The sequence below is a fragment of the Zingiber officinale genome, chromosome 1B, assembly GCF_018446385.1.
Source record: "Zingiber officinale cultivar Zhangliang chromosome 1B, Zo_v1.1, whole genome shotgun sequence".
In the NCBI taxonomy this organism is placed as follows: domain Eukaryota; kingdom Viridiplantae; phylum Streptophyta; class Magnoliopsida; order Zingiberales; family Zingiberaceae; genus Zingiber; species Zingiber officinale.
In genome coordinates this window covers 26,672,486-26,744,574 of record NC_055986.1, presented here as the reverse complement: position 1 = coordinate 26,744,574, position 72,089 = coordinate 26,672,486, and the positions used below count along the sequence as shown (strand labels likewise).

The 72,089-nt window shown below is 42.3% G+C and overlaps 3 protein-coding genes and 1 long non-coding RNA gene across 7 annotated transcripts in view; 2 read left to right on the top strand and 2 right to left on the bottom strand.

The window, feature by feature from the left end:
* LOC122053678 (protein XRI1-like) overlaps positions 1 to 88 on the top strand; it is a 2,134-nt gene extending 2,046 nt beyond the window's left edge. For all 3 annotated transcript variants that reach the window (XM_042615673.1, XM_042615678.1, XM_042615681.1), the window contains exon 9: positions 1 to 88. This exon is cut by the window's left edge and continues 395 nt beyond it. The gene's annotated coding sequence lies outside the window, so the exon portion shown is untranslated.
* Positions 89 to 5,155: 5,067 nt separating this feature from the next.
* LOC122053669 lies at positions 5,156 to 7,403 on the bottom strand. Its single transcript, XR_006132293.1, has 5 exons — positions 6,782 to 7,403; positions 6,483 to 6,694; positions 5,949 to 6,310; positions 5,676 to 5,721; positions 5,156 to 5,583 (listed from the first exon to the last, which is right to left on the bottom strand). It is a non-coding gene; the product is annotated as an uncharacterized LOC122053669 (long non-coding RNA).
* A 50,627-nt stretch (positions 7,404 to 58,030) lies between these two features.
* Positions 58,031 to 65,544, bottom strand: LOC122053652 (ethylene-responsive transcription factor-like protein At4g13040). 2 transcript variants are annotated; one of them, XM_042615662.1, is made up of 7 exons: positions 65,302 to 65,544; positions 63,717 to 63,773; positions 63,103 to 63,233; positions 59,863 to 59,947; positions 59,250 to 59,430; positions 58,517 to 58,638; positions 58,031 to 58,423 (listed from the first exon to the last, which is right to left on the bottom strand). In XM_042615662.1, the coding sequence occupies exons 2-7, from the start codon at positions 63,757 to 63,759 to the stop codon at positions 58,278 to 58,280; spliced, it is 708 nt and encodes a 235-aa protein (XP_042471596.1). In that variant the 5' UTR covers positions 63,760 to 63,773; positions 65,302 to 65,544; the 3' UTR covers positions 58,031 to 58,277. The 2 variants fall into 2 exon arrangements, with proteins under 2 accessions (XP_042471596.1, XP_042471592.1); XM_042615658.1 differs by having other exon boundaries at positions 63,717 to 63,770.
* Positions 65,545 to 67,661: 2,117 nt separating this feature from the next.
* LOC122048730 (nuclear transport factor 2-like) lies at positions 67,662 to 70,482 on the top strand. The gene is made up of 9 exons (XM_042610285.1): positions 67,662 to 67,863; positions 68,013 to 68,150; positions 68,256 to 68,529; positions 68,627 to 68,841; positions 68,935 to 69,064; positions 69,141 to 69,262; positions 69,388 to 69,453; positions 69,739 to 69,805; positions 69,950 to 70,482. The coding sequence occupies exons 1-9, from the start codon at positions 67,813 to 67,815 to the stop codon at positions 70,027 to 70,029; spliced, it is 1,143 nt and encodes a 380-aa protein (XP_042466219.1). The 5' UTR covers positions 67,662 to 67,812; the 3' UTR covers positions 70,030 to 70,482.
* Positions 70,483 to 72,089: the final 1,607 nt, after the last annotated feature.

Below are 72,089 nucleotides of genomic sequence, written 5' to 3'. Positions count from 1 at the left end.
ATCCCATCTGCTTGATTGGTCAAGATTTGTGTACATAGGACTTTGTGATTTTTCTTTAGAGGCAAAATGAGGATGACCTTGGAGTTTATTCAACGGGGTTTCTATTGGGGATAATCCAGAATGCTCAAATTATAGACGGTCTTTCTCCGGTTCATCCATCGGGTAAATCTATAAGCGCAAGCAACCAGACACCCGCAACAAGACTTTTTGGGAATCAATTACGTTTGGTAATATCCTTGATGAGAATTGACTTTGAATGCTCTTGTTTGTCTAGGAAGCAATCACATTTGGTAATGACCTTTGCTGAGAATTGATCCGGATGCTCTTGTTCGGCCTTGCCACTCTCATATGGTCGTAATTTAATATTCTTTTCTTTTAAATAAAAATCTCATTATTTTTTATACTTTTTATTCCATCTCAATCAAAAAACTTATAGATACAACACTTAAAAAAAAAAACTTTAACAATTTGATTAAAATTATTTAAATTTAATTAAAATATTTTTTGACATTGTTAAAATTATCATAATATTGCTATAGTAACTATTAAATAGTTGTTATTGTTGGATATTGGGACCTTAAATGGACCAAAACGATTTAGAGGAAGGAAGCCATCAATTGTTGAAAGTCGTAATTGACTTCAAAATTGAAATCTACGATTCGCGTAGATAGATTTAGACTATTAATTTGCTCAAAACCGATTAAGGGTGAATGAGAAATTAATGTTTAAAGTCAGCCCAAAATAACATTTATTATTCATTAATAAAGTGCATGAGAGAATAGTTCCACATCGAAAATTCTCGATGTGTATTCTCTACTTATTAATGAAGATGTGTTAATGGAGTTAACACAAAAATAAAAGGACAGGTGACCCCTTAGCCCAGGGCGAGCAGGTGCTCGCACCTGTGAGCCCTCTACGTGCGCAATGGGCACTTTACACGTACGCATCGTCGCGAGGAGCATTGAGGAGCTTAAATTTATGCTCCAGGTGACATTGCAGTGCCTACGTGACACTCGGGTGACGTGTCAGGCTCGTACCTGACGTGGCAGTACCTATGCGGCATCCTCGTGGGCAAAGGGAGATGACTGGACAGTTGACTTAGGGAATGGATGGCTACCGTTGATCAACGTTGATCAAATAGGTATGATGGATCGCTTGTGATGCGATCTAGAGCGTTGGATCGCAAAGAGTAACGATCTGAGGGCCTGGGATGAGATTTGATCTGAAGCATCGAATCAATGGATCCAGATCCGATGGCCGATGACAATAGGCGGGATCTGAGGGTCACAACTCCTCAGATCTGATGGATGAGATTGAAGTGGGCTTGGTGAAGGGTTACAACCCTTCAGAATAGATGATCTAGATCGATCCAGCCCAAGGAACACATCCACTCACCCAAAGGACACTCAACCTCTTCCTTCAGTATAAATAGAACCCTCCAGATGATGGAATACTTACTCAATCCTCTCTTCTCTTCCTCAAGCATTCATCTCATCTTGTGCATTCAAGAGTCCAAGAAGTCTACTAAAAGGTTCGCTGGTCTCGGAAGTCGGAGTGCTACGATTCCGAGGCGTTCGTCGTCGTTGTATCTTGGGAACGAATTGCAACAATCCGTTAAGCACCGTAGCGGAGCAATATCGTTTACGGAGATAGTGTCGAACACTAGCCTCGACGATCAGTTTGCATACTCCAGAAGCTACCCGGGGATCAACAGTCGTAAACGATATTTCCTGCAAACTGATATGGATACCAACAATATTCCGACGGCCGTTCCGACCGTCGTTCCGACCGCCATTCCGACAACCATTCCACACGGAGAAAAGCCGGAGAAATTCACCGGAACCGACTTCAAAAGATGGCAGCAGAAGATGTTGTTTTATCTAACAACGCTAAACCTTGTACGATTTTTGCACGAAGACACGCCAGCCGCTACGGAAGGTAGTAAGGCTGCTAGCGATGCGTGGTCTCATGGAGATTTTCTGTGCCGCAATTATATACTCAACGCCTTGGACAACACGTTATATAACGTATATTGTTCTCTGGAGACGGCGAAATCTTTGTGGGAATCCCTTGAGAAGAAATACAAGACCGAAAATGCTGGATTGAAGAAATTCATCGTCGGTCGGTTTCTGGATTTCAAGATGGTGGACTCAAAAAGCGTCTCATCTCAAGTCCAAGATATGCAATTAATACTGCATGATCTGGACGCCGAAGGCATGAAGCTGAACGAGACATTCGCAGTTACTGCGGTAATTGAGAAGCTCCCTCCGTCATGGAAGGATTTCAAGAATTACCTAAAGCACAAGCAAAATGAAATAGGGTTGCAAGACCTGATCCTGAGGCTACGAATAGAGGAGGATAATCGAAAGTTATCCGACTCTAGAGGAACCAAGCGGACTATAGACGATATGTCCAACCTGGTCGAGCCGAACGTCAAAAAGCCGAAGCAGTTCAAAAAGAAGGCTCAAGCAAAGAAGTTCAAAGGCTCCTACTACAACTGTGGAAAGGCAGGACACCTATCTAAGGACTGCAGACGCCCAAAGAAGCCAACCAAGGGGCCAAAGGATGTTGCGAATCATGTCACAACCTCTCTTGAGGACTTGGATCTCACTGCGGTTGTATTTGAAGCCAACTTGGTGGATACCAACCCAAAGCAGTGGTTCATTGATACTGGAGCAACTCGTCATATCTGTTCCGATAAAGCGATGTTCTCCAAGTATACTCCGATAAATGGCAGGAAGCTCTATATGGGTAATTTCACGACGTCGCCAATTGTTGGACTCGGAAAGGTTGTTCTGAAGATGACGTCCGGAAAGGAGATAACACTCATTGATGTACTCCATGTTCCCGACATCAGTAAGAACCTAGTTTCTGGAGCGGCATTGGTCAAGGCCGGATTTAGGCTAGTGTTCCAGTCAGACAACTTTGTACTTACGAAGAATGGTGTCTTCGTAGGAAAGGGGTACCTAGAAAAGGGTCTATTCAAAATGGTTGTAATGCCTGTACTCCGAAATTTTGATGATAATAAAATAAATGCTTCCAGCTATGTCGTTGAGTGTTTTAATTTATGGCATGATCGACTCAGACATGTGAATAATAATACTCTCAAATGTCTCGTCAAATTAAATTTATTACCAAACGTCAATGTTGACGGAACACACAAATGTGAAGTGTGCGTGGAAGCGAAAATGACGAAACTACCTTTTCATTCGGTGGAAAGGACAACAACTCCTCTAGAGTTAATACATAGTGATCTATGTGACTTGAAATTTGTGCAAACTAGAGGAGGTAAAAAATATTTTATTACTTTTATCGATGACTGCACAAAGTTCTGTTATGTCTTTCTTTTAAGAAGTAAAGACGAAGCCCTAGAGGCGTTCAGAACCTATAAAACAGAAGTTGAAAACCAACTTGACAAACGAATTAAAATAATTGAGCGATAGAGGTGGAGAATATAGTGCACCGTTTGATGAATTTTGCAGATATGGCATTATCCATCAAACAACGGTACCTTACTCACCTCAATCAAACGGTGTTGCTGAACGTAAAAATCGGACACTAAAAGAAATGATGAATGCCTTGTTGATAAATTCAGGCTTACCTCAAAACTTGTGGGGGGAAGCAATATTATCGGCAAATCACATTCTCAACAGAATCCCTCATAAGAAAAATGATAAAACTCCATATGAACTATGGAAAGGCCGCGAGCCATCGTACAAATACCTGAAAGTGTGGGGGTGCTTGGCAAAGGTCGAAGTACCTAAACCAAAGCAAGTAAAGATCGGACCTAAAACGTTCGATGCGATATTTGTCGGATATGTCCATAATAGTAGTGCATATCGTTTCCTAGTTCACAAATCAGACATTCCTGATATACATGTGGGAACAACCATAGAATCTCGGAATGCGATATTCTTTGAAAACGTATTCCCAAATAAAAAGGGAAACGTTGAAAGTAATAACAACGGAAGTTCAAACAAAAATGACGTTACCGAACTTAGCTGTTATAAAAGGACTATTGACGATCAAAGTGAAGAGCCACGTCGTAGCAAACGGGCTAGAGTTGAGAAATCGTTCGGGCCAGATTTCATGACTTTCATGTCAGAAATGGAACCAAGAACATTAAGTGAAGCTCTCTCTAGACCCGATGCTCCAATGTGGAAGGAAGCTGTCAATAGTGAAATTGAGTCTATCATGAATAATCATACTTGGGAATTAGTAGACCTTCCTTCTGGTAATAAACCATTAGGTTGTAAGTGGATACTAAAACGTAAGTATAAAGCTGATGGATCAATTGACAAGTATAAGGCCAGACTTGTAGCCAAGGGGTACAAGCAAGATGAAGGCCTTAATTACTTCGATACATACTCACCGGTGACAAGGATTACGTCCATACGAGTGCTAATAGCCATTGCAGCACTGTATGACCTTGAAATACATCAAATGGATGTTAAGACTGCGTTCTTAAATGGTGAGTTGGAAGAAGAAATTTATATGGAGCAACCCGAAGGGTTCATGGCTCCTGGAAATGAGAAAAAGGTGTGTCGACTTGTTAAGTCGTTGTACGGACTTAAGCAAGCGCCTAAACAATGGCACGAAAAATTTGACAAAGTAATGCTGTCAAACGAATTCAGAATAAATGAATGTGGCAAATGCATTTATGTCAAAAACACACCTGAAGGCTATGTAATTGTCTGTCTATCACTACAAGAAAACATAGTTTCAAAGACGAAAAAATCAGTTTCTGAAAGTCACTTTTCCGTTTCTAAAAAAAGTTTGAGACAGAATATTCCGTATCTAAAATCCGTTATTGAAAGCCCCGTTGCTAATTTAAGAGACGGAAATATTCCGTCTTTAATTTAGAAACAGATTAAAAAGTCGTTTATAAATCTGTTTTTAAATTAACCAAATAAAATAAATTTCAAATACAAAATCTGTTTCTAAATTTTGTTTTAAATTCGTCATTAATCTGTTTTAAATAACATATAAAAAATAATTTTAATCTGTTTATAAATCTGTTTATAATTATATTTATAAATCTATATATAATTTTATTTATAAATTGATTTCTATTTTTTTATTATATTATATTTCTATATTCTTATCTACTATAAGAAACACACACACATTTCAAATAAATATTTAAAATAACTAATTTCTAATCCAAAAGTATCATAAAATTAACATTGGGATAAGTAAATATTTACATCATCTAATCAAATATATAAATTTTTAAATCTCACCTTAAGTAATCTAATCTTTACATTCTATTACGACGCTCATGATCACAAGGATCATATCCTCCTAGATATAATGATTTGAATATTTCACCTCTTAAATCATTTTACAAACCTTCTCCTTTTCTTTACTTTGCCTACCTTAGTAGATAAACTTTTCTTCCCTCTCTCTATTTTTTGTGATAAGAAGTTCAACACTTTTTTACTTTCAATAATGTCTTCATCTATCCTCTTGCTAGTAGCACGCATGTCTATGATTTTTTCCCTTTGCCCTCCCTTGTCTCGAACTCCATGAGATGAATTACTTCATACGGATTAATGAACCAACCAAGTTTGTTGAGACAATCTAGCAAAATCAAAACATGAAATGAATAAGTTTAATAAATATAAAAAACAAGCATGCAATGAAATAACCTATATAAAAAAATGACTACTTACCAACAGTATAAATTTATATTATCTCCATTGAGATTTGGACCACAACCTAGGGGAGAAATGATATAATCAAACTTAGGACAATTAACATATTAAGAATGTTAATGACAGTCTAGATATAGAATGTTATAAGAAGCAATGTTGGTATATGATGTATGATATTTATTTTTTATTACTGTAGTATGAAGTTCAGTAAATGGAGATGAACAAGTTAAATAGAAGACATAATAATAATAAAACTAGCTTAACACGCTTTAAAGCATGCCCTTTGTTGACCTTTTGTTGACTGTTGGCTGAAGAATATGAAGCATATGTTATCATAACCACATGACTATCAAGGAGCAAAATGGTAATCAAGTATCTCCCATGAGCAGCACTTTCCCATCTTCACTGAAACTTTAAATTATCAGCAATAGCAAGCAGTCCCAGATGATTTATAATTAATTTTCAAGTAATTAATTAAGTATCAAACTCATCTCTGTGGGAGTTGATAAAGCAAATGATAGAGACGAGATCAGTGTTTGTGGTGAAATATTTCAATCCCAGCATCCCTTTGAGTTGTTACATGATGAAGATGACCGTTGTACCTCCCATGAAACCAGTGATCATCGAATGTGAGAAGAACTCCACCACTCAGCCTACATATGCACGTATTCATCCATCGAGATATATATATATAATTAGTGCAAACATTATCGACTTTTTTTTGCAGCTTACGTACACTAGAAATTAAACGCACTTTAATTCTCATCAAGCGAGGAAAAACTATTAATAAATAGAAACTCTGCATGGTCAATTATAATTTATTACCTGAAGATGCCGAGCGCCGCTTGAAAGAGTCCAGTGAAGAAGGCGGCGGTGAAGAGCAAATGCGTGTCCAACTCCGGGTGGTCAACCGGCGATACTTTTGCTCCGATAGCCGATCGAAGCAAGAAACAGCTAGACGGCGGCGGTGCCCCCCATAGCCACGTTTGTGGAGCTACCAAATATCGCATAGATTAACGGTGGGATGAAATTCGAATCTGAAACAGGGACAAATAGTGATTAATTACTTAATTAATTAATCACGCATGTAATGGATTCCGAATTAATTAAGTAGATCATAGTACAGAGGCCGATGAAGGGGTGAAGGTAGGCGAGGCGAGCGTAGCTGATGCCTTTGTGGGACAGCGAGGATGGCGATGGTGAAGCCGACGAGGAGATCGCATTGGAACTTAGCAAGGTTATATTTTGGCCCCATTCCAGAATGGTTACCAAGTACATGAGCATTAGCGTAGATCTCGAGGACTGGTGACACTCTGCCTCAGCCAGACGGTACCGAAATGGATCCTTTGGCAAGAACGTCTCCCTCAGATCCTCTCTCAAAGACGTGAAGGACCCTTTCCTTCTTAGGTTCACCTCCATGCGATCAATCTCATATCTACCTACAACTAAAAATAGATCGCGTTCGGTGGAGCCTTGCGTACCTTGGAGTCGTGCGTGATTTGGGATCGGGGAAGAAGATCGTGTACGCCTTAAGTTGGAGTCGCGCCTACCTTTGAGCCGTGGAGATTTGGGACAGGAGAAGAAGATCGCGTGCGCCTTAACTTGGAGTCGTGCCTACCTTGGAGTCCTGCGCGATTTGGGATTGGAGAAGAAGATCGCGTGCGCGATTTGGGACTGGAGAAGAAGATCGCATCGCGTGGAGACGCGTCGGGTGGAATTTGGGAGAAATTGCAAAGGGTTAGGGTTTTTAATGAATTAAAATAAAGTATTTTTCTAATTACTTAATATAGTTTTTTTTCAAATTATATAAATTATAAACAGATTGTTTTTCTGTTTAAAATATTTTTAAACAGATTTATAAACGAATAAAATTTTGTATCAAATTTCGTTGTTATTCCGTATTTATTTTGGTTTATAAAAATCTATTTATAAATTCTGTTTCTAATTTATTTTAAATTTTGTTTTAAATTTTTTTCTATATTATTTTTATTAAAAAAATGAAACATATAATAATTCCGTAGCAAATCCGTTTATAATTTACTAAAATTTAAAACGGATCTTATTTCCGTTTTAAAAATCTGTTTCTGAAACCCTGTTTTCTTGTAGTGTATACGTAGACGACATGCTAATAATGGGCAGTAATCATGATGTAATCATGACTACAAAGAAAATGTTGACCAGAAATTTTGATATGAAAGATATGGGTCAAGCAGATGTTATATTGGGAATTAAAATTCTCAGGACATCAGAAGGGATAGTTTTAACACAATCCCATTATGTAGAATCTGTATTGAAAAAATTCAATGCGTACGATCTCTCTTCAGTGAAAACACCTATGGATCTAAGTCAACACTTAGCGAAAAACCATGGTGAGACCATATCGCAGTTGGAATATTCTCGGATAATAGGCAGTTTGATGTATCTCACAAACTGCACACGTCCGGATATTGCCTGTACGGTCAACAAACTGAGTCATTTTACGAGTAATCCAAACGACACCCATTGGAAAGCATTGATGCGAGTTCTCAGATATTTGAAATATACTATGAACTATGGATTACATTATGGAAAATATCCCACTGTGTTGGAAGGATATTGTGATGCTAATTGGATATCAGATACAAAAGACTCCAAATCCACTAGTGGATACGTATTCACGATCGGTGGGGGAGCAGTATCTTGGAAATCCACTAAGCAGACTTGCATTGCTCGGTCAACTATGGAATCCGAGTTTATAGCACTAGACAAAGCAGCTGAGGAAGCTGAATGGCTGCGGAATTTCTTGGAAGATATTCCGAGCTGGATGAAACCTGTGTCTGCCGTACTAATCCACTGTGATAGTCAATCGGCGATTGGAAGGGCACAGAGTAATATGTATAATGGGAAGTCACGACATATACGTCGTAGACATAATACCATTAGGCAGTTGATCTCGAATGGAGTGATTGCAATCGACTATGTTAAGTCCAAAGATAATTTGGCAGATCCTCTAACGAAGGGGTTGAGTCGAGATCAAGTATACTGCTCATCAAGAGGAATGAGATTAAAAATCTACAACTAAAAACGACTATAGCGGTAACCCAACGTTGTTGACTGGAGATCCCAAGATCTTGGTTCAATGGGACAACGAAGTTACAGAAGTTGTGGTCCAGCACATTAGATAGTTTATCTCTATCCCAATCCTAGGATGAATTTGTGCTGTCCTACCTCATGTAGTGAGGTTAAACTTATGCTTTTAGTGACTTCTATACCTGATAAGGTGGAGTATGGTAGGATACTCTTGATAGAAGTGTCACCTATGTGAGTGTGAAGACAGGCCGCTTCAATGAAACACTCATGAATCCAAGATGGTATCCATGGCCGAAACGGAACCAACCATGAGAACCTAAAGTAGGTGAGATAGATCTCTGTGTGGGTGTTATTGTCTAAGTATACACCAACAGCTGAGCAGTTCAAGACATCACGTTCACTGCGCAGCCTAGTATACTCGATAGCATTTCACTACGGAAGGTTCAAAGGCACAAGCTACCTCTCCCGATGCAGTGACTTATCGATTAGACTCTTGTAAAATGTCAGCATGCATACACGCATTGCATTAATTTCCATTCATGTGGGGGATTGTTGGATATTGGGGCCTTAAATGGACCAAAACGATTTAGAGGAAGGAAGCCATCAATTGTTGAAAGTCGTAATTGACTTCAAAATTGAAATCTACGATTCGCGTAGATAGATTTAGACTATTAATTTGCTCAAAATCGATTAAGGGTGAATGAGAAATTAATGTTTAAAGTCAGCCCAAAATAACATTTATTATTCATTAATAAAGTGCATGGGAGAATAGTCCCACATCGGAAATTCTCGATGTGTATTCTCTACTTATTAATGAAGATGTGTTAATGGAGTTAACAAAAAAATAAAAGGACAGGTGACCCCTTAGCCCAGGGCGAGCAAGTGCTCGCACCTGTGAGCCCGCCACCCGCCACGTGCGCAATGAGCGCTTTGTAGGCGCACTTTGCACTTGTAGAGCGTTGGATCGCAAAGAGTAACGATCTAACGGCCTAGGATGAGACTTGATCTGAAGCATCGAATCAATGGACACTCAACCTCTTCCTTCAATATAAATAAAACCCTCCAGATGATGGAATACTTACTCAATCCTCTCTTCTCTTCCTCAAACATTCATCTCATCTTGTGCATTCAAGAGTCCAAGAAGTCTACTAAAAGGTTCGCTGGTCTCGGAAGTCGGAGTGCTACGATTCCGAGACGTTCGTCGTCGTTGTATCTTGGGAACGAATTGCAACAATCCGTTAAGCATCGTAGTGGAGCAATATCGTTTACGGAGATAGTGTCGAACACTAGCCTCGACGATCAGTTTGCATACTCCAGATTGCATACTCCAGAAGCTACCCGGGGATCAATAGCTATTAGAGCATTAGTTGTTATAATATTTTAACAATAATATTACGATTATTGTAAGCATATTAAAGTGTTTTTTTATTAAATTTAAATAATTTTAAATAAGTTGGTGAAAAAATTGTATGTATAATTTTTTTAATGAAATTGAATCCATTTATTTTACACATTCGCTTATATTATATTATTTTATTTTTAAAAATGCCCTTTTAAATTCTATTAATTAAGGGCGTTTTAAAATTTTTATCCCTTAAAATTTTCAAGAAACTAACTCCTTTCTGAATCTCCAAAACTAAAAATTTTTTTGGACCGCAGAATATGTTTTTATAATTGTTTTTAATACCTTTTTAAATTCTGTTGTTCTTTCTCTGACATGCTCCCTCTTGTTATTCATCCAAACTATTCTTAATTTTTTTTTAAAATATTTTCTCATTTATTTTATTTTAAATATTATTTTGAACAAATTTTTTATTGATCAAAACTATTCTTAATTTTTAAAAAAAATATTTTCCCATTTATTTTATTTTAAATATTATTTTGAACAAATTTATTATTCATCAAACCTATTCTTAGTTTTTTTTAATAAAATATTTTCCCATTTATTTTATTTTAAATTTTATTTTGAACAAATTATAAAAACTGATGAAATAATCAATGAAATATAAAGATGAATAGATACTATTATGATTTTTTTTTTAATGAAGGAATCAATGAGATATAGATGGATTGACGCGGATGTATCAATATACAGAAGAGCCGAAACAGATAGATTGATACGCGATGATATAAAAAGTGATCATGTTCGAAAACAGAGATGGTGGTGAGCTGGGGATGTGGTCAGAAGGTTGACGAAGAGAAGACTTCACGTAGTCCTACAACACAAAAGCATCAATGCTGGGCCGAGAAGGGATTCCCAATGTTGGCCCTCCGACGCTCAAGTTAGTTTCCGATGATCTCAAAGGAGGAAGAACTAAAGAGAAAGTGTGTAGGAAACGAAGTTGCGCATACCTCCTCCTGTAGATGTGAACCTCCTTTTATAGTGTCATTGTAGTGTTCATATACATATCCCAAAGCGTAGACACATTTTCCTAGGCGTCCTAAGAAAAGACCAGTCGAAAAATATCCCTACCACCTTTCCTTAAGCAACCATGCAATTCTCTGATGTGACAGCCTGGGAGCTTCTAAAGTACGATTGTCTGTTGGACATGCTCTGCTGTCAGCGACACAAACTCTCAAAAAGATATGACAAGATATTTAGTGGGGTCATACGCAATCGACCAGAGTCTACTCAGCCGGGCTGCCCTCGCTCGGCAGTGTCCTTAGGGTCCGCCGGCTCATCTTTTTCCTTGCTTCCTGACTATCGTCGGCTATCCCCATCTAACCGGAAGCGGAGCCCAGTCGACAAGACCAACTGCTGCTAAGCTTCCTTTATTGTCGGAGGGCAATATTGTCCGACCAGGGGATGCCCGGCTTGCTTGTCTCCTAAACTGGTGTCATCTGCTTGGTCGTATTCAATCTGCTCGGCCATACCCGATCTGCTCGGCCGCACCGCACCTTGCCTGTTCGACCGACTTGGATACCCCGCTTGACTTTGTCTCCCACATCAGCTGATCTTCCTTATTTTGACCTATCTTTGGTGGGACCCCTCATCATTACCGAATCACAAGTCTCCCCTTCAAGTCTAGTCGAAAAGAGGCTGCAATTTCGACTGACTGGAAAGTTGGTGTGGTCTGGAACTCCTTCTTCCCATAAGAATGTCCTGGGGCTTATATCTTCTGTTTTGTTGTTGATGCCTTTGGCTCCAGTGTTTATAACTGTCGTACGATTGTTGTTGTTGAACCCATACGATTTTATAGCCGTTGTTCGGCTACAGATGGCAAAGACATACAATTTTATAACCGTCATTTGGCTGCTGATGGCGAAGACACGCGATTTTATAGTTGTTGTTTGGCTACTGATGTCGAACCCATACAGTTTTCTAGCTGTCGTTCGACTGCAGATGGTGAAGACATATGGTTTTATAGCCGTCGTTCAGATCTATTGTGTGCGACACTTAGCCAATTTTTTAGTTTCTTACCGATCTTTGCCTTTAACTATAATGCCTTCTAATTGCCGCTGATGTCACCGTAACTTCTTGAGAATCGTTCAAATCTCCACCCGTTAATGCAGAGCACACTTAACCATGCTTTGTAATCATGCTTTCTGCCTCCTCATTAATGCCACCTGTAACAGAATGTCATGTGTTGCCTCTGCATGCCGCCATGTGCGTGATGTGACAGACTATTGTTCGGGTTTGATGCGATAGCTGCCTTTTTGAATTCAACGGTCGAGATGAATCCCCATTTTCCAAAGCCCTTGATCGGACGACTCAGAGCGGTCTCTCTCTAGGTTTTTAAGCCCCTGACTTTTTCTCTTCCCTTATCATCTTCTCGATTCACAGCCTTCGCCAGCAATTTTCCCTGTAATAAGCCCTTTCCCCATTTTTTATCTGAACCCTTGATCCTCCTCTATTTCGCTGCTTCATGGCTGAATCTCCTTGTCCTCCCCCGTCCGTCCGTGGGTTCTGGTACATCTCAATTGAATCCAAATTTAATGGCGACGAGATCAATCAGATGCAATTGACCTACCATTTTCCTGCGGGTTATCAAATTGTCATCCCATTTGCCTACGACCGTCCTCATGCAGCCCCGATGGTTTTCTACCCTTTTTTAAGGATCACTTTCTAGCTGGCCTACGCTTTCCCATTCACACCTTTTCTCCGAAGTTTGTAAATATTTTCATATTTCTTTGTATCAATTAGTGCCCAACTCCTTTAGGTTGCTGTGCAAGGTAGTCATATTGTTCTACTTACACAACATTCTTTTGGTACCCCATGTCTTTCATTATTTTTCCTACCCTAAGCTATTCGAGCTAGACACCTTCCTATTTCAAGATCGGGGTGTCATTTACTTCGATAAAATGTCTTCCTCAAATAAGCACTAGAGGGAGCATTACTTCTACATCTATCTCTCCATCAGCCTAAATTCTCGATCAACTGACAGGTGGAATTGGCGAAGCCTCCTTCGGTCGGACAATATCATGGCTGGTCGGACTTTCTCCAAGCAGTTTCTGTTGGTGCTGGAAGCATCCGATGATCGAACCTGTGTTTTGATAATGACAAAGGGTTCAAAGTTAAGTTGCTTTGTGATCTAACAGTTTGAATGAGCTTGCAGGAAAATCCTAAGTGTACTTAGACAAAAGTCCTAGCTGTAGTTAGTTAGGTGGAAAACCCTAGGGGGTGGTAACCCTAGGTCATAGGGGGTGGTAATCCTATGCGGAAAGTCTTGGCGGGTCGAGGGCTTCAGGCAAAAAGTCCTAGGGGGTGGTAACCCTAGGTGGAAAGTTCTGTTGTCACGAACCAGGTGGAAGACTGGACAGGTCGGGAAGCGAGCGTCCAACAGAAAGTTCGGAAGCATCAAGCGCCGAGCAAAAGTCCAGTCGATCTGGAGAATCGTGCTGGCAATAGGTAAATCTCTTGAGTGGAGTAGGTGAGGACGCGTTCCCTGCAGAGGGAACAGTAGGCGTTGGGTCGACCTAGGGTTTCCGGTAGGAAATCCGAAGTCAGACCTGGACAGTTCGAAAACTGTCAATATCTTATTCATAGCTATTATGTGCTAACTTTGTTTTGCAGGGTATGTGTTTGGGACTAACACATTTTGCAGGAACAAAGGAGCAAAAAACACCTTGGATGAACAGTGTCCGAGGCGCCTCCATGGAGCTTGGAGGCGCCTCGGGTGCAAACTATGAGCTGGCTGTGAAGAGGTGCTGGAGGTGCCTCGGACGGAGCTGGAGGCGTCTTGGACCAATGATTGGAGGCGCCTTGGATTGGCATGGAGGAGCCTTCAAGTGGATAAGCGACGAATTCTTCAACGCTAATCCACATGGCTGACTTGGTGTGTTGGAGGCGCCTTGGAGCTTAATGGAGGCGCCTTGAACACTCTTTATAAGAGGGTTTCGACCAGCAGCATAACAACACACATTCTAAGCGATCCTTCTGCGACAAGCTGCTAACAAGAAGTTCCCGAAGTGCTGTAGCAACATCCCGACGACCCGGAGCACCAGATTTGATATTCTTGTTGTCGGTATTGCTTTCTTTACAGTTCAAATTGTAATAAGTTTGTAATAATCTTTCGAGCTTATAGTTGTTGCCCACTGGAAGCGATCAACGATCGCGGGCATTGGAGGAGGAGTCGTCACAGGCTCCGAACTAAGTAAACAATCTGTGTTAGCGTTTGATTGTGTTGTTTTCTTTTCTGTTGCGTTTATTATCTCGAGTGTTTTAAATCGAACGAAATAGCTACGAGCGCTATTCACCCCCCTCTAGCGCTTCTCGATCCAACAATTGGTATCAGAGCGGGGTCGCTTCAATTTGGTGCAACCACCAATTAAGCATTTTTTTGTGGTTATTTTTAATTTTACGGAGTCAATTAGAATTAGCTTAATAGCTACATTCTAATTCTTTTTATGAATCGATTTTTGGTCGAAATTGGTGCAACACCACTCGAGCTCGTTAATTTTAGCTCTATTTCCACACTACTAATCCAAGACCTAGTCTTGGGACATCTTGTTTTATTTTGTATTTGCATATTAATTAAATGGCCCAGCAAGAAAGGTACAGTACCGTTCGTCCCCTGCTCTTCACTGGAGAAGATTTCGGGTACTGGAAAGGACGGATGGAAATTTTCCTAAAAATCCAGTTCGAGATGTGGATGATCGTTAAGACTGGATTCCAACTGCCAACCGACGAAGACGGCAAGCCTACACCCTGCGAGAACTGGGAACCATCTCTAATCAAGAAGGTGGAAGCCAATGCCAGAGCGACCTGCACTCTCCAGTGTGGACTGACCAAGGAGGATCTCAACAGAGTTAGCCCGTTTTCAATCGCAAAAGAGCTATGGGAGAAGCTGATTGAACTGCACGAGGGCACCTCCGACACGAAGGTAAGCAAAAGAGATCTGTTATTTAATAAATTATATAATTTAAAAATGCAGGAAGGAGAGACAACAAGTCAACTCCGCGCTCGAATTCAATACATCCTCAACTCTCTCCACGCTATCGGGCAAAGGGTTGAGAATAGAGATATAATAAGGTACGCTCTTAACACGTTTCCAAAGAGTACATTGTGGGCATCAATGGTAGATGCCTACAAAGTCTCCAAGGACTTATCTTCCTTAAAGTTAGATGAATTATTCTCTGAGTTCGAATTATATGAGCAGACTAATGCACAACCAATCGAGAAGGGCATTGCTTTGGTTGCAGGTACAAGCAGAACACGCGAACCTAGACCAAGGCGTAGAATTGAACCAGTAACGGACGAAGAACCTGACTCAGACGATGAAGATGATGAGCTAACGGCTGAGATCGTCAACCTTGTAAAAAAGCTCTACAAGAAGAAGAAGGGGTTCAACAAAAGGGACCTCAAGAAGGCAGTCCAGTCCAAGGAAACACAATCAAGCTCGAAGGTAAAATTTGAAGTGACATGCTACGGCTGCAACTAGAAGGGACACATCAAAGCCAACTATCCCAACCAAAAGGAGATAAAGAAAAAAAGAAGGAAAAAGGTCTTGAAGGCAACGCTCGAAGAATCCTCCTCAGAAGACGACGACGACGAACTTGATCAGACGAGTCTCCTTGCACTGATGACCCAGGACCAGATCAATATGTCCGAGTGCGAGAGCGAATCGGAAGATGAGTCGGAAAGAAGCCATGGATTCGTATCCGTTTCCGAAGGGTCTGACCCCACTATAAGTATTCCGCATTTAAATAATTTAGTTAATTATTTGTTACGTAAATTAGCAAAATCCAATATTCGGATCAAGTCACTTCTAAAAGAGGCATCAGCCCTTAAAGAAGTGACCAACTCCAAATCCTTGTCTGACTCCGTTCAGATTGGAACCTCGACTCAAGTCTAAAAGTTTGAGGAAGAGAATTCCAACCTGAAAATTCAAGTCAAGGATTTGAAGACCGCGTTGGAATGGTTCGCTTTGGGTTCCAAGAATCTTGACCTGATTCTTGGAAAACAAAAGGCCGTATAAATAGATAAATAAATAAAAGAAAATAATTAAAATATAATTAAATTAAGAAACTTAAATCCAATCTATAAATTAATAATGTAGGGAGGCTCCAGAATAGTTGACACTTCCAAAACTAACCTACCCGGAAGGGTAATGCAAACCAAGCTACCGGCAGGGTAATTAGGGTTAGAACTAAAAGGGCTAGGTTTAACTTGACCTACGGTACTGGTGAAGTTTTGGATGATAGTACGTTAGGGAAGCTTAGTCTATGCATGTCTAGGAAGATATAACTTCGACCTGGTGCATTTGGCTAAGTGGAACTGACTGAACCTATCCTTTACGGATCCTAACTAGTTAGACCAAGGTTTTGTACTAAGTTCAGTGGATAGGACTATTTGAAAAACTTCGAAGGCATGGTTACTTTAATGATGTCCAAGTGACTCACCATAGCCCAGAGGTTTATCCAAAGAATTCTTATTTGCCGAGCCCAAAGCTAAACATGAATCTAACACAAAGTTAAACCTAACCCTATAACTATACCCAATTCATCTCACAAAAATTATACGATTCCCTGATTAAAAAATTTAGATTGGGTGAGATGACTAAGAACAAAATTAAAATTAAAATCAAAATTAAAATTAAAATTAAAATTAAAATTAAAATCAAAATTAAAATCAAAATCAAAATCCAAATTAAAATTAAAATTAAAATTAAAATCAAAATCAAAATTAAAATTAAAAATAAAATTAAAATTAAAATTAAAATTAAAATTAAAATCAACATCAAAATTAAAATTAAAATTAAATTTAAATTTAAAATATTTTTTAAAACTTATTTAAAAATCCTTTAAAAACTTATTTAAAATTTTTTTAAAAAACTTATTTAAAACTCTTTTAAAAACTTATTTAAAACTCTTTTAAAAACTTATTTAAAAATCTTTTAAAAAACTTATTTAAAACTCTTTTTAAACTTACTTAAAACCTTTTTAAACTTATTTAAAACCTTTTTAAAACTTATTTAAAATCTTTTTTAAAACTTGTTTAAAACCTTTTTAAACTTATTTAAAACCTTTTTAGAACTTATTTAAAATCTTTTTTAAACTTATTTAAAGTCCTTTTTAAAACTTATTTAAAATCTTTTTTAAAAACTTATTTTAAAAATCTTTTAAAAACTTATTTAAAATTTTTTTTTAAAATGTATTTTAAAAATCTTTTTTTTAAAAAAAAACTTATTTTATTTTTTTTAAAAACTTATTCTTTTAAAACAAAAAAAAACAAACAAACAAAATCTGGAAAGGCGCCTAATGAAGGCGTCTTTGCGACGACAGAGGCGCCCTCTAGGATAGGCGGGAAAAGTCCTGCGAAATCATCTAAGGCACCTTGGACCGAGTCCGAGGCGCCCTAAACTCTTCATTGGAGGTGTCTTCAACATGCTTGGAGGCGCCTTCAACACAGAAATAGGCAGCGAACAGAGAGATCGCTGCAGTTTGTCTTCTTGCCGAAACCTTCGATCCAAGGCGCCTTAACCTCAGATCTCTACCCTTCAACTCCTTCAAATACCCTACAATGACTCCTAGGTATACTCTAAACTATCTGAAATCATTTTTTACATAGTTTTAGTGTTTGTTTTGCGAATCTTTGTGTATATGGTTGAAAATAGGAAACGACGCAATGTTGCGTCCACCTCGGGTACAGCCCCGTCCACTGACACTAGATTCCCTACTGAGCAGCATAGGATCAATTTTTCTCAGCATTCATACTCTGTCATTAAGTGTATATACCTAAATAGAGCCTGTTTTACGAGTTATTGTCCATCTGTTATAGAGATGATTGCCCATTATCAGTTGGAAAGACTAGTTTACTGCAGTCATGCAGTAAACCGAGATCTATGTGCCCAATTTTTTAACAACCTTGAGAAGGTTGATGGTTTGGTTTATTCCACCCGGGTTGGTGGAAAGGACATCCAGTTTACACCTACATTATTACACACTAGCTTAGAGCTTAGACAGTCAACATCTTCTTTCTTGTGTTACCCTAGTAGGGATCTGCCCTTTGGCGACCCCTACTCCCACATTACTCTAGATATACTCTATGAGTACTTTTTTGGTGGGGAGAGACCACTTGGAGTCTCAGATTTCAGGTCGATGTCTCTCAGAGTATAGGACTATGTCATGTATAGAGTCCTCACTGCATGCATACTACCCATCACATCTCGGGACGTCCCGAAGATGCGACCATCCCATTCCTTCTTTCTGTACGCATTATGTCATCATTTAGAGATAAACATTGCATTACATATGTTCTCAAACATAGTTCATGCAGCTAGTCTTGTCACATCCAGAGTAGTTCATATATCCTACTGCCATATACTGACATCCATATTTTCGACGATTGAGGGCATAGATGTGACACGGGGGACGGTCCTTCTCCTTACCCATTATGATGAGTTTGGACTGGGTTCACTTAGGCTAGCGCATATAGATGTCACTGCTCAGAGGGTACTAGCATGGGTGGGTAGGCCTCCCCTAGCCGACCCAGTTGAGGATGAACCAGTTGCTCCGAGAGGGCCCGAGGCAGACGCCGAGTTCTTCGCCTTCTTTGCTCCAGCCGAGGGAGAGGGCGTGTTAGAGTTCACAACCGAGGATTTTCATGGACAGCCCTCCAGTTCGGCAAGGCCCTCGACCTCGACTTGACGATCCACCTCCTTATCTGTCGAGGACCGACTCACAAGTCTCGAGGCTTACTCCGCTCAGACACGACGACTTATGCTGGATGAGTTCCGCATGCTTCGCACAGATATAGCTCCCGGCTTTGCCTCTCTTCGTCAGGGACAGCCTGCTCCCGAGCAGCCTCTTGCACCACCTCCAGCTGATGACCCTCCAGTTGATGATCCCACTTATTGATACTCTCCTTTCATGAGTTGTACCTTATACTTTGGAGACAGACACTTTCTTTTGCTATTCTAGTTAAACCTTTTGCAGATCAAGGTTCAGTTACACAACTTTCTGCTTACTAGTTCTTGCTATAAAACTCTTGTTTAGTAGAATAGAATTTATTTGTTCATCTTGCTTTTACTTGTTTTTCAAACTTCTAGGAAAATGTCTTCAAAATCCCAACTTTATTAGACTTTCAAAATTCGGATTTAGACTAGGCATCTACTTTTAGATATCATGTTCACCTAGATTTCAGCCAGAGCATCTCACAAGTACACTAGACATAACTTGTTTGTATATGAAAAACTTAGAATGACGTGAGATGCATAGGGTACAGCCTAGACTTCAGAATGTATATTGTTGTGCATCGCAGGAAGTCTGAGTGTTAAATACAAAAAATACAGTAATCAAGTTAAGTGATCCTGACCTAGTCAAATCTAACTGGATTGTCAACTTAACTTGACTAGCCAAGTGAAAGCTATTACTTTCTAGGTAAGCAGTTAATAACTAATGGTTAGACACTTGACTCAGATGATTAAATGATTAATTTTAAATTTTTTAAAGTTACTCATACTTGGACTTTAGGGCTACTTGAATAACAACCTTAATTAGAGTTTTTACGAGTTAAGCTCCTCCCTCTTAGCAGCTAAAATTTAACTAAGTCTTTCAAACTAAAATTATTTAAATATTTTCAAGTTCAAAATCAAGCTAAGTACTTTTCAACTTCAGTTATATTTTCTAATAACATTCTCAAAGCTCTTTTTTTCAAAGGCTTATTAAATTTTTTTTGTATAGCCATTTTCAAATATTTTTTTATCAAATACTTTCAAACTTAGCTAATTTTTGAGAAAAATTCTATAAAGTCTTTCAAATTTAACTTTTTTCAAAAAGGTTTTGCTTTCAAAAGTTACCCAAGTAATTTCTCAAAATTTTCTTTTCAATATAACTATCTTAAAAAGGATCCTCTCTGAACCCTTGACATTTACTTAGCTTATTGGTTTACAACAAAAATATCTTAGTTTAACTAAGTATTTTTTAAAAAATATTTTGATATCACAAAATTAGCTAAGTTATTTAAGACTTAGCTAAAAGTCTTACCAGACCATTTCTTCTAAGCTAAGTTCTTCTTCTCTTCAAGGTATAACTAAACATTACTTCTTAAAATCTTTTCAAATATACCTAAACACTATGGTTTTTTCTTTCTTACTAATCCTATATTTTTTATATATGGAAAAGGGGGAGAGTAGACATAAAATTCAAAAATTCAATTCAAGAGAAAGCCTTAATTAAGGGCCTTTAACTTTAAAGTTTTAGGTTAAAAGTTTTTGGTTGCATCTAAAAATGTTTACTTATGCTTTCTTATACTAAAACTTTAAAAATTGTTACTTGTGCATCTATTTTTACTTAACTTTGAATTTGAGTTGCCATAATAAAAAAGGGGGAGATTGTTGGTGCTGGAAGCATCCGACGATCGAACCTGTGTTTTGATAATGACAAAGGGTTCAAAGTTAAGCTGCTTTGTGATCTAACAGTTTGAATGAGCTTGCAGGAAAGTCCTAAGTGTACTTAGGCAAAAGTCCTAGCTGTGGTTAGGCAGGTGAAAAACCCTAGGGGGTGGTAACCCTAGGTCATAGGGGGCAGTAACCCTATGCGGAAAGTCTTGGCGGGTCGAGGGCTTCAGGCAAAAAGTCCTAGGGGTGGTAACCCTAGTGGAAAGTCCTGGTGTCGCGAACCAGGAGGAAGATTGGACGGGTCGAGAAGAGGGCGTCCAGCAGAAAGTCCGGAAGCATCGAGCGCCGAGAAAAAGTTCAGTCGATCTGGAGAATTGTGCTGACAACAGGTAAATCTCCTGAGTGTAGTAGGTGAGGACGTGTTCCCCGTAGAGGGAACAGTAGGCGTCGGGTCGACCTAGGGTTTTCGGTAGGAAATCCGAAGTCAGACCCGGACAATTCGAAAACTGTCAATATCTTATTCATAGCTATTATGTGTTAACTTTTTTTTGCAGGGTATGTGTTTGAGACTAACACATTTTGCAGGAACAAAGGAGCAAATCACACCTTGGATGAACAGTGTTCGAGGCGCCTCCATGGAGCTTGGAGGCACCTCGGGTGCAGATTGTGAGATGGCTGTGAAGAGGTGCTGGAGGCACCTTGGACGGAGCTGGAGGCGCCTTGGACCAGTGCTTGGAGGCGCTTTGGACTAGCATGGAGGTGCCTTCAAGTGGATAAGCGGCGAATTCTTCAGCGTTGATCCACACGGCTGACTCGGCGTGTTGGAGGCGCATTGGAGCTTAATGGAGGCGCCTTGAACACTCTTTATAAGAGGGTTTCGACCAGCAGCTTAACAACACACATTCTAAGCGATCCTTCTGTGACAAGCTGCTAACAAGAAGTTCCCGAAGTGCTGTAGCAACATCCCGACAACCCGGAGCACCAGATTTGATATTCTTGTTGTCGGTATTGCTTTCTTTACAGTTCAAATTGTAATAAGTTTGTAATAATCTTTCGAGCTTATAGTTGTTGTTGCCCACCGGAAGCGATCAACGATCCCTGGCCTTGGAGTAAGAGTCGTCACAGGCTCCGAACCAAGTAAACAACCTGTGTTAGCGTTTGATTGTGTTGTTTTCTTTTCCGCTGCGTTTATTGTCTCGAGTGTTTTAAATCGAACGAAATAGCCACGAGCATTATTCACCCCCCTTTAGCGCTTCTCGATCCAACAGTTTCAAGTCTAGCTTGCCAAAAGTTCCACATACACTGGTTATTGTTGGAAGGAGTCTTATATATGGTTGGGTTAAGCTCTATCCGAACGTGGCTGCCCATCCCCTTAGGTATGTTCTTTTTCTACCTGTCGTCTTTGAAACTAACTGATTTTTCCTCCTTTTGTAGCTCAAATCATGCTGAGGGCATGACTGAGTGACAAGAGCAAGCTTGCCGATGTGGAGATAACCCTCGAGGCGTTGCTGAGCTAGAGAGTCGGGGCCTATTGTTGGTCGAACATTTTGACGATCCGACCGACAAAGCAGGAGGAAGTCGCGCGGCAGCTAGCGAAGCAGGAGGAAGTCAGGTGGCAACTAGCGATGCTACGGTCGCAACAGGCGAATTACCCCTTGAGCAATAATTCATGATGCCGATAGTGGTGCCTTTGGAGTCGGCCACTTCAGGTGAGTCGTTAATCTAATACCGTAAGAGGCATCGAGGGGAAGCTTCTTCCCTCTTGACAACCTTCGGTCTGCAGGCCTCTGCACCTACTACCTCTCGCCCCCCTTCTGAGCGGGGTGAAACCTCATCTTTTGCCATCCTAGAGAGGGAGACTGTCATACCCACTCTTTCATCTTCCGATCAGATACTCTCGCTGTTTGCGCTATCGGCCGGGATAATATGCTCACAGCTAGTTGCTTACATTCTGCCCAATCGGTCATCCTAGTTGCCCAAGTGTCCATAATCCGCTCCTCCCCGATGTCCAAGTCTAAGGGTCCGACCACTTTAGAGTCATCGGATCCGAGCAGTCGCAAACACATAACAATCGTCATCCACCTGCCGACCAGCGAGTGGCATCACCCTGATGATGCTGAGCCACGCTCTCCTGAGCACCAGATTAAAGTGTTGGTGTTACTCAGAATTTTGTTCTGTTTCCCCTGTACAAAAATTTGTATAAGCACAGAACTTTTCCTAGCAATCAATGTGCTTTTCAGAAGTTAAACTTGGATTGCAAACGAAACTTAACATTATTAATCCAAGTTCAACCCATGTGTTCATCAGAAGTTAAACCATATTACAGAAGTTGATTAAATATCTATTTCAGGGATTGACTTCCAGATCGTTGGCGGGGCACTCAGCCTTCTTGGGTATGGGATCATCCACCACTTCCTAGTCAAAGCCTTTCAAAGAAATTGAATATTTAAACTCCTTATAATAAACCCTAAGTTTAACTATAGAGACCTCAATCGAAGCACAAGATCGCTAGCCTCTTGTGTTGGTATTTCAAGATTCACACAAAGGAAAACTAAACTAGTACACAGCGAAAACAATTAACTAGTTATACCTTTCTTGGCGACAACAACTTCTCCTCACTTTACGATGTCTCGTATCAGGTGGTACTTGCGCTCAATGTGTTTACTTTCCTTATGAGATCGTGTTTCCTTCGAGTTTGCTACTGCACCACTATTATCACAATAAATTATGATAATTTTGGACAAACCAGAAATTACATCTAAGTCCATCAAAAGTTTCTGAGCCATATAACTTCTTTGGGTGCCTCAGAGGCTGCCACATACTCAACTTCCATGGTGGAGTCTGAAACGTATTTCTGCTTAACACTCCTTCATGCTATAGCTTCATCTCCCAAAGTAAACACATGCCCTGAGGTCGACTTACTATTGTCCCTATCTGATTGGAAGTCCGAATCCGTGTAACCCACAGGGAGCAAATCATCTGCCTATAAACTAGTATATAATCTCTAGTCCTTTTCAGGTACTTCAATATATGCTTTACGACAGTCCAATATCCTTGTCCTGGGTTACTTTGATATCTGCTAACCATGCCTACGGCAAAAAAGATATCCGGTCTCGTACATAGCATCGCATATATTAGGCTTCCTACAGTTGAAACATAAGGAACTGCCTTCATGTCCTCTATTTCCTTTGATGTTTTAGGAGACATCTCTTTAGATAAAGGTACTCCATGTCGAAAAGGTAGAAAACCTTTCTTAGAGTTTTGCATGCTAAAACGAGCTAGAATAGTATCGATGTATGAAGCTTGGGATAAGCACAACATTTTTTTCTTACGATCCCTTATTACTTGGATCTCAAGAATATGCCCACATTCTCCCAAATCCTTCATATCAAACTGCTTGGGCAACCATACCCTTATGTCTGACAACACTTTGATATTGTTGCCAATGAGCAAAATGTCATCTACGTATAGTATAAGAAATACCACCACGTTTCCGTCACGTTTCTTGTATACACAAGACTCATCTGGACACTGAATGAATCCATAAGACTGGATCACTTCATCAAACCGGATGTTTCAAGATCTCGAAACTTGCTTCAGTCCATAAATGAACCTATTGAGCTTATATACAAGATGCTATTTGCCCTTCACAATGAATCCCTCTGGTTGTTTCATATAGATGTTTTCTTCAAGATTTCCGTTAAGGAAAACTGTCTTGACATCCATTTGTCAAACCTCATAATCTATATGAGCAGCAATAGATAAAAGAATCCGGATAGACTTAAGCATGACTACCGGTAAAAAAGTTTCCCTCATAATCGATTCCCTCTTTTTGAGTATACCCCTTCGCAACAAACCTCGTTTTAAAGGTTTCCACCTTCCCGTCTGTTCCTCTTTTTTTTTTTTTGTAGACCCATTTACATCCAATGGATTTTACACCATTTGGTGGTTCTACAAGCTCCCAGACCTGATTAGAATGCATAGATTCAATTTCAGAGTTCATTGCACTTTGCCAAGATGTTGCATCTTTATCTTGGAGTGCTTCATCATATATCTAGGGATCAGGTTCATGTTCACCAGGGATCAAGTCTAAAGATTCTCCCAAAAACATGAATCTATCAGGTTGCCTAACAACCCTCCCACTATGATAAGACACTACTTGTAATTGTGCATCATTTGTGACACATGTTATAGTTTCTTGTGGTATCTCATCTTGTACCGTTGGTACTAAAGTAGACGTGTCTTCTCTTATTTCCTCAAAAATAATTTTACCCATGGGCTTGTGGTTCATTACATAGTCATCTTCTAAAACTCAGACATTGGTGCTAACAATGACCTTCTGATCTTTAGGACTATAAAATAAACCACCTTTCGTTCCTTTAGGATAACCCATAAACAAGCGAATTTCTATACGTGATTCCAACTTATCAACGTCTCCCTTCAGCACATGTACTGGACTACCCCAAATCCGAATATGTTTCAGACTAGGCTTACGCCCATTCTACAATTCTGTGGGAGTAGAGGTTACTGACTTAGAAGGTACCAGTTCAGAATGTACACTGCCGTTTCCAGAGCATATCCCCAAAATGAATTTGGTAATTCTGAATAACTCATCATTGATCTAACCATTTCCATAAGAGTCCTATTCCTTCGTTCTGCCACACCATTCTGTTGGGGTGTACCAGGTGCAGACAGTTAGGATTGAATCCCGACCTCTGATAAGTAACTCCTAAACTCTCCTAAGAGGTACTCGCCACCACGATCAGACTGTAGTGTCTTGATACCTTTACCATGACGTTTCTCCACATCAGCCTTGTATTCTTTGAACTTATCAAAGTACTCAGACTTGCGGTGCATCAAGTAAATGTACCTGTATCTCGAATAGTCGTCTATAAAAGAGAAAAAATATTTGAAACCACCTCTTGCCTGGATAGTCATAAGTCCACACAAATCAGAATGAACCAATTCCAACACATCTTTGGCTCTATACCCCTTGGCCTTAAAAGGTCTCTTGGTCATTTTTGTCCTCCTTTTTGCGAGGACAGTCCACTTTCCAATGTCCAAACTGCTTGTATGTGAAGCACTTGCCCTTTGGATTCTTCACACCTGCATGCGGCCCAGTCCCTAAAGATCGATTCACTTTCTTTACTGAACCAACTTGTTTCTTTTTCTTCTTTCTGCCTTTCGGCTTAGAAGCAGAAACTTTTCAACAATGTGAATTTGAGAAATTTGATGAAATAGCCCTTTTGCCATTTGAAGTTCTGTCAGAAGTTCCGCCAACAAATAAATCCTTTTGTTCATGCTGTAGTTTAGGCGGGACTGCTCAAAACTTTTAGGCAGCGTTTGGAGAATAATATCGACCTGGGGTTCCCCATCGATTTCTATTCCAAGGACTTCCATCTCATTCAAAAGAGCCATCATTTTGAGAATATGATCCCTTACGGGTGTCCCTTCAGTCATGGTGGTCGTCATTAAGTTTCTCATAGCCTCTTGCCTAGCAGCGCGATTCTGGTGTACGAAGAGTTCCTTGAGATTGTGCATCATGTCATAAATGGTAGGCATGACCTGATGTTGATGTTGCAACATATTTAACATAGAAGCCAAAATGTAATACCGCGCCATCTCATCTGTCCTGACCTATTTCTTATGATACTCAATCTCCTCTTCACTAGAATAGCTATTAGGCAGGTTTGGACAGATCTTAAAAAGTACAAACTTGTAACCTTCAGCAGTTAAGATAATGTCCAAATTTCATTTCCAATCAATGTAATTGGGACCAGTAAGTTTGTTTTCTTTCAATATAACAGCAAGAGGATTGAAAGCCATTTGAAATCCTAAGAATCACAAATTATTTGGTCAAAACTTTAGAATTTAAAATAATATTGATTCCTCAAACAATATCATTTAAATTCACCAACATCTTAAAATACCATGAATTTTGTATGCCACGATAGTGTGGATGTATACAAATTCAAACATTTGTAAGAGGGGGTTTTACCCATTAATTTTATTATCTTGTCAACCTAACTTTATGACAAATAAAATTAATATTTGATTTTTTTTCGGTCACACAAATAATAGTAGTGACTCCGATGGGGAGGATAATATTAAATGTGCCTAAGTGTATATAATTACTTGGTACTTAGTCCATTAAATATGATTGTGCCCCTTCAGATGGAGAAGATCACACAAACCTAAATAATTTTCTATAATCATCCATAAAGGGACTTTGATCTAGTGATCCGCAAACAAACTTATCCTATGTGGAGGAAGGCACTCAAAGCCAACGCGCAAGTTTGAATGCATCACTTACAAACCAGTAATAGAGACCATGGAATTTAAATAATTTCTCTCCCACTTAGTTATTTAAAACGAGGAATTTTAACATGCATACACACACAACACATATAAACAGCATAAAAGACAATAAATATGAAAAATAATTTTCCAACTATTATGGCCTCATCCATAGCTGTCCTCCGTGTGCCACTAACCCTAGCCGCCGCCAACGGGTCATGTCATCATGTCTATCTTGATTCCTTTTCCGCTGTGCCTCTGATCCTCAAATAGCACCACGCCTCGCAAGGATACGATCCGTGACAAAAATAAAATTTTACATTTATCGATCCTATATTCCACAAGGGAATGTATATGTAATCGAGATCGAACAGAATGTAAAATCCTAAAACAAATACAACTCCTGCTGTATTTAATAATTACAATCATGCACACACATAAAATGCCTTCGGCATGCCCGAGGGTCCAAATCACACACAAACACAATAGGATCATAATAGTTGGAACTAGGATGTCTCAAACCACAAAGTTAATCTATTTACATATTCTACTATTATCCTGCCTAAATTTATGTATGAAAAGTGCATAATTTAACTGAAAACCAAACACACAGAGATAGAAAACTAGCTCTGATACCAATTGTTGGCGTTACTCAGAATTCCGTTCTGTTTCCCCTGTATAAAAATTTGTACAAGCACAAAACTTTTCTAGCAACCCATGTGCTTTTCAGAAGTTAAACTTGAATTACAAACGAAACTTAACATTATTAATCCAAGTTCAACCCATGTGTTCATCAGAAGTTAAACCATATTACAGAAGTTGATTAAATATCTATTTCAAGGATTGACTTCCAGGTCGTTGGCGAGACACTCGACCTTCTTGGGTATGAGATCATCCACCACTTCTTAGTCAAAGCTTTTCAAAGAAATTGAATATTTAAACTCCTTACAGTAAACCCTAGTGATCCTGTCCGAATGCTGAATCAACGGACGCTGGGCACGTGGCGCTCCCGGCTGCTGACGTGGATCTTCGACTGGTTGCACGAACCTCCGGCGAACCTGCACAGAAGTCGGGCCGGGAAGGGGTTCCCGACGGTGACCCTCCGAAGCTCAAGTCAGGCAAGCAAACAGTGAAGAAAGTGGCTCCAAAGGTCTTGAACGCGTACCTCCGGCGAAGTATGCGGCTCTTTATATAGAGCGGTGAAAGAGCTCCTACACGCCCACCGAGGCGCGGTATGTGTCTGTCAGAAAGCTTACCTGACGCCATACTGCTACAGTCCCAGCACGTCTTCGATGGGACAACAGAATACCTCGCTGTCAAACTTGGAGTATGACCTAGCCATAGGACGTGACAGCTGTCAGGAAATGTTCGTCCTTCTCTATCCACCACAGGCCGGGACGTCCGTCCGGACGGGGAGTGCCGGCCGGACGGCCCTTATCTTACGCGCCGGCCGGACGGAACTCCCCTCACGTCCGGCCTGCCGTCTGCATCGATATGCTGGGGGGCTTTTCGGTAGGGTGTTACGTAGGGACTGTTAGCACTATGTTACATTATATCTTCGGCCAAGCGTGACTTCCGCTCGGCCCCTTGTTACTGTTTCGTTGAGCGACGGATCCTGACTCCTATTCGACCGGACGGGAGGTCGGCCCATCCTTATCCGGTCAGCCGCCCGGTCCACCTGGCCTTCTGACTTCCACGTGGCGTTGCCCCTCAAAACGGGGGCCCCCTGTTCTATCCGCCGGATCACTTGCCTCCCCTTCAAGTCTAGTCGAAGGAGGCGAAGTCCGACTGACTGGACTGCCGCTCTGTTTGAGCAACGACCGATACATTAGTCCGCTCGGCCAGGCTCAGGGATGCTCATCCGTTCGGCGGTATCTTTCCCTTGCCTTGTATTGCCTTGGAATTTATGCCGAATCTTCTTCTCTACTGCCAACCACGTGCGTTGCGTGCGGTATAGGGAGCTCATTAAATGTAACCCGTATCTCGCTGACACGTGGCAACCTTTCTGTTGTCAGGGTATGGCGGTGGCGTCACCTCCGATGGGACATCCGCCGTTTGAAACGAACGGCTAGATGATGGCCTCGTTCTTCACGACCTGGATCGGACGGTGGAGATTGCTCTCAGGCGGCAATATAAAGCCCCCGACCTCTGCTCTTCGCCGCACTTTGGTTTCATCGATCCAGACATCTCTCTGCTCTCTTCTTCTCCGGCGACCTTGCACCTCCGACGACCTCAAAACCCCCTGCGACTATCTTTTTACTAGTAAGCCTTTCTTCTCCTCGATTCCTTGCTCCTTTTCTTCCTGTTAGTCACCTTTATCATTCTGCCTTCTTTCCTTGCTTTATTTCTTTTTCCTTCCATTCCGTGTTCATTCTCGGTCCTATACCATGACTAGTACCTCACAGTCGGTCGGCGGCGCTCCTGGTCTGTGGTACACGACCATGGAGAGCCGTTTCGACGAGGAGGACGCATTGCGTCTTGCTAGGACTTACGACATTCCTCCCGACCACCACATAGTATTAGCCACACCGGCCGATTGGCCTCATGAACCGCCGCCCGGCATTGTTCTTTTCTTCCGAGATCCCACCCCATAAGTTTATCTTGCAAGTCTGCAATTACTTCCGCATCCCGCTCGGTCAGATAGTTCCTAACTCCATTAGGCTGCTGAGCGGGGTGATAATTCTCTTTAAACTGAACGGCATCCCCCTCGACCCTAAGATTTTCCATTACTTTTATTACCCCAAGCAAGCCGAGTGGGGTACTTTCATTTTCCAGTCTAGGATAGGTTTCGTCCTCTTTGATAACATGCCGAGCTCCAACAAACATTGGAAGGAGCATTTTTTCTACGTACGTTTTCCCGAGCCACCGACCTTCCGTATCAAGTGGCAGATGGCGATGCCAGCGCAACCGGAGCTCGGCAAATTTAGAGGCGATGCGACCTATCTTCATGCAGTCGATCGGCTGGTCAGCCAACGATATCACATCGACAAGCTGCTCCTTCCGGGAGTAATGTATATATTCGGCTTGTCTTCTACCCCAGCCGATCTGCCCTGCAGCATGAGTAAGTTCCCTTATCTTCCCATTTATTTTGTTCTAACTGATTTATTTTTTGCTTCTGCAGCTGAAGTTACGTGGCGCGCCAAGGCTACCGAGCGGCTGAAACTGCGAGCCGCCGAGATCGAGGCAGCCAAGAATAAGGAGGTCGCCGAGCTGGGCCTTGCTCCAGCTGATCCGGCCGGCGAAGAAGGTGAGGGGACACAGGATGTCCCCGAAGCCTTAGCCGCTCCTGCCTCTCACGACGAGGCTGCGGGCGACATAGAACCCTCCGCTCAAGTTGAGGTAGAGGGTCGTTCGGCCGACGACGTTCCGCTGGCAACTCGGAAGCGCAAACAACCAGAGGCAACCTCTCAACCAATTCCATCCGATGAACCGCAATCCGAGCGGGGCGACGAAGCTCCAGTGTTGTCCGGGACGGTCTCTATCGAGAGTACCCCGACGCCGCTCGGCTCTCCAAGGGCAACCTCTGAGGTGCCGCCCTCCAGTCCTCCAAGAACGCCGCGACGTATTAGACGATTGGGCGACCGTCCTTCCTCCTCCGCCGGTGAGCCGTCCGGCAAGGCTACTGCTTCTAAAGGTGATCCGAGCGGTCCGAAATTGATAAAGACTATCCTGCGCCTCCCGTCTGAAGAATACATGGCAGCCGCTGATCGGCCTGTCGTCCCCGAGCAGCAAATCACACTCACGGGTCCCCTCGCCAAAGCTTGGGAGGATGCTCGTCTCCGGATCGCCATGATGACTCCTGGTCAGCTCGGTGACAGCAATCTACAATAGGCGATCGGGGTATGTTGTCTTGCTTTGCTGGTTATTTCGAATCGAGCTTCTAACTTGCTCATATTTGTTCGTAGAACTGGGTGGAGAAGATTGCCATCAGCAATCGCCTGGCCGAACTGGAGGACGAATTGAAGAAGCTCAAGGCTGCGGGGGACAGCAGACAATCAACGGTCGCTCTGGAGAAGGCCAAAAGGTTGCTGGAAGCTGAGCGGGGTAAGACTTCCGGCTTGACAAGCGAGGTTGCCCGCCTCGAAGCCTTAGTCAAGCAGCGGGATAAAGAAATAAAGACCGCGACCGCTCGGAAGCTCAAGGCCATTGACGATATGGACTTGATGAAGGTGGAGAACCGGGGGCTGGAACAACGGGTGAAGGAGCTAGATGCCTCGCTAACTGCCGAACGGGAGGGTCGCTCCGCCGATCGGACCAAAGTAGAAGGAGCCTTGCAAGATCTTCAAGCTGCTCTGGATGCTTCCCAGACTGCTCTCAAGGATTACCAAGATGGAGAGCCCGATCGATCGACGGAGGTGCGCAAAGCCTTCGTCCGCTCGGACGAGTTTGGCGAGAAGTTTACCGATAAGCTCTCCTTGACTTTTGAGGAGGCAATCAAAGTGGCGGTGGAATACATGAAGAACAAAGGCCATGCTCCTGCCGATCTGTCCGTCCCTGCTGAAGACCTGGCGACCATGATGGGCTCCATCCCTGACCATCTTTTTAATTTTGATGACTAAGAATCTGTCTGTGAGGCTATTTTGTAATTTTCTGTATGCGTGCCGTTCGGGGCAAACTTTAGAAATTTTGTCTATCCGCCGGTCGGCGTGGATGAACTATCTCTTGTTATTTGTCCATTCTTCCCGCGTCCGATTTTTGTTTTTCGCCTTGGTCTTGAGCTTTTTGTGCCCGAAGTACATGTTATAAAGGAGCCGCTCGGCTTTACGCTGCTACGTCGGGTTCGGCCGAAGGCTGCGCAGAAAACCATCCATTCGGCGGACTTATAGGCTCCGGTCGCCCGTCGAATTTTACCATCGGAACTTGACTATTGTCCGATCGGTGGGTTTATAAACGCCGAGTCGTCTCTCGACAGTCTTCCGATCGGAGGGTTTATAGACGTCGATTCGTCTCTCGATTTTTAACGTCGGAGCTCGACGGTCTTCCGCTCGGACGTTTATAGACGCCGACTCGTCTCTCGATATTTAACGTCGGAGCTCGACGGTCTTCCGCTCGGACGTTTATAGACGCCGGCTCGTCTCTCGATATTTAACGTCGGAGCTCGACGGTCTTCCGCTTGGACGTTTATAGACGTCGGCTCGTCTCTCGATATTTAAGGTCTGAGCTCGACGGTCTTCCGCTCGGACGTTTATAGACGCCGGCTCGTCTCTTGATATTTAACGTCGGAGCTCGACGGTCTTCCGCTCGGACGTTTATAGACGCCGGCTCGTCTCTCGATATTTAACGTCGGAGCTCGACGGTCTTCCGCTCGGATGTTTATAGACGCCGGTTCGTCTCTCGATATTTAACGCGTCGAGCTACGGTCTTCCGCCGGATGTTTATAGACGCTCGCTCTCACGCCGGAGCTCGACGGTCTTCCGCCGGACGTTTATAGACGCCGTCTTCTCGATATTTAACGCCGAGCTCGGCGGTCTTCCGCGACGCCGGCTCGTCCTCGATATTTAACGTCCGACGGTCTTCCGCTCGGACGTTTATAGACGCCGGCTCGTCTCGCGATATTTAAGTCGGAGCTCGGCGGTCTTCCGCCGGACGTTTATAGACGCCAGCTCGTCTCGATATTTAACGGAGTCGACGGTCTTCCGCCGGACGCTTTATAGACGCCGCCTGCTCGATATTTAACGCCGAGCCGCTCGGACGTTTATAGACGCCAGCTCGTCTCTCGATATTTAACGTCGGAGCTCGACGGTCTTTTTAAGGCTAACTTCAATACTGCTGCTCGGCAAACTCATTGGCCATCCTTTGAATTAATTTTGCTTCCTGCATTACAAGGACATGGGCGACCATAATATATGCACAAGTGAGTTACATTAATGCACCTTTCATCCAGCCCGATAAGGCTGGAGATGATTCGCGCTCCACGGCCGATCCAGCTGGCGCCCGTCTCCATCCTCCAAATAATAAGCGCCCGAGCGGAGCTTTTCAATAACCTTGAAGGGGCCCGCCCACGGTGCCTCCAGCTTGCCGACGTCGCCGACCGGCTTGACTTTCTTCCAGACAAGATCGCCGACCTGGAATGATCTGGGGATTACGCGGCGGTTGTAGTTTTGCTTCATCCGCTGCCGGTACGCCATCAGCCGGACGGACGCCTTGGCTCTTTCTTCTTCGACCAAATCCAGCTCCATGTTCCTCCGCTCGGCGTTGTCCTCATCATAATTTTGGATCCGAGCGGACTCGACGCCAACTTCAACAGGAATGACCGCTTCGCCGCCATATACCAGGTGGAACGGCGTGACGCCCGTCCCTTCCTTTGGAGTCGTTCGGATGGCCCATAAGACGCCCGGCACTTCATCCACCCAACTTCCTCCCAAATGATCGAGCCGAGCGCGCAAAATACGAAGAATTTCCCGATTGGCTACTTCGGCTTGACCATTGCTCTGGGGATATGCCACGGATGTGAAGTGTTGCTCGATGCCATAGCTTTTGCACCAATCTTCGAGCAACTTTCCCGTGAATTGCCGCCCATTATCGGAGATAAGTCGACGAGGGATGCCGAACCGACAGATGATGTTCTGCCAAATAAATTTCTTGACCATCTGCTCGGTGATCTTGGCTAGCGGCTCGGCCTCCACCCACTTGGAAAAATAATCAACCGCCACCAATAAGAATTTTCGCTGTCCGGTCGCCATAGGAAACGGACCCACAATATCCATTCCCCATTGGTCGAACGGGCAAGACACAGTGGCGACCTTCATTTCTTCTGCCGGTCGGTGGTAGAAGTTATGGTACTTCTGGCACGAAAGGCACGTCGACACGGTCCGAGCGGCATCCGCTTGTAAAGTTGGCCAAAAGTATCCAGCTAGCAGGATCTTCTTAGCTAGTGATCGTCCGCCCGGATGCCCTCCGCACGATCCTTGATGTACTTCTTGGAGGATGTAAGCCGAGTCCTTCGAGCTCACGCATTTCAACAGCGGGCGTGAGAAAGCCTTTTTGTAAAGCTGATCGCCGATGAGTGTGAACCGACCGGCTCTCCTCCTTAGCAGCTGGGCTTCATTCTCATTGGATGGTGTGGCGCCCGAGCGGAGGAACTCTATAATGGGTGTCCGCCAGTCGCTTGGAAACGTGAGGCCTTCCATCCGGTCGACGTGCGCCACCAACAATACTTTCTCAATTGGCTACTGAATGGCGACCGGCGTTATTGAGCTCGCGAGTTTGGCTAACTCATCGGCTGCTTGATTTTCTGCTCTGGGTATCTTCTGGACAATAACTTCTCTAAAATTGGCTTTAAGTTTCTCAAACGCTTCAGCGTAGAGCTTGAGTCGGGCGTTGTTAATTTCAAAAGTGCCAGAGAGCTGCTGCGCGGCCAACTGCGAATCCGAATGAAGTGTTACCCGACCGGCGCCAACATGCCGAGCTGCCTGCAAGCCGGCTATGAGGGCCTCATACTCTGCTTCATTGTTGGTAGCTTTATAATCCAGCCGGACGGATAAGTGCATCTTTTTTCTTGAGGGGAGAGCAACAATATTCCAATCTCGCTTCCGAGCCGAGTGGACGACCCATCCACATATATTTTCCACATAACTTCCAGCTCTGAATTCTGCACCTCAGTCACAAAATCGGCCAAGGACTGCGCTTTGATCGCCGAATTCACTTAACTCCGTCGTCCATTTGATGAGCCGCCCGGATGCTTCTGGATTCAGTAACACACGCCCGAGCGGGCTATTGGTTTTGACAATGATGGTATGCGCCAGGAAGTATGGGCGAAGGCGCCGAGCGGCGAGGACCAGAGCAAAAGCTAGCTTTTCGAGCCCAGTGAGCGAGATTCAACATCTTTTAAAATATGACTAAGGAAATACACAAGCTCCTCCCCGCTCGCCCTCACTAGTGCCGAGCCAATTGCTTGCTCGGTGGAAGACAAGTAGATACAAAGTGGCTCACCCGCAGCCGGCTTGGCTAATACCGGGAGGGAATTCAGATATGCCTTCAAATCTTCGAACGCCCGATCGCATTCTTCAGTGGCCTTGCGCAAGATTTTGAAGAAAGGAAGGCTCCGGTCGGCGGTTTTGGATATGAATCTGGACAAAGTAGTTATCCGACCGGTCAAACGCTGCACTTCTCTCAGATTTCTTGGGGGCGGCATGTCTTGTAGGGCTTTTACTTTGCTGGGATTTGCTTCAATACCCCGCTCGGTCACTATGTACCCCAAGAAACGTCCTCCTTTTGCTCCGAACAGGCACTTCTGAGGATTTAGCTTGACTCCATATTTGCGTAGCGTTCGGAAAGTTTCTTCCATGTCCTTGAAGAGATCGGTCGCTCGGACGGACTTGATGAGAATGTCGTCCACGTACACTTCCAGATTTCGCCCGATCTGCTCTCTGAATACTTTGTTCATCAAGCGCTGATACGTGGCCCCCGCATTCTTCAATCCGAACGGCATCACATTATAGCAATAGGTGCCGTCGGCCGTCACGAAGCTGACTTTTTCTTGATCTCCACGGGCGAGCGGCACTTGATGATAGCCTTGGTAAGCATCGAACATACATATTAATTCACAGCCGGCCGTAGAGTCCACCAACTGATCTATCCGGGGTAGAGGATAAAAGTCTTTCGGGCAAGCTTTGTTGAGATCCCGAAAATCTATGCATACTCTCCACTTGTTGTCCGGCTTGGAGACTAATACTACGTTAGCCAGCCAGCTCGGGAACTGCACCTCACGTATATGGCCGGCTTCCAAAAGCTTCTCCACCTCTACTCGGATGATGGCATTCTGCTCGGCGCTGAAATCTCTTTTTCTCTGCTTCACAGGACGAGCGTCCGGTCGGACGTGGAGCTCATGCTGCGCTACACTTGGTGAAATTCCGAGCAGCTCATGCGTCGACCAGACGAAGACATCACAATTTCTCTGGAGGCATTTGACAACTTCTTCCTTCTGGTTGGCCTCCAGATCGAACGCGATAAATGTTGTGGCCTCCGGTCGGGTTGGGTGAATCTGTACTTCTTCTTTTTCTTCATAAATTAAAGTGGGAGGCTTTTCAGTTATGGCGTTTACCTCGATCCGGGGCGCCTTCCGAGCGGAATTGGATTCTGTTCGGACCATCTCGACGTAGCATCGCCGAGCTGCTAGCTGATCTCCCCGTACTTCTCCCACTCTGCCCTCCACGGGGAACTTGATCTTCTGATGGAAGGTTGAGACGGCCACTCGGAACTCGCTGAGCGCCGGTCGTCCCAAAATGACGTTGTAGGACGAGGGAGAGTCGACCACCACGAAGTTTGTTGTCCTTGTCCTCCTGAGCGGCTCTTCTCCCAGCGAGATAGCCAGCCGGATCTGTTCGACCGGCTGAACTTCGTTACCCGTAAACCCGTAGAGCGGAGCTGTCATGGGTAACAACTCGGCTCGATCAATTTGCAGCTGATCGAACGCCTTCTTGAATATGATATTGACTGAGCTCCCTGTGTCAACAAATACGCAGTGAATAGTGTAATTGGCTATTACCGCTTTGATGAGGAGGGCATCGTCGTGGGGTACTTCAACTCCTTCCAAGTCCCCTGGCCCGAAACTGATTTCCGGTCCGCTCGCCCGCTCTTGGCTGCAGCCGACTGCATGGATTTGGAGCTGCCGGACGCTCGCCTTTCTGGCTCAGTTAGAATCACCTCCGGTCGGCCCGCCTGCTATGATATTGATCTCACCTCGGGAAGCATTGCTTCTATTTTCTTCTTCCCGAGCGGACGATCGAGGACGTTCCCTAGACGTCCGGAGATTCTCCCGTCTCGGAGAGCGATGCCGCTCAGGAGTTTGTTGTTGTCGCCTGTCAGTTACCGTCCGCTCGGCTTCACGGGTCCTCTGTCGTCTGTCGACCGATGGCGACCGACGCCCGCCACCTCTGGGAACGGGGTGGGCGATCAGTGGGAGACTACGGCAATCCCTGGTGTTATGTGTGTCCGTCTGGTGAAAGGAGCAGAACATTGGAGTCCATCTCTTCTTTGTCCTGGGCCGCTTGGCTGCTACTTCTTAAACATGAGGTCTTGGATGAGCACGAATTGTTTCGGCCCGTGATCCTCTGGGTGGCTGATGAGCAGCGTGCGGCTTCCGTTCGGCCGGGGGAGGCCGCTCGGCTGGAGTTTCTTTTTTCCGGGCCGCTTGCGCTTCCTCGACGTTGATGTATTCGTTGGCCTGGTGTAGCATGTGGTCGTAGTCTCGGGGTGGCTTCCAAATGAGCGATCGGAAGAAATCCCCATCCACTAGGCCTTGTGTGAAGGCATTCATCATGGTCTCCGAGGTGGCCGTCGGAATGTCCATAGCCACTCTGTTGAACCGCTGGATGTAAGCTCGGAGCGATTCACGGGCTTCCTGTTTGATGGCAAACAGACTAACACTGGTTTTTTGATAGCGCCTACTGCTTGCGAAGTGATGGAGGAAGGCCGTTCGGAAGTCTTTGAAGCTGGTGATGGATCCGTCCGGCAGCCTACGAAACCACCGTTGAGCCGATCCTGAGAGAGTGGTGAGGAAAACCCGGCACTTCACCCCATCTGTGTACTGATGCAGGGTTGCCGTGTTATCAAACTTGCCCAAATGATCATCCGGATCGGTGGTTCCATTGTATTCGCCGATCGTCGGAGGTACGTAATGCTTGGGCAGAGGGTCTCGTAGAATAGCCTCTGAAAATTGGCGATTGATCCGCTCGGGCGATGCGTCCGCTCGAGGGGCTTTCCCTTTTCTGTCGTCTCGTCTAGGCATTTCGTCCGAAGAAGATCCCCGATCTCTATCCGCGCTTCAGGGGTGCGGAATAGGGCTCGATGAAATGCAACGGTGGCGGCGGTGCTTCCGCCACCACCGACGACGATGTTGCTTGCCGCCCGCTTCACGCACCGTTGCTTTCGTTTGCTCCACGAGCTTGCCCTTATCTCGATCAGCGCCGAGTTCCTCATTTAAAAGCGTCACCGTGTGTTCCAGCCTCGTCCATTGTTTCCGATCGGAAGCAGGCGTTCCAGACGGCGCCAAATTGATCCTCCGTCCAATGTCGTGGATCAAGGGCGCTCTTCGACTGCTGACGTGGATCTTCGACTGGTTGCACGAACCTCCGGCGAACTTGCACAGAAGTCGGACCGGGAAGGGGTTCCCGGCGGCGACCCTCCGACGCTCAAGTCAGGCAAGCAAACAGTGAAGAAAGTGGCTCCAAAGGTCTTGAACGCGTACCTCCGGCGAAGTATGCGGCTCTTTATATAGAGCGGTGAAAGAGCTCCTACACGCCCACTGAGGCGCGTACGTGTCCGCAGCCCATACCTCGGTATGTGTCTGTCAGAAAGCTTACCTGACGCCATACTGCTACAGTCCAAGCACGTCTTCGATGGGACAACAGAATACCTCGCTGTCAAACTTGGAGTATGGCCTAGCCATAGGACGTGACAGCTGTCAGGAAATGTTCGTCCTTCTCTATCCACCACAGGCCGGGACGTCCGTCCAGACGGGGAGTGCCGGCCGGACGGCCCTCATCTTACGCACCGGCCGGACGGAACTCCCCTCACGTCCGACCTGCCGTCTGCATCGATATCCTGGGGGGCTTTTCGGTAGGGTGTTACGTAGGGACTGTTAGCACTATGTTACATTATATCTTTGGCCAAGCGTGACTTCCGCTCGGCCCCTTGTTACTGTTTCGTTGAGCGCCGGATCCCGACTCCTATCCGACCGGACGGGAGGTCGGTCCATCCTTATCCGGTCAGCCGCCCGGTCCACCTGGCCTTCTGACTTCCACGTGGCGTTGCCCCTCAAAACGGGGGCCCCCTGTTCTATCTGTCGGATCACCTAGGTTAAACTACAGAGACCTCAATCAAAGCACAAGATCGCTAGCCTCTTGTGTTGGTACTTCAGGATCCATACAAAGGAAAAATAAACTAGTACACAACAGAAACAATTAACTAGTTATACCTTTCTTTGTAGCTTAAAGACCTCTTGATCTTCTGCTATATTCCTCTCCTCCTCTTGGACGTTGTGTGGGCGACGATCTACCAAGACGCAAAAACCACCCAAGTCCTTCTTTCTTCCAAGACTTTAGACCACCAAGGGATCAAAGCTAGGAACACCACCTCTTGTTCTTCTTTCTTCCTTGCAACCCGCCGGCCACAAGATGGTTGAAGCCTCTTGATGCCGCCGACCTTAGGTGAGAAAGCAAAGGGAGAATAAGAATATGAGAGGGTCGACCACAAGGAGAATAGAAGAGGAATAGAAATTGTGTAGATGATTATTTCCTCTAAGGCACCATCTATTCTCTTTTATAATACATGGTAATGGCTAAAAAGGAAAGATTTTAACAACAATTAAAATCTATCTTTTAAATTTCCTATTATGGACGGCTACAAAAGAAAGTTTTAAAATTAAAAATTCCCCTTTTAAACATTGTAGATGGCTACAAAAGGAAAGATTTTTAAAATTAAAATCTTTCTTTTAAATCATGGTTATAAAAAATGAAAGTTTTAACAAAAATAAAATCTCTCTTTTAAACCATTGTAGATGGCTACAAAAGGAAAGATTTTTTAAATTTAAAACTCTCTTTTAAAACCATGTGGATGACTTCAAAAAAGGAAAGTTTTTAAAATTTAAAATTTCTCTTTTAAAACATTGTAGATGACTACAAAAAGAAAGATTTAAAAAATTAAAAACTCACTTTTAAACTCATCTTGGCCGGCCCCTTGCTTGGGCACCAAGCAAGGGGTGGCCAGTCCCTTGCTTGGGCACTAAGAAAGGATTTGACCGACCATAAGGATGACTTGGGTGGATGCGAGACTTTATACATAGAGGCTACAACAGGGATCTAGAGGAGGAATTGGTTTTGGCCTCCTGATGAGCTTGAGCTTCCTGTGTTCGATCCGAACACCCAACTCAAGTTCATCAATAATAACTCATACCACTAAAGAGTTATTATTGAACTACCACACCAATCCCATATTACATTATGAGCTCTTTCTTATCATGAGTGTGTTAATCTCTATGTGTTTAAGATATCGAATGTCCATTAATTAAATGAGTTACTGACAACTCACTTAATTAACATCTAGCTCCAAGAGTAGTACCACTCAATTTCATTGTCATGTCGGAACTAAGTTCACCTACAGGGTTTACATGACAATCCTTATGAGCTCCTCAAGGGGACATCATCATCCTAATAAATAGGACACAGTTTCATTCTATAATCAACAACACACCATATAAATAATATTATTTCCCAACTTATGGAGTCTATTGATTTAACGAATAAATCTCACCCTTTGATAAATTAAGGGAATAAATACTAAGTATATGTGCTTGTTATTTTATCGGGATTAAGAGTACGCACATCTATAATAACAGAGGTTTTGTTCTTTTATGTAGTTAGTATAAAAGGAACAACCTCAAATGGTTTTTCTCTATACACACATAGTGTACTAGTGTAATTTTATAGTCAAGATAAATTAGTACCAAATTACACTACAACTATTCCAATAGTTTGTCCCAATCCTTCTTGGTTGTGAGCTTCTATTTATAATTTATAAGGAACTGATAACATGATCTTCTGTGTGACACCACACACCATGTTATCTACAATATAAATTAAATGGACAACTGCATTTAACTAAATGCAAACATTTTACCAATGTGATTCTCATTTTAAAATAAATATTTATACAAAAGCTAGGCTTTTAGTATACATTCTAACATAAAGTTCAAGGGCAACTAATGCAAGTCTAGGCGGATGCTAGGGCTCAAGCGACGACTATTTCGCCTGAGGAGCTCGTGGATAGCTTCACTCAGAAATCCACCGGGGTATATTTTTAACTAAGTCTTTCCTTTACATTTTCCGATAGAGACTGATTAGTTTTTCCATCCTGCAGTTTTGGGGTGAGAGTCTGGCCATGTGCCAGAGGCTAGTATTCTTGGAGCACGAGCTTCAGCAGTTGCACGCTCCGATCGGGCAATCAGAAACCTCCCAATCCTGCATTGATCAACTGACTGCGGAGGTAACCTAACTAAAGGAACACCTAGACTAGAGTTTCGAGTAGTTGTTAGGATTCGAACGAGTGCTTAATGTTGAGAAGAACAAGAATCATGAGCAAGCCCTTCAACTCGACCGACTGACCAAGCAGACTCATAATTTTGAGTCAAAAATAAATTTTGCTAATGCCAGAAAACTCCAAGCCATCGAGGACCTTGACATCAAAAATAAGGAGGTTCGAGTCTTGGCCCAAATCTCAAAGAGGCAGAAACGACTTTGACAACCGAGTGGGATAGTCGAACTGCTGAGCAAGCAGCAAGCAAGCTCCAGCTCGATGAGAAAGATGCTGAGCTGGCAGCCCTGAAGGCTGAGTTAGAGGCTTCCAAGACGACTTTCTATAAGTTTAGAGAGGAGGAACCCAACTAGTTGGAATCCTTTATAGTGGACTACCTCCGCTTTGATAGCTTCAATGAAATGTTTACTAACCGGACTCTCCGCCAATTCGATTATGGCATCGACGACACTCTCCAACAACTGAAGGATGATGGTTATGTTGGATCATGTAATTCGATAGAGGGGGGGGTGAATATCGATTTGAATCGTCAAAAAGAATATTGAGTACGCAGCGAAAAACACAAAAATAGAACAATGCTAACATGAACCTTTTTACTTGGTTCGGAGCCTTGGTCGACTCTTACTCCAAGGCCCACACTCGTCGAGTGTTTTCGTTGAGCAATCTACTAGCAATTTGAATAATTATTTTACAATTGAAAGTACAGTTACTTTAAAAAAAGAATACTGACAACAAAAAAGAATAAAAATGAGGCGCGTTGTCGGAGGAGCTTTCACAGCGTCGCAAGAGCGCAGTACGGCAAAGCAAACGTTGGAAGATCTTGTTGTTCGTTGTTCTTTGCTCCAGGCGTCACCCTCCTTATATAGGAGGCTCGGGACGCCCTGATCCCTTCCGGGCACCTGGAGTGTGACGTAGCTCGTCCACACATGAAGCTCCACGTGGTGACGCGAGTGGGGATAAGTTTAGCACTCCGACCGCCCGGACCCCTTCCGGGCGCTCGGACCACTCTTCTCCAGAAATCTGGGCGCCCGAACCACTCTTCTCTAGAAAGTCTTTCTTCTGTAAGAAAGAGTTAGTCTGAGGTAAAATGTAAATAATATTATCCTGCAAAACAAAGTGTTAGCACAGTTATAATTAACAAGCAGAGTATTAATTAGATTCCGTCTCCTCGAGATTGGAATCTAATCATGATTTCAACTTAGATTTTCGAAATGAATCTATGTTGGATCGACGCTTAATGTTCTCTTCCCAGGAACGCGTCCTCATAGTCACTCCCTTCCAGTGATTTACCTTAACTTACCTGTCAGACGTCTGGTCAGCCCTTCGACCCGTCTGGACTTGGTGCCAGCTATTCGGTCGGCTCTTTGACCTAGCTAGACTTCGTGCCAAACGTCAGGTCATCCCATTGACCCTTCTGGACTTCGTGCCAGCTATCCGGTCAGCCCGTCGACCTAGTTGGACTTCATGCCAAACATCAGGTCAACCCGTCGATCCATCTAGGCTTATCATGTACACTTTGTAGAAGTGTTAGATCAATATGAAACTAACTTAACTTACTTTGTCATTGATCAAAACTGAGTTAGACCGTTAGTGCTAACCGCACCAACAGGTTACCTCTCCCTTGATATGCCAAGCACCATTATAAAGAAGGAGTAGATCACCGAGTCGGTTCCGGATGACATCCTTGATTACTTAGCATAGTTTCTTCTTCAAGTCTTTCTGTCTTTTCTTGTATCGTTAAGTGTAGTTTATAAAAATTTTGTAAGTATGAATTAATGTCTTTCTATTCTGCTCCTTAGAGTCCTCCACCCCAAAAATCTTCTAAGTATGAATCTCTATGCTCCCGTTCGATGCTATAAAGTTATTTTCTATGGAATCCTACAATCCCTCAACTTTGGCCGAACGACCTACGAGCCTTCGACGCGTAACGTTGGGGCCACCCTCCCCTTCACCACGGCTGAACGAGAGCCTACTTACTTATAACTCGACCGCTCGGGTCGAGAGTCTCCGACACTCGGCGTGAGGACTTCACTCGCTTATAACACGGTCGACCGGTTCGTGAGTCTGGAATCGTGAGAGCTCCGCTCACTTATAACTCGTCCGATTGGATCGAGAGTCTTTGACACGTCCGGTCTGGACCTCATGGTAAATTATCTTCAGGTACGAGAGCAACACTCGTTTATAACTCGACCGATCGAGTTGAGAGTCTTTGACACACCCGATCTGGATCCCGTGGCTAATTATGTTCAGGCGCAAGAGCAACCCTCGCTCATAACTAGCTCATTCGGGTCGAGAGTCTTTGACATGCTCGGTCTGGACTCGTGACTAATTATCTTCGGGCGCAAGAGCAACATTCGCTTATAACTTACCTGATCGGGTCAAGAGTCTTTGGCACGCTCGGTCTTGATCCGTGGCTAATTATCCTTAAGAACGAGAGTAACACTTGCTTATAACTTGCCGATTGGGTTGAGAGGCTTTGACACACCCAATCTGGACTCGTGGCTAACTATCTTTGGGCGCGAGAGCAACGCTCATTTATAACTCACCCGATCGGGTCAAGAGTCTTTGACATGACCGGTCTAGACCCATGGCTAATTATCTTAGGGCACGAGAGTAACACTCACTTATATTCGTTCGATCGGGCCAAGAGTCTTTGACACGCCCGGTCTAGGCCCATGGTTAATTATCTTCAGGCATGAGAGCAATGCTCGTTTATAACTCGTCCGATCGAGTCGAGAGTCTTTGACACGCTCGATCTAGACCCCTTAGCTAATTATCTTCAGGCGCAAGAGCAACGCTCACTTATAACTCGCCCGATCTACACTCGTGGCTAATTATCTTCATGCACGAGAGCAACACTCGATATAACTTGCCCGATCGGGTCGAGAGTCTTTGACACTTGGTAATTTTTCATTCAAAACTTCATGCATTCATAGGATGAACATTTTTACGGGTTACATAATTTTAGTCATGAACTTACTACCCAACTCGATAGGGCTGTAGATGGTTTACGCTCCAAGGCCGCTCTAAGTTTCTCTCTAGTTCATCTTGTAAACAATAAGACCTCGAGATGAGCTTCTGAATCACTTTGTAGGATCCTCCCCATGGAGCCTCCAGTTTACTGACGTCGCTGACCGGCTTGACTCTTTTCCAGACTAAGTCGTTGACTTGGAATGATATGAGAATCACTCGTCTGTTGTAGTTATGTTTCATCCTTTGTCGGTATACCATCATCCATGAAGCTGCCTTGTTTCTAATTTCATCTATTAAATTTAGCTCAATGCGGCGCTGCTCAAAATTATCTTCGTCGTAGAGATGCACCTGGTCAGACTCAACTCCCATCTTGACAGACACCACAACTTCTCCTCTATACACTAAGTGGAACGGGGTTACCCGGTCGCTTCTCGGGGTGTGGTTCAGTAGGCCCACAGCACGTTCAACAACTCATTCGTCCAGCTTCCTCCGATGTGGTTGAGCCGAGTGCTGAGCCCTCAGAGGATTTCTCTATTGGTGACCTCCGCTTGGCCATTGCTTTGGGGATAAACCACTGAAGTGAAAGCCTAGGTAATGCCATAGCTGGTGCACCACTCTTTGAGCCTCCACCCTTGAAATTGTCTTCCATTGTCGGAGACGAATTTATGGGAAACGTTGAACCGACAAATGATATTTTGCCACAGAAACTTTATAACAATCAGCTCAGTTATCTTGGCTAGCGGTTTAGCCTTCACCCATTTGGAGAAGTAGTCTACCGCTATAAGGAGAAATTTCTTTTGTTTAGTCACCATTGGGAACGATCCTATAATGTCCATGCCTCATTGGTTGAACGGACAAGATACCACGATGCCTTCAGCTCTTCCATAGTCTACATGGTATGTTTTGATATTTTTGACAAGATGGACAAGTCGCTATTATTTGCGCAGTGCTGGCTTGCAGAGTAGGCCAGAAATATCCTGCCAATAGGATTTTACTTGCCAACGATCGGCCGCCTGGATGATTTCCACAAGAACCTTGATGAACTTCTTACAAGATGTACTGAATGTCCTCCTATCTAACACACTTGAGTAGAGGTATTGAGTAGACTCTTGTATAGGTGGTCTCCAATTAGGGTGAATAGTCCAGCTTTCTTTTTTAATAGCCGAGCTTGCTCCCGGTCGACCGGCGTATTACTTGCTCGGAGGAACTCGATCAAAAGTGTCCTCCAGTCACTTGAAGCTCCTCCTTCGGTTGGCTTATCGATGTGAGCTACCAGCATAACCTGCTCAATTGGCTTATCCAGCACCACCGAGGTTAAGAAACTTACTAATTTTGCCTGTTCTCCTGCATATTGATTCTCCACTCAAGGGGTTTTTGAATAGCAACTTCCTGAAATCCAACCTTTAATTTATCAAAAGCCTCTACATACAGCCTGAGCCTGACATTGTTGATTTCAAAAGTCCTCAAGAGCTGTTGCACCACCGGCTGAGAGTCTGAGTGGATGAGGGCATGGGTGGCTCCCACATGTCTTGTTGCTTACAGACCAATAATCAATACTTCATATTTTGCCTCATTATTCATGGCTCTATGATCTAACCGAATGAACAACTGCATTCGATCCTCACATGGTGATATCAGCAGTATACCCATGCCGCTACCTTGCCGAGTGGACAACTCATCTACATAGACCTTCCAAGTTACTTTTGGCTCGACGTTCTACCCTTTAGTTACAAAATCAGCTAAGGCTTGCACCTTGATTACCAATTAGGGTTGGTATTGGATGTCAAATTTGTTTAACTTTATGGTCCACTTGATTAGTCGACTGGATGCTTTGGGATTAAGGAGGACCCACCCTAGAGTGCTATTAGTTAACACAATTATTAGATGCAACAAAAAATAGAGGCCTAACCTTCGAGCGGTGAGGACTAGCCCTTATGCTAGCTTCTCGAGACAAGTGTAGCGACACTCAGCATCTTTCAATATATGACTTAAAAAATACACCGACTGCTGTTCAGTACAGTTTTGTCGCACCAACGCCGAGTCAACCTCTTGCTCTATTAACGACAAGTATATCCAGAGCGGCTTGCCAGCAATGGGCTTTGTTAGTACAGGTAAGGAGGTTAAATAGTCCTTGAGCTCCTCCAGTACCTTGTCGCACTCGACGTCCCATTGGAATTTCGTTGATCGACGCAGAACCTTGAAGAAAGGATGACTCCGATCGAAGGACTTAGATATGAACCTTGATAGGGCGGTAATCCATTCAGTCAACGGCTGAGCTTCCTTCAGGTTGAGTGGAGGTGACATGTCTTAGAGCACTTTTACTTTGCTTGGATTCGCTTTGATCCCCTACCCTGTCACTATGTAACTGAGGAAGTGTCTGATCCTTGCTTCGAACAGATACTTACTTGGATTGAGCTTGATTCCGTACCTTCTCAGCGTTCTGCAAGTCTCCTCGATATCTGCACAAATATCAGTGGTTCGGAGGGATTTTATTAGAATGTCATCGTCGTATACTTCTATGTTCCGGTCGATCTGCCTTCGGAATACCTTTTTCATTAATCTCTAGTAGGTAGCTCCAGCCTTCTTCAGTCCAAACAACATCACATTATAGCAGAAGGTATCGTCAGCCATTATGAAGCTATCCTTCTCTTGATCCTCTTTGGCGAGTGGTACTTGGTGGTAGCCCTGGTACGTGTTTAGCATGTAAATTAGTCACAGCTCATCGTCGAGTCTATCATCTGATCAATGCACGACAACGGGTAGTAATCCTTTGGGTAGGCCTTGTTCAAATCTCGGAAGTCAATGCAAAGCCACCATTTATTGCCTGACTTGGAGACTAACATCACATTAGCTAGCCAGCTAGAGAATTGTACTTCGCATATGTGGTCGACTTCCAGTAGTTTTTCTACTTTAACCTGGATGATCTGATTTTGCTCCGAGTTAAAGTCTCTTTTCTTTTTTTTTCACTAGCCTGGTATCCGGTCAGACATGTAGTTCGTACTACGCTATGGCCAATGAAATACTCGGGAGCTCGTGCGTTGTCCACAAGGATACATCATGATTTTGCCTAAGACAAACAATTAACTTCTCCTTTTCTATAGTTAGGTCGGCGGATATGAAAGTAGTAGCCTCCGATCGGCTAGGATGAACTCAAACCTTCTCCTTTTCTTCATAGACCAGCAAGGGAGGCTCCTCCAAGATTGTGTTTACCTCTAGCCACTAGGCCTTTTGAGCGGCTTTCGACTCGATTTTGACTATTTTGATGTAGTATCGCCGAGCGGCTAGCTGATCGCCCTTTACTTCATCGACTGAACTCTTGATGGGGAACTTAATCCTTTAACAAAATGTGGAGACGACTGTCCAAGATTCATTCAGCATCGGTCGAGTGAGTATGACGTTGTAGGCGGACGGAGCGTCTACCACAATGAATTCATTGTCCTTGGCCTCTTGAGTGGTTGTTCCCCAAGGGATATGACAAACTGAGCTTGGCCGATCGGCAATACATCGTTGCCGGTGAACCCATATAAGTGAGTCGTCATGGGCTGTAACTCGCTTCGGTTGATTTGCAGCTGATCGAATTCCTTTTTGAAGATAATATTCACCGAGCTACCAGTATCTATAAAAATATAGTGAATATTATAGTTAGCGATTACTACTTTGATGATCAGGGTGTTGGTGCAATTTGTACTAATGATCTAACTCAGATTTTGATGAATGATAATGGATTTAAAGTTAGAGTGTTTTGTTGTTTAACCTTTCTACCGAGTGTGCAGGAGTAGACGAGTCTGAAGGACCTGACACTAGGCTAAAATCTAGCTAGGTCCATGGGACCTGATTGTTGGTGCAACCTTAGGTCAAGGTTGACCTGGTTGACCCGACTCGAGTTGACTTGACTCGAGTTGTATTTTGATGTTTGACTTGGGAAGATTGTCGGTGCAACCTTAGGTCAAGGTTGACCTAGTTGTGTTGCATGTTGATGTTTGACACTCGTGAGAGAGTTCTATTCTTGATATATGACAAGAATAGGTGTTCGGGAGATTGTAGGTGCAACCTTAGGTCAAGGTTGACCTGGTTGACCTGATTCGGGAAAAGTCCAAGCAGGGAGCTTGGCACGCGAAAAGTCCAAGCAGGGAGCTTGGCATTGGAAAAGTCCAAGTATGGAGACTTGCTGAAAAGTCCAAGCAGGAGCTTGGCACACGAAAGTCCAAGTATGGAGACTTGGCACGGAAAAGTCCCAGTGGGTGAAGGGGAAAGTCCTAACTGGATGTTAGGCGGTTGAAAGTCCCGTGAGTGAAGCTGGGAAGTGGAAAGTCCTAATGGATGTTAGGCGGTTGGAAAGTCCCGTGAGTGAAGCCGCAGGGGAAAGTCCTAACTGGATGTTAGCATTGAAAGTCCCGTGAGTGAAGCCGGGCAGTGAAACCTAATGGATGTTAGGTAATGAGAAAGTCCTAACGGGATGTTAGGTAGTGTGGAAAGTCCCGTGAGTGAATCCAGTGCAGGAAAATCCAGATGGATCGTGGATGATCGGACATCCGTGTTGAGAAAGTCCAAGTAGGTCAAAGGGATTGACCGGACACTTGGCGTGGAGTTCTAGCAGGTCAGGAGTGACCAGATGCTAGGATGAAGTACCAATAGGTCAAGGTTGACCGGATATTGGTTTGAAGTCTTGGGACTTGGTTTGGGCAAAATTGCTCGGATCGGCACCGCATCGATCCAAAGGATACTTTTTCTCGATCGGCCCGTGACCATCGATATCACGGTCTAAGCTTTCCTTATCGATCGGTCCGTGACCGATCGCAAGAAAACAGAGGCGAAGAGTACCGATCGGTCCACGCATCGATCTGATGTCCCGACGGCCCGTGGACCGATCGAGACGCAGCATCGCGAAGGAAGGAAGGGATCGTGGACCGATCCAGGATCGTCCACGCATCGACGTAGCACGCATGTAATCGTTCGCAGATCGACCGATCGGTTCGGGACCGATCGCATTTATCGGTCCACGCATCGATCAGAGGTTCTAGCTGCTGCAACGCAACGGCTAGTTTCTTCGCTGTCTCTTCGCAGGTATAAAGGAGACGAGGGCATCTTCGTGCGACTTCTTCTTCCTCTTCTCTTCTACTAGTCTGCTGGTGCTTGAGCTTTGTTGAGCTCTTCTTCGAAAGCTTCGCGAGAGCTTCTTCCTTCTACCGACGATATTATGGGTTGGCGTCTGAGAAGCTGTTGCTTCTTCAACAGTCGACAAGAAGGCAAGGGTTGTTTACATTTGCTGTGTATTTACTTCTTGCTTCTCTTGTATTTGTACTCCTTATCTTGCTGTTGCAAGAAGTAGTTGTGGCGAGGTTTCTCCACCCATAAGGAGCTCATATTTAGCCGGTTCTCCGGGGACTCATCCACCGACGGATTGGTAGGCTTCGTCCACCTTACGGACACGCCGAGGAGTAGGAGTTCATCTCCGAACCTCGTTACATCGGTTTGTTTTTCTTCTCCTTAGTTTCTTCCTTGTATTTCCGCTGCGACTAACCCTAACTGTAGGAAGAACGCGAGAATTTGGGGCGGCTATTCACACCCCCCCTCTCTAGCCGAGTACGAACGATCCCAACAAGTGGTATCAGAGCGAGGCCGCTCTTCGACGGATCAACACCCGGGGGAGCACGGGCTAGAGATGGATCTCTATGGAGAAGATGTCACGATTCAACCCTTCTACGAGTCTCACGACAACTTCACATATTGGAAGGTAAGGATGATGTATTTTCTTAGGACTAATATGTTAAATTGGTTTTGTGTACAAGAAGGGTTTTCCCCTCCGATGGATGAGGAAGGAAAACCTATCAAGAAGAAGGAGTGGACGAAAGAGCAAATCCGACAATCCGAAATCAATGACGAGGTAACAAAAATTATTGAATTTGCTTTACCTAATAATGTTTTGTGCAAGATAGATAGGTACAACAACGCCAAGGAATTATGGAACAATTTGGCAAAACTCCATGAAAAGGAGCCTAGTGAGCCAAGTAGCTCACATCATGGAGGAAGCGAATTGGGAGTTGAGGGCTACTCAACATCCAAGGAAGAAGAGGAGGAGAGTTCTTCTTCAAGATCGGAGCACGAAGAAGAAGCTTCTACCTCCGGGAGGGATGAAGAAGAGAGCATCCATCCATCCTCAACCCTAGGTAACTCAAACACTTTAAGTTCAAGTAAATTGCATATAATGTGTTTTGAGTGTAGGGAATTTGGACATTACAAGAGTAAATGTCCAAAGAAAACTAAGAAGACTCCACCGGCGCCAAAGATCAAGGAAGTTGGAGTCCCAAAACGCAAGGGCAAGGAGCACGTGGTGTGTTTCCAATGCAAGCAACGGGGACACTATAGGAGTCAATGTCCAAGGGGGAGGCAATCTCACAAGGACAAAAGACCAAGCACGTGTAAAGGGGGAGCGAAGGCAAACCCTAAGGTATCCTCTAAGGTTCATTCTTGCACTTCTAATAAGATACATGCTAGTAGTCTTATTGCAATTGTCAAGAATGATAAGCATGATAATCATAGAAATCAACATGTGTGCTTAGGTGCTAAACATCTTAGCTTAGATAAGAACAATACCAGGAAGGCCAACCCTAGGATTAACTCATCTAAGGCTAAGGAGAACCTAGGTAGAAACCCCAAGACAACTAGACATATGCCTAGGAACACCTCAAGAAAGAATGATAAATTAAAACTTGAGGTTTTAGAGAAAGAAAATCAAGTCTTAAGGTCAAGACTTAACACTCTAGAAAAGGCCCTAAAGAATTTAGAGAAGTCAACTCTAGGGTCTAAGGGTCAAATCTCAAAGCCCAAGGACAAGAAAGGTTTGGGTCACAAACCTAAGTCCCAAGTGGTCAAGCCCACTTATCATAATGTTCCATTCGATTATGGAACAAAATCTAGGGCTAGGAAGACCATCACCAAGGTCACAAGGGGAGTCACCCCTAGAGTTGATCTTGATGAGTCCCAAATGACTAAGGCTTTAAAGCCTAAGAGGGTCATTAGGAGGGTTGCTAGGGAAGTCATCCCTAGTGAATTTTTAGTGAACCCAATGAGCTCAAGTAGGTATTGGGTTCCTAGGAGCATTTTCTCTACCCCATAGATGGGTTAGAGAGTGTCAACTCCAATAAGAAGGGTAGTTAACCCAACTTTGAGGAAATTGACACTCAAGGAGCATTTTCAAGGTTTTTGGGAACCTTTGAAAATGAAATGGAATAATCTTTATCATTCACTCCTTGGAAGAGTAAAGTGTGCCAAAGTGAGAATATATTAATCTTACTTTAAATTGACACAATGTGAAAACCTAGAGAAATATCAAATTGGGATTTTTGATATTCTCTTAGGTAATCAAGGCAATCCGGGCCTTAATTTAGAAGTGCTACTCTTGTAAAATTTTTAAAATGGTATAAATCAAACAAGAGATCAAGAAATGCCAATTTGGGTTTTAACATTTTCTTGGAGCACTTTGGGCAATCTAGGATTAGAATTTAAGTTAACTAAGTGATTAAGGATACTTAGATAGGTAATCTAGGTATTTTATTTGTGTTAACTTACCATGGTTGTTTGCCATATGACATGTCATGACATCATGTTTAGTTTTATCATCATTTGAAATGTCATGATAGTGCTTAGGCTAGTTTATATGTCATGCTCTATTTAAGTTTTCATACTTTATGCCATGACATCATGACATTGGCACATGTTTTCCATTTATGATATCATTTATGCCATGTCATCATCTCTTGCATTAATAATCAATTGAATTGATTTAAGGATGAAAAACACATTTTGATATTGAGATCAAATTTGTGTTTAGAAAATGCATGAGACCTTAGCCTAAGATACCTAAACCCATATCTCACATCAAAATTGACATGGATGTGCTTGATACACTCTAGATGTGTGTGAGATATTAGGATCATGAATTAGGATCAAGGTGTATAGCTCTTGTACCTAGATGAGCCTAATTCAAGATATGGGGGATCATAGGGAAAGCTTGTGTACAAGTCATGTACATATAGCCCTAAGATTGTGGTCCCAAATTAAAGGGTTTGAAATCATTTCAAAATTGTTTTGAAAAACCTTGATGAAGCTTTCCTAGTGATAGCATTCATCATTGAACATTGTGATACAAAGTTGACTTAACTTTGAACTATTTCAAAGTTTTTGAATTTTGTATCAAGATTTGAAAATGGAAGTTATTTCCATAGAAAATTATTTTTCCATGATAGTGTATGATATGAGGAATGTATCCTCAAAATTTCACAATTTTTCGAATTTTCTGGAATTTATTAGGGGTTTCTGAATTTCGGGAGAGGAAAAATCAGAAATCCCTGTGATCAGTGTCTGGATCGGTCGCTGGACCGATCCAGGGAGGGCTGGATCGGTCACTGGACCGATCCAGAGGGCTGTGGATCGGTCTGGTGACCGATCCAGTGAGGTCTGATAGCGTGCCAATGTGCTGAAATTCGACTGCATGTCTGAAATTTCGGCTGAAAGTTGGTTTTTAGATTTCTAAAGGTTTGAAACTCTCCAAGACATTGTTGGTGCAATGGTCAAGGGGGAGTTGGCCTTTAGGGGGAGTTTTAACTATTAGTCAAGGGGAGTTGACTTTTAGGGGGAGTTTTTACTCCTTGAGGATTAGTGATATGGGATTATCACTAAGTGGATTGTTGAGCTTAGTATCAAAGGGAAAATAAGAGTTTCAATGAAAGGTATGGGACTTTCATTAGGAAGAAACTCTTGACCTTGATACCCTCCTTATTCTTTTTGATGTGTGTCAAAAAGGGGAGAGTGTTCATTGGAGAATTATTGGAGAACCCAAGTTAGGTTATCGGTTTAACCTAAGCTAGGGGAAGATTGTCAAGGAATGTTCGAGGAAGAACATTGGAATACTTTTTGATGTGTGTCAAAAAGGGGGAGAATTATTAGAGAACCCAAGTTAGGTTATCAGGTTAACCTAAGGGGAGAATGTCTAGAGAATGTTCAAGGAAAGAACATTGGACATTGGAAGATGGTTGGAAAACCTAAGTTAGGTTATCGGGTTAACCTAACTTGATTATGGTTTGTCAAACATCAAAAGGGGAGATTGTTGGTGCAACATTAGGTCAAGGTTGACTGGTTGACCCGACTCGAGTTGACTTGACTCGAGTTGTATTTTGATGTTTGACTTGGGAAGATTGTTGCAACCTTAGGTCAAGGTTGACCTAGTTGTGTTGCATGTTGATGTTTGACACTCAGAGAGTTCTATTCTTGATATATGACAAGAATAGGTGTTCGAGATTGTAGGTGCAACCTTAGGTCAAGGTTGACCGGTTGACCAATGGGTCCAGGGGGCTTCGGCACGCGAAAAGTCCAAGCAGGAGCTTGGCATTGAAAAGTCCAAGTATGGAGACTTGGCTGGAAAAGTCCAAGCAGGAGCTTGGCACACGAAAAGTCCAAGTATGGAGACTTGGCACGGAAAAGTCCCAGTGAGTGGAGGCGTGGGAAAGTCCTAATGGATGTTAGGCGGTTGAAAGTCCCGTGAGTGAAGCTGGGAAGTGGAAAGTCGTGATGTTAGGCAGGTGAAAGTCCCGTGAGTGAAGCCAGGTGGGAAAGTCCTAAGGGATGTTAGGCGGTTGGAAAGTCCCGTGAGTGAAGCCAAGCAAAGTCCTAACTGGATGTTAGGCGGTTGGAAAGTCCCGTGAGTGAAGCCAGCAAGGAAAAGTCCTAACTGGGATGTTAGGCAATGAGAAAGTCCTAACTGGATGTTAGGTAGTGTGGAAAGTCCCGGTGAGTGAATCCAGGGCAGGGAAAATCCAGATGGATCGTGGATGATCGGACATCGTGACGAGGAAAGTCCAAGTAGGTCAAAGGGATTGACCGACACTTGGCGGGAGTTCTAGCAGGTCAAGGGAGTGACCGATGCTAGGGATGAAGTACCAATAGGTCAAGGTTGACCGGATATTGGTTTGAAGTCTTGGGACTTGGTTTGGGCAAAATCCAAGCTCCGGATCGGTCACCGACATCGATCCAGTCTTCTCTGGATCGGTCGGTGACCGATCGAGCATCAAATCAGATTCTGATTGAGATCGTGACCGATCAGTAAGAAAACAGAGGCGAAAAAGAAGGACTGACGATCGGTCCACGCATCGATCAAAGATGCCCGACGGTCGTGGACCGACGTAGACGAGCATCGCGAAGGAAAGGAAGGATCGGTCGTGGACCGATCCAGTGTCCCGATCGGTCCACGCATCGACGAGTACGCGAATGTCTCCGACCGATCGGTCCGGGGACCGATCGGTAGGCTGATCGGTCCAGCTCGATCGAGTTCTAGCCGTTGCAACGCAACGGCTAGTTTCTTGCTTCTTCGCAGGTATAAAGGAGACGAGGCATCTTCTGTGCTACTTCTTCCTCTTCTTCGAGCTGCTCTGGTGCTTGAGCTTTGTTGAGCTCTTCTTCGCAAGCTTCGCGTGAGCTTCTTCCTTCGGCTGGGACTCCGACTGAGCTGCTGCTGTGGTTGGCGTCTGAGAAGCTGTTGCTTCTTCAACAGTCGACAAGAAGGCAAGGGTTGTTTACATTTGCTGTGTATTTACTTCTTGTTTCTCTTGTATTTGTTCTCCTTATCTTGCTGTTGCAAGAAGTAGTTGTGGCGAGGTTTCTCCACCCATAAGGAGCTCATATTTAGCCGGTTCTCCGGGGACTCATCCACCGACGGATTGGTAGGCTTCGTCCACCTTACGGACACGCCGAGGAGTAGGAGTTCATCTCCGAACCTCGTTACATCGGTTTGTTTTTCTTCTCCTTAGTTTCTTCCTTGTATTTCCGCTGCGACTAACCCTAACTGTAGGAAGAACGCGAGAATTTGGGGCGGCTATTAACACCCCCCTCTCTAGCCGAGTACGAACGATCCCAACACTGATAGCTGGTGGGAACTCTAGATAGGTCAGCGTGCCCCGATATCTGGCGGGAAGTCCTGTTGGGTCTGCGAGACCTGACAACTGATCAAAATCCAATTGGGTTTGCGGACCTGACAATTGGCGGGAAGACCTGGTGGGTCAAAGGCAAGTCAAGTGACTGTAGTTGGTAAGTGAAGGTAAGCAACTGGAAGAGAGATCTAGTGAGAACACGTTCTCCGTTGAGGGAACTATAGGCGTTAGTCTAACTTAGGTCCATTTGGAAAACCTAAGCTGAAACCTTAACTAGATCCTGGTCTCGAGGAGACAGGATCTAATTACTACTCTTATTTTATTATGTTGTGTTAACTCTGTTTTGCATGGTAAATATATTTTCTATTGTTTGGACTAACCCTTTTTGCAGGGAAGAAACTGTTGAAGAAAAGGAGAGTTGGGGCATCCGAAAGGGATATGGGCGCCTGGAGTTGGTCCGGGCGCTCGAACCAGCTTGCCCGGGCGGGTACCATGGGCACCCGGGCGGTTCAAGTGCTTGGAGTCTATCCAGGTTCCCGGAGTTGGTCCAAACGCCCGGACCGAAAACTCATCCAGAAGCTGAGGTGGAGCGTGTCGACTGGCTGAGGCAAATCGACTGGTGTGGTCCAGACGCTCGGAGGGGTTCCAGGCTCCCATAATGGACCTATATAAAGGTCTTCGACCAGGAGCTTCAAAACAACAACTACTACAACTTTCACTCTCGTGCATTCAGTGCATCTCCGAATGTACCAGTTGGCTTATTGTTAGGCTTGCGAGCGGCAAGATTTTTGGCTCGACCTCTATGTTCGTCTTGATGTTCTATCGCCAATGCTGCGAGCTCGTCCGCTTAGCGACCGACCATTGCCTGCTGCTGTTCCAATATCTTCACAGCTCATGCTTATATCAACATGTCCAACTCTTCTGGTGTTAACGTCATTGTGGTGAATCGTTTAGCGTCTTCCATCTTCTCACTTCGACTACAGTGGTGTTCCCACAGACGGTGCCAAATATAATCCTCTCCGAAAAATGGAGATGGTGGTGAGTTGGGGATGTGGCCAGAAGGTTGATCAAGCGAAGACTCGATGTAGTCTTGCAACACAAAAGCGTCAGTGTCGGGCCAGGAAAGGGTTTCTGGCATTGGCCCTCCAATGCTCAAGTCAGTCTCTGGTGATCTCAAAGGAGGAAGAACTGTAGAGAAAGTGTGTAGGAAATAAAGTTGCGCATACCTCCTCTTGTAGATGGGAACTCCCTTTTATAGTGTCATTGTAGTGTTCGTGCACACATCTCAAAGTGTAAACACATTTTCGTCCTAAGAAAAGAACAATCGAAAAGTATCCTTGATATAATTCCTTAAACAACTATGCAATTCTCTGATGTGACAGCCTGAGAGCTTCTAAAGTATGATTGTTTGCTGGACATGCTCTGCTGTCAGTGACACAAATTCTCAAAAGGATATGACAAGATATTTAGTGGGGTCATGCGCAGCCGACCGGAGTCCACTCGGCCGAGCTGCCCCCGCTCGGCAGTGTCCTTAGGGTCTGTCAGCTCATCTCTTTCCTTGCTTCTTGATGGTCGTCGGTTATCCTCGTTTGACCGGATGCGGAGCCCGGTTAGCGAGACCAGCTGCTGCTTAGCTTCCTTTGATGTCGGAGGGCAATATTACCCGGCTTACTTGTCTCCTAAACTGGCGTCATTCGCTTGGCCATACGCAATCCGCTCGGCCATACCGGTCCTCTCGGCCATACCCAGTTCGCTCGGCTGCACCTGGCCTGCTTAGCCGACTTAGATACCCTTCTTGACTTTGTTTTTCATGTCAGTCGGTCTTCCTTATTTTGACTTATTTTTAGTAGGACCCCTCATCATTATCGAATTAAAAAGGATAAAAGGAGAAAGTTATAGCAAAAATTAGAGAGGGAGATGGGAGGAGAGAACGCTGAGAATCGATGAGAATTGAAGCGGTGAAAAGAAGTGATGCAGATAATAATGCGTATGCCATTTGAGAAAGATAAGAAGTTGAAATTGCTGATAAGCCTTGAAATTATTTGCAGTATGAAAAGAAAAAAATGACATTAATGAAACTTAATTTTGGGGTTCACCAAATCAATTGAGAGTTGGTTATTAAAAAGTCTAGATTCTTAATTAAATAGCAAGATAATAAATCATATATAGTGAAGATGTCAATTAAAAACATATCTGAGCTTTTGAAATCTCAAGTTAAACATCAAATATCAACGGTAAACGTTAGGCCGATAACTAAGGATATAAAGTTTGAATCTGAGTTATGAGGATTTTTCTTCTAGTGAAAAGTGGATCTAAGAACACTGGTTATTTGGATGAACCTCTATTAGTGCTTCCTGATTTACTTTAGTGGTCGGTGGAAAACTTTTATAGGGTTGAGCCAGTCATTATGGATTAATTGGTTTAAAGAATTAGATATTTGGTGTCAACTAAAAAATGATGATTTTAGCTACGAACCCGTGTGCACCCTAGACTCAAGGCGCCTCGAGTGCATTTAAGGCGCCCCTAGTCGAGGGTGTACGCAAGTTTACGACCTAAGATCCATAGTATATCAAAATTATATATATATATATATATATATATATATGTCGCACTAAATCCTGTGAGCACCTTAAAAAAAAAATTTCTTTTTGAAAATTTTTATATACTTAATACTATAACATAATTTTTAAACCCTAAAAATAAAATCTGATTGAGATAATCAGGAGCTTAAACAAAAATTTGAGACTCTAATCTATATATATCTAAAATCTGTTGGTCGTTTTTTGTTATTGTATTTTTTAACTGATGTTTATGTCATTTAGAGTTTTACTTAAGATTGAATTATAATATTACCTAAACAAATTTAGATGCTTACTAGCATCATTATGATATCATTTCTCTTTATATATATTTATTACAATTTACATGAACATAATATAAACTAAAGTTATAAGACCCGAATTACACAATTAGATTAGATGGTTCAATCCATGTCAATTAATAGTTGAAGCACGAGTTAGATATCCAGATATGCTCGGGTGGTGCAGTGATTAAAACATGAGATATTAATTTTGAGATCAAAACTTAAACATATCTAAACATGTTCTCCCTCGTATCTTGACCCTAAGTGAATCGTCTTTTGTCACACTAGTTGGATATCCAATGTTAATTAAAAAAATTAAAAAGTAAATAAATAGTAGAGAGTAACACAATTGCATAACCGGCACCACGTGACCATGACAAATTCGTTCGTGTCACAAGTTTTTCAGATTCCAGTAAAACAAATTTGACAGAAAATAGCTTGCACGGTAAGAAAAAGACTTTCTGAAAAATGTTGACAAATGGTATCTCAAACAAGAACGTATTTGAGGATACTGATGCTTCAAAGAGTAAATCGCCCTAATAGGGGCCTTAGTTGCAAAGCAAATTAACAAGAATATTACCTGGTTATCATCTATATATACACGTATAGAAACTAGTCTCGACTCTGTAACTATGGGAGCTTGTTGTTTTGGATTTCTCGGGTCTTGGTTAATTATGAGACAGACTTAAGGGTCGACATCGACATCGACATCATCGTCTTCATCATCAGACATAGATGACGCACGAGTGGCTCTTTCGTGCTCCCAGTTGCTATATGTGGTTTTAGTCTCTGACTTTTTTTGCTTCCCTACACTGAACTTTCTCTGCTGCTCTGGTAAACAAAACCAATTTAACATCAACAGTTCAGCATCACATTTAGTTGAGCATGAAAAATGAATATATAGATGAGCTTCATTTTATGTACTCTTGTTGTTAATTGCACTGCGAGTCAGGGCCAGAAACTCATCCCAGTTGTATTGTCTAAGTTCTTCTTTTTCCTCCACTGAGAGCTCAAAATTAGGTTCTCTCCCGCACATAAAAGCCGCTCTGTATGTCCAAAACAAAGAATCAAGATACAGAGAAGGCACCAATTTTATGAGAAACATGACCAAGATAGAGAAATTATAGCACCTACTCAATGTTTTATTCTTTCAACACAAACTTTCTTATTCTGTTCTGTCAAAAAAAAAAAATTCATGTTGCTCCAAAGCACCTTTGACATTTACATGGTACCATGCCATTTTTCAGCAGCCAACTGAAGTTACTTGAGAATGTAGAACTTGCATGTATCAATTCACAACTGAACTTTTTTTACTGCAGATTTTCATCTACCTTTATGTTGTTACATTCGCAACTAGTATCAGTCTAAAGTATAGGGAATATTTCAGTATGATATAACTTTATTAAAGGCTAGGATCAGTTAATTCCTATCAATATTCTTTATTTTTCTTGTAGATTGTTATATTGATCTAAATTAGTTCCCAGATTCTTTCCTGTCAAAGTTCAATGAATAATTATGCAAAGCCTATGCCTGTTAAGAGTTGAGGTAGCGATACAGAAAAATTCTAACCACAACTTCTAAAGCTCTGTCTTAATTGTGTGACATTGCTGGTGAAGATGGAAAAACATGCTCACGACTGCATCTTATGGATTGATACCTGTCATACAATCGTGCAGCTTCTTCCTGAGATCCAACTGTTCCTAGGTGAATTTGTTTCTTCTCAACTTTTATTGCTGCTTGCCATTTCATATTCTTAAAATATACCCCTCTCATTATGCATGGCTCCTGGTCTTCATAGTGCTTTCTCCTATGTCGCTTTCTGCGTTTAATTTCTTTGCCTAAAAATAAGAGCAATGAAAGGGCATATCACTTCAGGTACACAATCAAAGGAATCTATACACTAATATATATATAGCAAGCCGAAACCTTTCATGAGAAATTTATAAATCCTTGACACCCAAAAGTATGCATTTCCAGTCTCATCATTTCAACACATATCAATCATGGTGAGGCACGCTAAGTCACTAAAGGGGGATGTAATTCCTTTTTTCTATCTTAGGTAACAAGTGGCATTTTTTATTCCTCATATACATATGTTTTGGCATCAATAATAAAGAAATGACTTGAAGGTACAGAGACGATGCAATTTTATCTTCTGTTTTCAAATACATGATTCCATGCAAGTGAGGAAAAAACGAAGCTAAATCTTGATACATAGAGTCCTATTTTCATAGCCTACACTAAAAATTAGAATATTTGAAAGAGCTAACCAGGATAGTAATTATTTGGCTCCTCCTTTGACATGCTTGAGTCAAATGCATTCGTGGATCTAAAAAATGCTGCAGACTTGTCTTCCTGCAAAATAGCATAAGTATTTAACATGTATATCATGCCCAACATTGCTACTCTGTTACCATGCTAAAGCTCAAAATGGAACATAACCCAACCCAAAATGTTAAAGAACTTAGGTGGGGGAGCTTTAGCTATTTAAGCAAGAGGCCTTCTCAAATGTGAACTAAGGGTCTGTTTACTTGGATGTAAAATGAACAGGAGGAAGACAAAATATCGTAAAATTACATATAAAGCTCCTTTTATGTACATCTTTTGTGTCATTTTCCCTCTGCAGCTCAGTCCCTTCATATCTTTCATCCAAGTAAGTTTTATCCTCTCCTCACTTTCTACTCCCTTTAACATGTATTTCAACACCTATGTTATATCCTTTCAGTAAATTAATGTCACTTCCATCAATAGATTACATGAGGCAGTAAGATAAATATTAACATGATACCAGTGAGGCAATGCTATCACAGGTATCTACAACCCCAAATGGCACAGATAATCTGCTGTTACATATATATATATATATAGCAAAGAATGTACAAGAATATAATCAATTTCTGTTACTTTTTTTTTCAGTGGTGTATCTAGGTATATTATCACTTATGTTGTTGTAATGCCGTTAATTTAAGATTGATTCTCATCCAATATTTTTTACTATAAGACTGATATGTTCTGAAAAATAAAAAAAAGTTAAAGCTAGCTCGTACTGAACAGCCCTGTTATATAGAAGCTGAATTTGATTGATAAACAACTAAGATAATCGTCAGATCAATTTAGGAGGCAACCACACAATTTGCATGTGAAAATTTTGTTATGGTGTTCTTCAGCCTATGAAACAAAATCAGAAGCACCATCTATAGTCTGATTTCTTAACTCAAGATTCTTGAAGATGAAGATAGAGCATGTGACTCAAAACTTCACCAACTATATTTTAGTCAGAATACATCTCTTAGTGAACTGTTGTTTAATCATATTGTTTTCAGAAACAAAAAAATAAAGCACTTAAGAATACACATGCATATGCAGTAAAAGATCTCATTACAAATCTCATTTCCAGTCCCAAAAGTGAGCAATCTAGAGTAGAATATATTGTCTAGGCGACAATATTCTGGGCACATTTACATTCAAATTAGACTGACTCATCAAAAACATTCACATATTCACATAAAATATTATTTTAACAAACTAATATTTTGCTTTTATATAATGGAAAAAAATAGTGAGGATTGTCCATGATGACGAATTTGATTAAGATGATCTTAGCAAACTAGCATTTGCCTTAATATAATGAAAAAACTAAATAGTGAGGACTGTCCATGATGAGGAATTTGATTAAGAGTGCAAGGGTCATTTAGTTAGTTAATCTCACTAGAGGAACAATACTTTTGAAACTTTTCACAAAGAAAAATTATGGCTTGGTGATGAAAGTAAAAAAAACACTTATAGCGGTACATGTCAAGTGTTTTAATATTGTGCATTTTTATATATTAGGTTAATAAAATGGATACGTTATGTGATAGATGCACAATTTATGTCTATAAAGATTGGTTAGATTGGAATATTGAAATAGTATGAAATAGTTGTAATTTTTTTTATTTTTTATGGATTGTTTAGTTGATTATTTCGATAAAAGTATAATGGATGCAAATTTCAATATTTTATTGCACATGCTATTGTGTAGTTTTCCAAATATAATTAATTCGAAGTACTTCTAACATGAACCACATATGGGACTACATACCACATATGTGTCTGCATACCTGCCTATGCGCTTGCGATGACTTGAATGCATGCTTCCAATCTTCCATGCTTTTAAAATTCTTGCAATCACAAATCTTTCTCATAAGGTAAACTTCTTGTTTTCTAAATCCGACTAATAATGTGATTCAAATTATGATTTTAAAGAACACCAGTATTCTTTTCTTGCCATAGGTCCTGAGATCCTTCAACTACATTTTCTTTTTTGAAACTGCTTCAGCCAATAATTGTCATAGAGCAATATGACATTTCATCTTTTAGATGTGTGAGTGTGCCCTACTTTAGTTTTTTCTTTTTAAAATGTCCCCACACCACATTCGATGTCTTGCTTTAGTCTTTAAATGTGCATTCTATCACACTGCCATTCACACCAACTCTTTTTAGAAATGAATGAGGCATGACCACAGCCATGGTTAACTCAGTTTTCTAATCTGAAACTCTCAGGAAATGCTCAAATATTTGAATCAATGGTGTATATAGATATAATACATCCATAACCTTCACAAGAAAATTAACTATTGATAACCAAAGTTTATAAGATTACAAAAAACAGATCAACGATTGGGAGGCTGATGTTTGACCCCCACAATACATTGGTCATTTAATCTTAGAAAATCTTAAATTTGGTCCTCAAGTTACATTTAATTTTCTAATTAATCCAAGTGGCACTTATTAGGTTGTGCCTTAAATCAAAAAAGTTTACACTACAGGGACCAGTTCACTTTAAATTGAAACTGAAATAAAGACACCAAGAATTCTGAGGCTTTTCAAAAATTCATGGACAAAATGATAGAGGTTAAACATCAAGGGCAATCCCAAACTTTACCTACATAAAACCAAGACGCCATTTGCTAGTTACAGAAAAAGAACGAGGCTACTGTCAGAAAGGAGACACTTTTGTTGTTACGAAATCATGAATCTTTGCTAGATCATCCTTATTGGATCTACCAAGATAAATTCATTTGTTAAAGCCTATCTACATGTACAGCTAGTTACAAGTTATTTTACTACTCAGAAAATTAGTGTGCATGTAATTATGCTAGTTGCAAGCATATTATCAGCCATAAATTACAAATATTTACTGAACACCAAATAAAACAAATTGGGATGTTCAATCAATCAACACTAAATGCAGGATCCATAAAAGAAATAAGTATGACTTTGCATACCAGTTCAAAAGTAAAATTACTCAAGGGATAATAAAAACAAAGAAAATAGAAAATTAGCAAACATAGATTATCATATATAAGAGAAAATTCATTAATGTAGAAGTTCCATCCAAGTCCAATAGTCAGGTTTAAATCATGACAAAAAGGTACAAATGAACACATAATCAGGTTATGCATGGAAATAAAAATAAGGGGGGAAAGTAGAACCTAACAAACTGAAAAGATCCAACAAATTGATCATACCATCTTTCCAAGGCCAGTATCGACTGAAGGAACGGGATGCACACTATTTAGATTCACATGTGGATTAGAATTATCCACAGAAATATTATTATCCATTGGCTTAGGAAGCAAAACAGGAAAGGAACTTTTCCCTGCATTATAAAATAGAAATATATGCTGAATTTGTAAGTTTGGTACATCATCTAAGCTCATTTAGTTACTGAATAAAATACTTCCAGTTCAGATTGATCTAAGAGATTCATGTCACTAAGACAAAACAACAAATCAACCCTGTCCATTATGCATTTTGATGATAAATATTTTTAATTTCAGTACTTAATGAAGGTAATAAGATGCCCTCACCAATGTGATAGCATACTAGTCATCTAGAACGATTAAAAGCTTCAAAGATAAAAGAAAAGAAAATATTATTTCTCAAAAGATCAAAATTTAAAAAATAAAATAAACATGATTTTCAAAAGGTGAACTTTGATTAAATATGAAGATTAGCTTTCTCCACAAATAAAGGTAAAATTACCATGCATATAAATTCGCTATACTCATAAGTCTGAGGAGCAAAATAATAACTAGCAATCATTGAGCTAATCAAAGAAGAAATTGAAAACGATGGTTACCGGAACATAGCCCCAAATATCTTCTTCTCCTTATGCTAACCATGGCTGATTACTCTGCTAACAATGATAAAGACAAATTAACAAACAAAAAAAAGGGAATGTTTTTCAACAGTATCATAAAAGATAATGGAAAAGTAAAATTGCACCAAAGAAAGCAATACAATAATATTTATTTACTTCAAAGTTGGTTAACTAATAGACCAGTAACTGTAAGGCCAGTGAAGAAAACTCCTTGAAAAGCTACCTGATTAAGCATTTTTTGTGTCTCAGTAAGTGTAATTGCATAGTTTACGTCTCTACCAACTTTCTTCTCCTTATCATGAGTTATAAATTAGCTTGACTATCATTCAGAGACCTATATTAGCTCAGTCCTCAGCTCAAAGCCTCAAATGATACAGTAATCTGAGGAAAAGAGATCCTGACGATCATGAGTTGTTCAACTCTTTCCTATTATATATTTTGTCTCCCAAATGGTGCTTAATACAAAAATGAAGACCAGTAACTAATAAGATGGTGAAGAGAATTTCCTAAAAGGCCTCCTAGGTAAGTGTTTTTTTCTTTTGTCAATCTGATTAGTATAGTTGCATAATTACATAAAGTCCAGCTTTGATCTCCTTCCTATCAAGGCCTGCAAGGATTGATGAGGAACAAACTAGTTTTCCACCAAGTCAGAGACATTATAATTTCAATTCTCGTGCAACCAATATCATCATCCAGAGGAATAGAGATCTTGAGATCATGAATTGAGAAAAACTCTTCTCCTGCGGTTTCGTCATTTCCCATTGGTGCTTCAGTTAGATCAACATGAATTTGTTCTCATGATTTGAATAGTACTTCTAAATAGTTTGTTGCGTGAAGATGTGAGCGTCAGTCGCAACTGAACAGAGGCAAACAAAACCAGAGAATTTGAAATTCACAATCTTTTGGAATGATATAACAGCAGCCACGTAAAGCACTTTTGCATATTGCTTCTAACAGAACTACATGTAGACGAGTCAGGAAAACCCATCAAAGTGAGCAGATTTGATGACCATGACTGAGCCTCGCTTCAGTTGCTTACACTAGTGATAATATAGTCTCACAAGTGCAAAAATTAGCATTGGTTTGACTCCTTCCCTCCTAGAACAGGGACTGGTCATCGAGAACTTTAGATTACCGAGAACGCCAGCTTCAAAGAAACTAAAATATAACATGGTAGCCAGATTACAACCTCCAAAACCAATAAGAAACAAAAATTGAAGCTTCGCTCACGAGACAAGTTTCCAGTCATCCATGTACTCCCCAATCACTAACACGCACCAATAGCAGCAACTCTGACCGCAGAGTCAACGAAGTACCCCCGACGACCCAAATCCCCAACCTCCATTTCACGCATGATCCCATCCCCCCCAGCGCCCGTCGAAATAAATCAAGTTCCAACCAAAACCAGACACCAAGGTGGCGACCAACCAAACAACCCGAAGCGCCTCCACCCAAGTCCACAAGCCATGTACGAACCCGGAAGCAAACATCGAAACCGCCAGAGGCGAATAGAAAAAGAAATTTCACAAGGTGGAATTAAGGAGGGTAGGAGATGGTCGCGTACCGGGCGGCGCCCGCCACCGTCGCGGAGGGAGGGGGAGGCGAGGAGGATGAAGGCCGAGGAGGTGGCGGGGAGAAGTCAGGGCCGCATCCACCACCTTTCGTCGCCGTCGCCGTCGCCGTCGCCGTCGCCTTCGCCTTCGCCTTGGGTTCGATCAACTCTTGTGTATTCGCTTCATCTCGGGTTGTGTTAGTTTGTGTGTCGTGGGGTTGAAAGCAAAGCCTGAAAGGATGGGGAGAGAAGAACAACGTACGCTTTGTGTGCCTCTTTGTTCACGCCCCTCTCCCAACTTGCAACATTACGCTTTTGCCCCCAATCATTTGCGACTTAACCGAACCGGCTGCGTTAAATTCCGGCCCGTATTCGGTACGGATTTTCATCGAGTTACCAAACTGACATTAGTTACCATTTTGCTCCCTCCAATTTTGGAATTTCGAATATATATATATATATATATATATATATATATATATAATAATTGCCAAAATAAAAAATCATCCAAATTAATTTATTCTTCTAAGAAACTAATAAAATAAAATATATACAAATTTAATTTAAAATATATTATTTTTTCACATCTAGGACAATTTTAACCTAAGTAGGACAGTGACATCTTTTTATAAATCGTCATTTTTATGAACTATTATTAATTTAATTAATTTCTTAAATAATGAATTATTTTTGATAAAATTAAAAAATACTGAAAATTTTAAAACTTGATTTTTTTTAACCAAATCTTTCAAAAGGAATTTAATCCCAAAATTTTATAAGTAAATTTTAAATTACATTTAAGATCATTATTTTATTTTTTTTGTAAAAATGGTATGTTTTGTGATAAATTAATTTTAAATTTTGTTCAAAAATGGGAAAAATTAATTTCTTAAATGATATGAATACTCGAGTTATTAAACAATTTATAAGGAAGCTGTGTTATATTTACCACCGACGTAATTTTAAATTAGCAAAGTCTTAACTTATAATATTATATATATATATATATATATATTTTAAAAAAACTTCGACTGTTACAAAGAAAAAAAAACAGTATTTTAAATATGGCCGAAGTGGGAGGAGGGAGACAAACATCAATCGCATCATCTTTTTTGATACTATACTTTAGATGGTAACTCATCTCCTTTTTGTCATCGTCGTGCTTGGAATTTCCATCTTTATCGTCGCTGTCACTATCGTCGTTTTATCACTATGATTCATCTAGATAGTCACCTAGCCCGATGAGTATAAATGCATCGTGCTATCTCAGAAGTATTGTCTGAGCCCGATTATGGGCTTGAATAAGTTGCTCGGGCCCTACGACGCGTCCGAACATGTCGCCTGAGCCCGACGATAAATTCAGACAAGTCAGTCAAGCCTAGACGTGCCGATTGAGCTTAGATGCGTCAATCGAGCCTTGACTCGTTGGTCGAGCCTGGACACATCAATCTAGCCAGATGATTGGCGAGGTATCGCCCAAGCCTAAGAATGAGTCCGGACGCATTGCGCGATCTCGATGACACGTCAAATTTATTGTCCGACCAAAATAGGGTACGTGGATAAATTAAAAGTTATGATTTAATTAAATAACTTCATATTAATAATTTTATTCAACTCCTAATTATGATTGAGATACTTTAAATACACTTAATTAAAACCTAATAAAATTATCCCATTATATATATATATATATATATATATATATTATATTTTTTATTTTAAAATATTTAATAGATATAAAAATATAGTTAGGATAATTTAAATATACTTAATTAAAATCTAATAAAATTATATCATTAATTATTTATATAAATTATATTTTTATTGTAAAATATTTAATAGGTATAAAAAATAGTAAATATCATCACCGCTTGGCTTAGTATAAAAAATAAAAAATAGAAACACATTTACCACGACGACGTGTAAATATATCAAACATAAAATGGAAGCTAATAAATTTTTTTATAAGGATAAAATATTTTCAAAAATAAATAAAAGGATCAAAATTCAATCTCTAAAATCTAGATATAGATAAATTATATTTTAATTTTTCCTTTAAAAAGTTTCTATTTATATGGCACAAAATGTACACTTATTCATTTATAATGCTAAATAAATAGTTATTTTTGGCGAGGTTTCAATCAGCTCCATCGGCGGAACAGCCAGGCAGCCAATTGGCCAGCCCTGTTAAAAACCGTGTCCGGTATCAGGCACTGGGAATCTTTGCTTGCACGTTATTATCCACCCTGGGAGTAAAACTGTGTCCGGTGTGGCGCACCATATCTTTCCCTTGCTTACGTGGAGGGGTCCGCCTTCCCCGTAGGGGTGTGTCTATAAAAGGCAATATCTCTCCCCACTTCGCTCTCGGCGGCCGCGCTAGAATTCGAGACTGGTGCTGCGAGTCGCGTCGCCTCTCCTACCCCTTCCTTTTCTGGTGAACCTTTCCGAGGGTTTTCCCCGCCGCCATCCTTCCCGTTCGATCTGGCTTAGATCGCCGACGCATCTCGCAGTTCCGTTCACCAGATGGCGGTCCGGCCTTCCAGCGCTGCCGAATCTCTTCGCTACGCGCAGATAGTAATGCTTTCTTCCCTTCGATTCGGATTCATCCCTCTTCCAATGCGATAAGGGTCGAACCCTTTTTTTTCGGCTTTAGTTGTTGATTTATCGAGGTTTTCCGATTGTAATCGATCGTCGATCTTTGAGAAACTTGTGGATTTTATTAGGTTGGGGAAACGTTTGTGGATCAGTATTACAATTACGTCCGCAATTCTCCGGAGTTAGTTCATCGGTTTTACCAGGAAAGGAGCAGACTTGGTCGTCCCGATGGCCATGGCAACGTTACCTCCGTCACCACCATCGATGTGGGTATTTGAAACGGTTGTATGTTTTTCAAAAAGAGAACGTTACGTGTCCCGATGTTGATTTTTCAAAAAAAAAAAAAAAATTGTTTGATCCTTGGAAAACAGGGAATACGCGAGAATATACTGTCCATGGACTTCAGCATCGAGGAGATAAAAGGGGTGAACTGCCAGGACTCGCTCGATGGTGGAGTGATGGTCTTCGTGACAGGGTTTCTCACCAGGGAAGAAGACAATTCCAAGAGGGAGTTCAACCAGTCATTTTTCCTTGCTCCACATGAAACAGGCTTTTATGTCCTGAATGACATGCTTATGTATGGGGCAGAAAGCCATCCGGATAGTTCATTCAATGATTCTAGATCATCTCCTCAGCCTGAAAATGGTATCTTTCCTGCGCATCGATTAAATTTCAGGTTTATATCGGCCAAGCTCTTGATCATCGTGTTGGCTTATGTGGTGATCTTTCTTTTATACCGAAGCTTCCCAAGATAAAGATTCACATCGTACGGATGAAACGAGCGACGAAATGAACAGAGACAGTGGTCCTCTGAACAACGGAGAGAGCTCAGCTTGGAAGGAAGAAGAACCAGGTAATGTGATTGATGTAACTGCCGATGGCTTTCCACCTCTGCTGGTTAAATCGGAGACTAAAAGTGACCACGAGGAGAATCTCAAAAAATCTTACGCTTCAGTAGTAAGTGTTGATCTTGAAAAGATGCATGTAATTTGTTAGTTCTGCTCATGTTCATTAAAACTGTAAAAGAGCAGAATGACTTGATGTATACAGGTCAAAGTCATGAAGGATACTGCTTCAGAATCTGCTCCAGCATGGTGTCCTGCTTCAGGTCATCCAGCTTCTCGTGGCCCTATTTCTGGATCGATTGGTTCTGAAAGAAAAAAATTCCAGAAGGCACAATGTACTACACATCAAGTTTTTTACAATGCTCTGCAGTTTGATTACATAATCATTTAAACTTATTCTGCTGCTTACAGATGATGCTTATTCATTATATTTGAATTATTTACCATTTGATGTAACACCTGCTCAAGTTGAAGAAGAGTTCAAGAGGTTTGGTCCGATAAAGCCTGGTGGAATACAAATCAAACGCTATAAGGTTGCTTTTATTCTTTCTCTCTCTCTCTTTTGTTTTTCATTCACTGATTTGTAAATTGCTTCTTCATTTATTTCATTTGAGTAATCTCACAATTTTATGGTTTTGCATTTTCATCAAAATGACAGTTTCAAAATTCTTGCTTTGGTTTCGTGGAGTTTAAGTTCTCGGATGCTGTCCAGCGGGCAATAGAGGTAAACTTCACATACTTTCATCTGTTATTGAAATTTTAAGATTGTTGATGTAGTTTCTCTCTTTTGGATGGTAAACACACTGTCTCGGCAGTAACTCACTACAGCAAGATCGTCTGTACAACAATCTGGATTGCATCTTTTTAAGTTTGTTGAGACACCCCTTTGCCTCAACCTTTCGGGTTTACTTATCTCTTCGAAATAGATGCACCCGTCTAGGTCCCTGTTCTATGTTGTATGAGCTTTCTTTGAATATGACGTGTTAATTTGTTTCTCTCATCACTTCAGGCTTCTCCAATTACTATGGCTGACCATATAGTTTATGTCCATAGAAAGAAGATTCTTCATTCAGGAGGCAAGTATTGCTAAACCTTTTCTTTTGTGGGCCGATTATAGTGATCTATGTTTCTAATGCTTCATCATAAGACCACTTCATTTCTCCAACGAGAAGACTGCTTGCCGTTGTGTATCGTTCTAAACTAGTGTTTTATTTCTGCAGTTAACAATAAAGGCAAGTTCGCTAGCAGCAGAGGTGCACACCAGAACTACGAAAAGAGAGAGAAAGGCGAACGATGGTAGCTGGTGTTTCAGTAGAGGGAACTGATAACGGTCATGATCTCGAGGCAGAAGAACATAATTTATGGAGCTTGTTTCATGGAGTTGATAAGTTAGACAACAGAATACATAAAGGAAGGAACTTCTGTCACTAGGGACTTGAGTGATAGCAATCAATGCTTACTACCAGCCAACAAAAGGAATACAGAGGGTCAAAATGCACTTTTTATTCCCATCTTTCTAGAGAGTGCATGGCTTCATTTCGCTTTGGCATGGAGGGTTTTTGCATGTTTCTTTTTTCATCGTCTATTTCGAACTGGGCACAAGTTTTCAACTTGGCATCTACCGTCAAGTAGGCAAACCTCTTATTCTGCAGTTCTGGCGCCATGGCCCGAGAGCCTGAGAACTAAACAAGGAATAGCTTTGATCACCATACACAGGCAAAACACGCACACATTTGCCCTTGCTTCCATAGCCAGTGTGTTAGCAGTCGATTTGAAAATTTAGGATGTATTTTACGAACAATATATATATATTTAAGAATAGTATTACACATAATTGGGAAGGAAAAAAACATTAACGATGCCATGGAGGTCGATCGGATGACCATGCACCGATCAGAGGAAGAAGGTTCCGGTCTGATCCCGCGTTCGACACGGGGGAGGAGTCAAACGACTGACGTTCAATGGAGATGATGTGCAGAAGTTGAACCGAGTAGCTTCCCCGCTCGGCGAGGCAGCAGGGCTAGCATTGATAGAGTTCAACTTCTGTCGAGCGACTATCCCGTTCGACCAGGCAGCAAGACTCGACATTGATAGAGCAGAATTTTGGCCGAGCGGACGTGACACAAGTACAGCAAAACTGCGGTTGAGCGGACACATGCATAGGAGTAGCGAGGTTTTGGCTGACCGGATGAGACACAAGAGTGGCGAAATTCCGGCCGAGCGGCCAACCCGCTCGACCTAGCAGTATACTTCCTCTGATATCCATCGACATCCTTATGAGAGTTGGTGTCGCCGACACTGAGCATGGACAACCAGAAGATCGTACGGCGGAAGTTTTCACTGTCACTTCAGAGATATGCTCGGCCCGTTGCGGTACTGTGTCAGGGACACTTTACTGACAAGTCTTTTCAGGAAAAACTTTGGGAAGCGTGCTCGTCTTGGAGAGCGTGCACGTGCGCTATAAGAGCTCTATATAAAGAGGGGTCCAACCATCGGCGGAGATACGCAATACGCGAGACACTGTGCTCTCTACTGTGCATTTTTGCTCCGCCTTCTACTTCATCGTCGGTGATTGACTTGAGTGTCGAAGGGCCAACGTCGGGGACCCGTTCCCTGGCTCGGCACTGACGTAGTTTATGTTGCAGGTCCGAGCGGAGTCTACAAGCGGTAAGCGGGAGCGCCACATCCCCGGCTTTCCATCTCTTCGACTTTCGGGCAGGATCATATTTAGCGCCGTCTATGGGAACTTAACCTGCATCCGAGCAGAGAAGATGAAGGACGCTGAACGACTCACCACCGCGATGCTCACCCAGGAAGAGCTCGACATGCTCGTGCAAGCTCGAGCGACAAAGATGATCGAGCAGTAACAACAAGCGTTAGCCAATCGGTAAGCACCGCAGCCTGCAACATCGGCGGCCAGTAGACGAGCGGGGCAGGAAGACCGAGCAAAGTAAATCTCCGTATGGGGGAAGAATAGAAGGCCTACCGACACACAGGGGGAAGCGTCTCCCGCGCCGATCCCCTTTCATCGCGCCTTGTTCCAAACCCCCTCAAAAATAACCCAGGCGAATCAAGAGCGGGGATTGTCTTCAGATGATGCTTCCGTTCGGGATGCATAAAAAGTCAAGGCGCCTCGAAGCAACGTATCGCCCGAACGGATCAACCAACAGTTCTTTGAGGAGATCTTACAAGACCCTCTGCCCAGACACTATACCGATCAGGACATACAACAGATTGACCGATCCAGATGATTATCTGGATAGGTTTTGTTGGTTGCTACTCGGAAAACCTAGAGGTTCCACTGTACAAAAATTTTGTACAAAGGTTTGAACCTTTTCCTATCTACCATGTGTTCTTTTA

Coding starts and splice junctions, on each gene's coding strand:
- LOC122053652 (XM_042615662.1), bottom strand. CDS start 63,759: ATGGTTAGCATAAGGAGAAGAAGATATTTGGGGCTATGTTCCG. Junction 59,431..59,862: donor GCCAAATAATTACTATCCTG/GTTAGCTCTTTC, acceptor TCTTATTTTTAG/GCAAAGAAATTAAACGCAGA. Junction 58,424..58,516: donor CAGTGCAATTAACAACAAGA/GTACATAAAATG, acceptor TTTGTTTACCAG/AGCAGCAGAGAAAGTTCAGT.
- LOC122048730 (XM_042610285.1), top strand. CDS start 67,813: ATGGCGGTCCGGCCTTCCAGCGCTGCCGAATCTCTTCGCTACGCGCAG. Junction 68,151..68,255: donor CCTCCGTCACCACCATCGAT/GTGGGTATTTGA, acceptor CTTGGAAAACAG/GGAATACGCGAGAATATACT. Junction 69,454..69,738: donor CTGTCCAGCGGGCAATAGAG/GTAAACTTCACA, acceptor TCATCACTTCAG/GCTTCTCCAATTACTATGGC.